This window comes from Hypanus sabinus, chromosome 1 (genome assembly GCF_030144855.1).
Source record: "Hypanus sabinus isolate sHypSab1 chromosome 1, sHypSab1.hap1, whole genome shotgun sequence".
In the NCBI taxonomy this organism is placed as follows: domain Eukaryota; kingdom Metazoa; phylum Chordata; class Chondrichthyes; order Myliobatiformes; family Dasyatidae; genus Hypanus; species Hypanus sabinus.
Window position 1 is genome coordinate 43,878,813 of NC_082706.1, and position 71,531 is coordinate 43,950,343.

Below are 71,531 nucleotides of genomic sequence, written 5' to 3' on the forward strand. Positions count from 1 at the left end.
GTCAGGTTTCTGAATAGTCCATGAACACTACCCCACCATATTTGTTAATTTATACTATATTCCTTTTGCTTTATGTATTACACTTAACTTTTGCCACAAAACACCACATCTGATGATATATGTCAGTGATAATAATCCTAATTCAGATTCAGATTTGAACTTGACCCTTCACCCTAAGAGGAACATGCTGCCTCTGACTCTTGTTATGGCCCTTCTAAATGCCCTCCACATTCCAGCCGACCCCAGCTAGATCCTGCCTAATGCCCTCCAAGTCAAACCTGCTTCAGTTCCAGATCTGAACCAGTGGACATGCACTCTTTATCCACAACTATTTATAAACTAACATTGATACAGTGTCAGTTTAGTATTGTCTCATATTCCAACACACTGAAAAGCTTGTATTGCATACTGTTTCTACAGATCAGATTATTACACAGTGCATTGAGGTAGAACAAGGTAAAGCAATGACAGAACTCAGAATGCAGAAGAAGCAAGCAGGATGGACAAAGCAGAGTTGGATGATGTTGAGTACTTTGATTTTCAGAAGGCCTTTAACAAGGTATCACACATGAAGCTGCTTAACAGGCTACAAGCCCATGGTTTTACAGAAAAGATTGTTGCATGGATAAAGCAGTGGCTGATTGGCAGGAGGCAAAGAGGGAATAAAGGAGCCTTTTCTGGTTGGCTGGTTCCAGTGGTGTTTCAGAGGGGTCTGTGTTGGGACTGATTCTTTTTCCTTTATATGTCAGTGATTGAATTGATAGCTTTCTTGCAAAGGTTGCAGATGATATGAAGACAGGTGGAGGAGTAGGTAGTTTTCAGAAAGTAGAGAGCTTACAGAATGACTTAGACAGATCAGAAGAATGGGCAAGAAAGTGTCAAATGAAATACAATGTAAGAAAATGCATTTTCATGCACTTTGATAGTAGAAATAAATGTACTGACTATTTTCTAAATTCGGAGAAAATCCAAAATCTGAGATGCAAAGCGACTTGGGAGTCTTTGTGCAGAGGTAAACTTGCAGGTAGAGTCGGTTGTGAGGAAAGCAAAGGCACTGATGAGGCATCAGAGTATTGTGAACAGTTTGGGCTCCTCATCTAAGAAAAGATTTGCAGATATTTGGGAGGAATTACCACAAGTATGATTCCAAGAATGAAAGGGTTATCATACAAGGAAAGTTTGATAGCTCTGGGTCTGTACTTGAAATTTAGAAGGATGCAGGTCACCTCATTGAAACATTTTGAATGTTAAAAACCCCAAGCAGAGTAGGTGTGGAAAGGATGTTTCCCATGGTGGGGGGAGTCTAGGACAAGAGAGCACAACATCAGGATAGAGAGACATTCATTTAAAACAGAGCTGTGGAAAAATTTCACCAGGTCTTAACCCCTTCCTCTTCCTCTGATCCTAGACTTCTTAACAGAAAGGCCACAGTCAGTCCGTGTAGGCCGTAATGTCTCTAGTCCCATTTACACTGAGCACGGGTACTCCCCAGGGCTGTGTGCCCAGTCCACTGGAATTCACATTCCTGACACGTGACTCAAACCGTGTAAATTTACTTTGTGTATTTATGCTTAAATCATCTGTAGAATTTATCCTTTAAGTTATTGTACATGTGTGTTATGTGTACTACTATGCTTTACACCTTGGTCCTGAGAAACATCGGATCATTTGATGGTGAAGATTATAATTAAATGACAATGACTTGATGGGGTGGGGAGAGGTGAGAGTGTCCGGGGTGTGTGGGGTTTTTGACAATGCTGGCTGCTTTACTCAGGCAGCAGGAAGTGTAGGCAGAGGCCATGGAGGGGAGGCTTGTTTCTGTGATGTGAAGTTTCTTGCGGTCACAGACAGAGCGGTTACTGTACCAAGCCGTGATGCATCCAGTCAACATGCTTTCTATGATTCAAATAGAGAAGGAAGTTCACGATGAAACTGAACCCAAAACTGTGAAGCTTAAAATTATTGCTTGTCCCTGCTGACGTGTAACCAGTGGTTTGATGTATGAGTGTGCTGGAGGGTGTGCAGTTATCCACTGAGGACAGTTGAGCCTTGTGTTTAGTTCTTTGTGTTTGTTTTTCCAATTCTCCTCCTTCATCACTAGAGACCCTCAGAATCATCTTCCAGTCAACCCGCAGAACTGAATTCCCTGAACCTGGAATCATTTCAATTTATCTCTACCAGACAGACCAAACTTTTCCCAAAATATGATGACCAGATTGAACATTCGACTATGGGTCCCTAATGGTGGGGGTCCATGGCATAAAAAAGGTTTGGAACCCCTGTACTAGGCTTTTCAGAATGTTTCATTATGACCTTAAGTCCAGAAAACAGAGAAGCAGAAATAGACCATTCGGCCCATTGAGTCTGCTCCGCCATTCCATCGTGGCTGATTTGTTATCTCTCTCAACCCCATTCACCTACGTGATTCCCAGTTATATAGAGCTGTTAAAGATAGCAGAGGCAAAGGATATGGGGAGAAGACAGGAACGGGGTACTGATTGTGGATGATCAACCATGATCACAATGAATGGCGGTGCTGGCTCGAAGGGCTGAATGGCCTACTCCAGCACCTATTGTCTATTGTCTATAACCATTGACACTCTGACTAAGCCGGCGAGCACTGTGAGGGTAATTTTTTTTGACTTCTCCAGTGCGTTCAACACCATCCGCCCTGCTCTGCTGGGTGAGAAGCTGACAGTGATGCAGGTGGATGCTTCCCTGGTGTCATGGATTATTGATTACCTGACTGGCAGACCACAGTACGTGCGCTTGCAACACTGTGTGTCAGAAAGAGTGGTCAGCAGCACTGGGGCTCCACAGGGGACTGTCCTGTCTCCCTTTCTCTTCACCATCTACACCTCGGATTTCAACTACTGCACAGAGTCTTGCCATCTTCAGAAGTTTTCTGATGACTCTGCCATAGTTGGATGCATCAGCAAGGAAGATGAGGCTGAGTACAGGTCTACAGTGGGAAACTTTGTCACATGGTGTGAGCAGAATCATCTGCAGCTTAATGTGAAAAACACTAAGGAGCTGGTGGTAGACCTGAGGAGGGCTAAGGCACCGGTGAGCCCTGTTTCCATCCAAGGGGTCAGTGTGGACATGGTGGAGGATTACAAATACCTGGGGATACTAATGGGCAATAAACTGGACTGGTCAAAGAACACTGAGGCGGTCTACAAGAAGGGTCAGAGCCGTCTCTATTTCCTGAGGAGACTGAGGTCCTTTAACATCTGCCGGACGATGCTGAGGATGTTCTACGAGTCTGAGGTGGCCAGTGCTATCATGGTTGCTGTTGTGAGCTGAGGCAGCAGGCTGAGGGTAGCAGACACCAACAGAGTCAACAAACTTATTCGTAAGGCCAGTGATTTTGTAGGGGTGGAACTGGACTCTCTGACGGTGGTGTCTGAAAAGAGGTTGCTGTCTAAGTTGCATGCCATCTTGGACAATGTCTCCCATCCACTCCATAATGTACTGGTTAGGCACAGGAGTACATTCAGCCAGAGACTCATTCCACCGAGATGCAACACTGAGCGTCATAGGAAGTCATTCCTACCTGTGGCCATCAAACTTTACAACTCCTCCCTCAGAGTGTCAGACAGCCTGAGTCAATAGGCTGGTCCTGAACTTATTTCTACTTGGCATAATTTACCCATTATCATTTAGTTATTTATGGTTTTATATTGCTATATTTCTACACTATTCTTGGTTGGTGCGAATGTAATGAAACCCAATTTCCCTCTGGATCAACAAAGTATGTCTGTCTGTCTGTAATCAAGAACCTATCAACCTCTGCTTTAAATGTTTCCTAAGACTTGGATCCCACAGCCATCTGGGGTAATGAATTCCACAGATTCACCACCCTCTGGTTAAAGTGATCTCCAGCTTCTGCCACTATTCAAAACGTTTCTCGAGTCACTTCTTCACCTGCCTTGCCCCCTGTGATGAACTAAACACATTCTCTCAGAGTCTTTCTCCTTTCTAGTACTGTTTCCAGAATTGCATCCTCTTTTCTTTCTTCCTCCTTGCATTTAGCACTTCCCCTTTCTCAGTGAAAACCTACACCTGTCCCTTCTCTGCTACTTCCCCGTCCTATATTTATCTCCTTGAATTCTCCCACAGTCCTCCTCTCGATCCATCCCTTCTCCAAGTTCACTTCATCTGTCAGCATGGAAACTCTGTCCAGTGCAAAATTTCCAGAAATTAACATATATTCATAAAGAGAATGCACTTCAAAAGTGAAAAGCTGAAATAAATTTATTATCCAAGTATATATCTGTCACCATATGCAACCCTGAGATTGAATTTCTTGCCGGCATACACAGTTAATCCAAGAAGCTCAATAGAATCAATGAAAGACCACACACAAAAGGACGGACAATCAACTAGAGTACAAGGAAAATAAACTGTGCAAATAGAAAAGAAAAAAAATTGAGAACATGAGATGAAAAATCCATGAAAGTGAGTCTGTCAGTTGTGGGAACAGTTCAGTGATCTGATCCACTCTGTACTTCCATTCATTCTGAAAGACAACATTTTCAGATTTAATTCTTTCCTGTTGCTCAACAAACTCTCAGTCCAGTCTGTTTACAATTCCGTATCTCCTGAGGACATTGGAGACATTTGGCCCATCGAGTCTAAATCTGACAGTTTATGGGGTGATCCCAACACCCACAATCTATTCGTAAATTCCCGTCAGTTCCTCTCAGACTGTACTGAATAGCTGTTCAGTGGGAACGGTTTAAAATGGCCAATTAACCTATCTGGGCTGCACCTTCAATCCTGACGTGGTCTCGCATCACTTGCCTTTTCAAAACGATCAGCTGGATTCCCCTCATCATCCCTATTTATCGCTCAAGAGACTGAAATTTGGATGAGACAACTGGTCCAGAGGGGGTCGGGTTGCAGAGACAGGGAGGGGTGTGTGGTCCAGAGTGGGGTTACAGAGAGAGGGAGGGGTGTGTGGTCCAGAGTGGGGTTACAGAGAGAGGGACGGCTCTGTCTGAGAGTCCTATCCCACAGTGCAGCAGTCCCTCAGTTAAGCAAAATTAATGTCACTGTTGGATTGAATGTGATAACTATTTGTGAATACTTCCTCATTTTGTTTCCCTTTCTTGATTTAAGTGTTCTCTTCAACAATTTTATCCACACAGTGCAGCTGCTGCAGGAGGGGGCAGTGACCCCTGAAGTGTCTGTCTGATTAACTCTGGAGACGAGCAGTGGACTGATCCTGGGTATGTAATTCCATGCTTGTAGCCAACTCTGGCAAGAACTGTTGATGTGAGACGTTGTACAGAGTCCGATCATTGACACAATATTTGGGGTTCTACGTCCTGTTTAATGGCGGTGGGATGCTGTACAGAGTCCGATCATTGATGCAATATTTGGGGTTCTACGTCCTGTTTAATGGTGGTGGGATGCTGTACAGAGTCTGATCATTGATGCAATATTTGGGGTTCTACGTCCTGTTTAATGGTGGTGGGATGTTGTACAGAGTCCGATCATTGATGCAATATTTGGGGTTCTACGTCCTGTTTAATGGTGGTGGGATGTTGTACAGAGTCTGATCATTGTTGCAATATTTGGGGTTCTACGTCCTGTTTAATGGCGGTGGGATGCTGTACAGAGTCCGATCATTGATGCAATATTTGGGGTTCTACGTCCTGTTTAATGGTGGTGGGATGCTGTACAGAGTCTGATCATTGATGCAATATTTGGGGTTCTACGTCGTGTTTAATGGCGGTGGGATGCTGTACAGAGTCTGATCATTGATGCAATATTTGGGGTTCTACGTCCTGTTTAATGGCGGTGGGATGCTGTACAGAGTCCGATCATTGATGCAATGTTTGGGGTTCTACGTCCTGTTTAATGGTGGTGGGATGCTGTACAGAGTCCGATCATTGATGCAATGTTTGGGGTTCTGCGTCCTGTTTAATGGTGGTGGGATTCTGTACAGAGTCCGATCATTGGTGTACTTGGTTGTGGTTCTCAGTTCCCGGCTTTATCCAGGACAGCAATGGGCTCTCCAGCCCTCCACATTCCTGCTGTCTCGTCTGCCCTTTTGCCCATTGTAGGTCTGTATCCTTCTGTTCCTGCCCATTCTAGTGTCTGTTCCAATGCCTCTAAAACATACTGAATGTATTTGCCTGGGGCACCTCGAGCAATTCATTCAAAGCTAAACTGACAGAAAATAATTTCCTCTCAGACCCCCTTTGAAACCCCTCCTTGGCTCCTTTGCCCTGCATCCTCTTGTTGCTGACACCTCACCATGACAAAAATACATTCTAGTGATCAACCCTCTCTGTGCCTCTCCTAGCATTCTATTCCTATCAGGTCACCCCTTGTCCTCCTTCACCCCAGAGAGAGAACCCTTGTTCTCCAGAGAGAGAGAGAGAGAGAGAGAGAGGATGAAAGGGTGAGAGAGATGGAGAGGAAGGGATGGAGAGGGTGGAATGAGAGGGAGAGGGTGAGGGTGAGTGTGAGGAATTGGGAGAAGGTGAGGGCATGGGTGAGTGAGAAGGAGAGGGCAAGGGACAGGAAGATGGAGAGGCAGAGAGGGGGTGGGGAAGGGGGGTTGGGGAAGTGAGGGCGGGAGTGAAGGAGAGGGGAAGAGAGAGAGAGAGACAAAAGAAAGATAGAGAACAAGCTCTACATGTCAGTAAAATGGATGTCTTCCAATCCAGGAGGCATTTTAGTGACCCTCGCTGTATGTGCCTCTCCTAGCATTCTATTCCTATCAGGTCACCTCTTGTCCTCCTTCACTCCAGAGAGTGAGAGAGTGAGAGGGAGAGAGGAGGATGAGAGACAGAGAGGGGAAAAAAGAGAAAAGAAAATGGATGTCCTTCAATCCAGAGGTAATTCTGTTAAATCTCCAATGAGTTCTCTGCAGCACAATAACTTCCTCAGTTCTCCGAGTGCAGTCTGACCGGAGGCTTGTAACATTGCAACATATCATCCCAACTCTGATACTGTGCACACTGACCCATGAAGGGAAGTATACTGTCTCCTCTTTCACCATCCCATCCATCTGTGTTACTACTGTCAGACAACAGTGGTCTCAGAGTCTCTGCTTATAAACACAAGCCATTCTGCAGATGCCGGAAAGTTTAGCGACACATAGAAAATGCTGAAGGAACTGAATGAGTCAGACATTCTGTGAGATTTGCTGAAATTCTCTAGTATTGTTGACAGTTCTCTGCTTGTCACCGTTCCTTGTGGCCCCACTATTTAGTGTCGGCATTGACTTTCCAAAATCCATCACCTCACACTTGTTCGGGTTAAATTCCATCTGCCATTGCATCACCGAACTTTTCACCTGCACTTTGTCCTGTGGCAACATTTGACACGCTTCCCTGCTAATCACAACATCGTCAATTTACATGTCGTTTGCACACCGACTGACCTCCGGCCTCTGGAGACACAAAGGACGGCAGATGAGGGAATCTGGAGCAACAAACAGCGTCAAGAAACTCAGTGGGTCAGCAGGTCTGTGGCAGGAAAGGAATCGTAGATGTTTTGGGTTGAGACCCTGGAACCGGACTGAGATTGGGGGGGTGGTGGGGAGTGGTAATAAAGATCGCCAGTACACACATCATACTAGAGGAACACAGCAGGTCAGTCAGCATCTGTAGAGAGGAATACACAGAGAGTGTTTGGGCTGAGACCCTTCACCACAATTGGTAAATAAGGCGGGGAGGAGCCAGAATGTGGAGGGAGGAGGGGCAGATACTACACCTGCACTAATCCCACCTGCCCCTCGACCTCCTTCCTCTCCATCATTCAAAGCCCCAAATAGTCCTTCCATGCTCTTCACCACACTTCCCACACTTCACCTGAGGTTCTGTCAGGGTCATCGACTGTATTCCATGCTCTCGGTCTGCACTGCTCTACATCAGTAAGATCTGACACAGATAGAGAGAGTGTTCTGTAGAACATATTCGCTCTATCCACTGCAAAAGGCAGATCCTCCATCGGTGACCCAGTTCAATACCCATACCCATTCTGACATGTCTGTCCATGGCCATAATGAGGCCAAACTCAGGCTGAAAGAGCCAAACCTCAACCCATCTGGGTAACCTCCCACCTGATGGCAAGAATATCAATGTCTCTAACTTCCAGTAATTTCTCTCCCTTACCCCTTCTTTCTCTATCCAATCCCTATTCTGGTTCCCCCCTCACTTCGTGCCCATCATCTGCCTCCGATGCCCCTCCTCCTTCCCTTTCTTCTCTTTGGAATGGCCAATTCACCTACCAATCAGTGTGTCTTTGGATGTATGAGGAAGCCACACAGAATGTACAAACTTCTTACAGAGAGCAGTGGGAATGGAACCCTGGTCACTGGTACTGTAAAGTGTTGTGCTAACCACGATGCCACCGTACCTCAGTGGACTGTGTCGCACATCAGACAAACCACCGTAGAGTCAGTGCTCAAAGAGTGTCACACTGTCGAACGATGGTCGAGTCAAACAACACAGGACCAGGCCCTTCAGCCCATCCAATGCATGTCGACTAATCTCCCCCATCTTACCGAAAACAGGAGACTTCTGTTTCTTAATTCAGCAGTCCTGGTAAAAGACTGGGTTCATTCATCCTATCTCCACCCCTCATGATTTTATGTACCTCAAGAAGACACCCCATATTAGCTTTGGCTCCAATGAATAAATCCCAAAATACACAACCTCTCTGCATAACTCAGTCCCTCGAGTCTGATTAACACCCTCCTAAAACTACCCTGCACTCTCTCCATGTAATGACCTTTGTACTTTGAATGAACAGTGACAGGGATCAGGGAACATTATTCGAGTGATGGAAATGAGGAAAAGTCACACTATCAGAGGGACAGTACTGAGTGAGTGTCACACTTTCAGAGGGACAGTACTGAGTGAGTGTCACACTGTCAGGAGGATAGTACTGAGGGAGTGTCACAATGTCAGAGGGTCTGTACTGAGAGAGTGTCACACTGTCAGAGGGACAGTACTGAGTGAGTGTCACACTGTCAGGAGGATAGTACTGAGGGAGTGACACAATGTCAGAGGGAAAGTACTGAGGGAGTGCACACTCTCAGAGGGTCAGTGCAGAGAGAGTGTCACAGCGTCTGGGGGACAGCACTGAGGAGGTGCACACTGTCAGAGGGTCAGTACAGTGGGAGTATCACACTGTCAGAGGGACAGTACTGAGGGAGTGTCACATTGTCAGAGGGACAGAACTGAGGGAGTGTCACACTGTCAGAGGGACAGTACTGAGGGAGTGTCACACTGTCAGGCGGACAGTACTGAGGGAGTGTCACACTGTCAGAGGGACAGTACTGAGGGAGTGTCACACAGACAGATGGACAGTTCTGAGGGAGTGTCACACGGTCAGAGGGACAGTACTGAGGGAGTGTCACACTGTCATAGGGACAGTATTGGGGGAGTGTCACACTGTCAGAGGGACAGTACAGAGGGAGTGTCACACTGTCAGAGGGACAGTACTGAGGGAGTGTCACACTGTCAGAGGGACGGTACTAAGGGAGTGTCACTGTCAGAGGGACAGTACTGAGGGAGTGTCACACAGTCAGAGGGACAGAACTGAGGGAGTGTCGCACTGTCAGAGGGACAGTACTGAGGGAGTGTCACATTGTCAGAGGGACAGAACTGAGGGAGTGTCGCACTGTCAGAGGGACAGTACTGAGGGAGTGTCACACTGTCAGGCGGACAGTACTGAGGGAGTGTCACACTGTCAGAGGGACAGTACTGAGGGAGTGTCACACAGACAGATGGACAGTTCTGAGGGAGTGTCACACGGTCAGAGGGACAGTACTGAGGGAGTGTCACACTGTCATAGGGACAGTATTGGGGGAGTGTCACACTGTCAGAGGGACAGTACAGAGGGAGTGTCACACTGTCAGAGGGACAGTACTGAGGGAGTGTCACACTGTCAGAGGGACGGTACTAAGGGAGTGTCACTGTCAGAGGGACAGTACTGAGGGAGTGTCACACAGTCAGAGCGACAGTTCTAAGGGAGTGTCACACACTCAGAGGGTCAGTACAGAGGGAGTGTTACACTGTCAGAGGGACAGTACTGAGGGAGTGTCACACTCTCAGAGGGTCAGTACTGAAGGAGTGTCACACTGTCAGGGGGCAGTACTGAGGGAGTGTCACACTGTCAGAGGAACTGTACTGAGGGAGTGTCAAACTGATCATTAATAATGTTGCCCCTTTCAAGGAAAACAGTGCCAGTCTGTTCAGTTTCTCCTTATAACTCAAACCCTCTAATCCTGGTGACATCACCTTGAATCTTTCCTGCATTTTCTGCTGCTTAATGACATCTTTTCTGTAGCTGGGTGACCAGAACAGCACAAAATGCTCCAAGTGCAATCTACCAACACATTGAATAGTTTTAAGTTAACGTTCTAACTTTAGTTCTCACTGTCCTGACCGATACGTCCAATGTGTCAAACACCTCCTTCACCACTTTGTGTCAGTTTCCTGTTCCCTTCTGGTTCACAGGGGCCCAGTTCCTCTTTCATGTGTCCTCGTTTTCAAAGCTCCCTTTAAAATACCCAGTACAACATTAAAAAAGTATGATTTAGACGGCTGTGGGATTACTAATGGGAATAGCGTGGAACAGTCTGGGTATCTTCTTGTCTCTCACACTGATGTTGGAACCGCGACAGTTTGCTGGAGATTCATTGTAACTACTTTCTTTTTCAGTCTATGGGCAGAAAACTGACGGAATATGCTGGATCTGAGAACAATCGGAAAGGTGTACTTCCTCCTGCCACTTCTTCAAGGTAAATCAGCAGCAGCTCAGGCAGCAAATCCCTGATTTTCCTCTAGTCTGGCTGGTGTGACACTAACCAGGGTACTCAGGGCTGAGTAGTGGGCTGGGCTGTGTGTCCGACTGGTTAGCTGAAAGAGCCAGAGTCGTACAACACATAAACAGGCCCTTCAGCCCAAATTGTTCCTGCTGACCACGAATCCCATCTAAATTATTCACAAGCAAAAGAGATTCTGCAGATGCTGGACATCTTGAGTAACACTCACAAAATGCTGGAGGAACGCAGCAGGTCAGCAAGCATCTCTGGGGGGGAATAAACATTTTTGGCTGAGACCCTTCAACTAGAAATTCAGCCACCTTTGCCGCCTGTCCTTCGAAACATCTCCTCTTCATGTTCTGGTCCATCTGTTGATAATCTACCTGCCTCATTAACTTCCTCTGGCAGCTTGTTCCTTAAAGAGTGGACATAGTGAGGAAGTTTTCTACAGGTGGCAGAGTCTCAGACTAGAGGACTCTCCCTCCGAAAGTATCATCCCTTTAGAACAGAGACGAGGAAGAAATTCTTCAGCCAGAGTGTGTTGAATCTGTAGAATTAATTGCCACAGACAGCTGTGGAGGTCAATTAATTTAGTGTATTTAAAGCAGAGGCTGATAGGTTTTTTATTAGTAAGGACCTCAAAGGTGACATGGAGAAGGCAGGAGAATGGGGTTGAGAAGGATAATAAGTCACTCAGGAGAGAATGGTGGAGCAACTTGATGGACTGAATGGCCTCATTCTACTTCTGTGTCTTATGCTTTTATGGCCTTATATAGCGTTCACTTCCTGGGAGAAGAAATTGCTCCTCGTGTCCCCATTAAATCTCTCCCCCATCACTTTAAACCTGTGCCTCTCTGGTCTTGATTTCCCAACACTGGGAAAAAGACTGTGAACTTTTATCCTGTCGATGTCCGTTATGATTTTATACACCTCAATATGATCAGCTCATTAGAAGGATGAGAGGGCATCTGATTGAAACACATAAGTTTATTAAGGGATTGGGCACGCTAGCGGCAGGAAACATGTTGTCGATGTTGGGGGGGGGGGGGGGGTCCAGAACCAGAGGCCACAGTTTATGAATAAGTGATAGGCCATTTACAACGGAGTTGAGGAAAAACTTTTTCACCGAGAGAGTTGTGGATCTATGGAATGCTCTGCCTCAGAAGGCAGTGGAGGCCAATACTCTGGATGCTTTCAAGAAAGAGGTTGATAGAGCTCTTAAAGATAGCGGAGTCAAGGGATATGGGGAGAAGGCAGGAACGGGGTACTGATTGTGGATGATCAGACATGATCACATAGAATGGCGGTGCTGGCTCAAAGGGCTGAATGGCCTACTCCTGCACCTATTGTCTATTATGATACACTCCGATGAAGAATGCCCCAACCAGTTCAACCTCTCTCTATAATTCAGTCTCTCATCAGGATAGTGGAAGCAGCGTTAACAAGATTAACTGGTGGGAATTGGATCATTCGGGGATGGAACGCGTGGGGCAGTGGGGCGAGAGCCCGGCTGATTGGTGAACAGCTTCACAGAGACATCACTGGCTCCATAAGAATAGTCAGTGACAACTCAACAGTGTTGGTTCAGTCTTGCTGACGGTGGAAATGTGTGAAACCACGGGTGTTGGGCAGTTCCCAGAACTCGGCTGGTTAGGTTCTCGATATCACACATCAGCAATTAGCTCCCATAGTTGAAGGTTCAAAATACATTTATTATCGGAGTATGCAGAATATATACAATCCTGAGATATGTCAGGGAACAGTGAGCTGAGCCTCGTCCCCCGCCCCAACACCCTCACCTTTTCAGTCTGTCCCGGCACTGAAATTGCCAAATTTTGGGTTGTTCCTCGCTCTTTTCACCTGAACCCTTCCACTTCAATACGAGTTCGGGCTCGAACCCGGGTCCCACTCTGCCTTCCCTTCGTCACATCGCCTCTGTTCTACCGCGTCGAATTGCCTCCAATTCACTCCAGCAATGGCCAAACATTGGTTCATTCCCCGCTCTCAGGACCAGGTCCGGATGTCTCAATTCGACCCTTACAGGCCACGTCACAACTGTCCTGTACTTCCCAGACTTCACACCGCAAAAACACCAGGTCATACAGGCAGTTCAAAAGATCAACTGCGAAAGGGAGGTTACAGGCTAGTGATTACAGTGATCGTATCCGAGAAAAAAGTGTGATTAGTACCGTAATTTATCGTTTTGTTGGTTTTGCGATCAACAAGTCGTCTGTGTTTCACCAACGCCCTCTTAAACCGGAAGGGCAAGATGAAGCTCCATAGAGGAAGGATGGCACTGTGTGAGGGGCAGTGCTGAGGGAGAGTCACACTGAGTGAGGGGCAGTGCTGAGGGTCACACTGAGTGAGGGGCAGTGCTGAGGGAGAGTCACACTGAGTGAGGGGCAGTGCTGAGGGAGAGTCACACTGAGTGAGGGGCAGTGCTGAGGGTCACACTGAGTGAGGGGCAGTGCTGAGGGAGAGTCACACTGTGTGAGGGGCAGTGCTGAGGGAGAGTCACACTGTGTGAGGGGCAGTGCTGAGGGTCACACTGTGTGAGGGGCAGTGCTGAGGGAGGGTCACACTGAGTGAGGGTCAGTGCTGAGGGAGGGTCACACTGAGTGAGGGGCAGTGCTGAGGGAGAGTCACACTGAGTGAGGGGCAGTGCAGAGGGAGAGTCACACTGAGTGAGGGGCAGTGCTGAGGGAGAGTCACACTGTGTGAGGGACAGTGCTGAGGGAGAGTCACACTGAGTGAGGGTCAGTGCTGAGGGAGGGTCACACTGAGTGAGGGTCAGTGCTGAGGGAGGGTCACACTGAGTGAGGGGCAGTGCTGAGGGAGAGTCACACTGAGTGAGGGGCAGTGCAGAGGGAGAGTCACACTGAGTGAGGGGCAGTGCTGAGGGAGAGTCACACTGTGTGAGGGGCAGTGCTGAGGGAGAGTCACACTGTGTGAGGGACAGTGCTGAGGGTCACACTGTGTGAGGGGCAGTGCTGAGGGAGAGTCACACTGTGAGGGACAGTGCTGAGGGTCACACTGTGTGAGGGGCAGTGCTGAGGGTCACACTGTGTGAGGGGCAGTGCTGAGGGAGGGTCACACTGTGTGAGGGGCAGTGCTGAGGGAGAGACACACTGTGAGAGGGGCAGTGCTGAGGGTCACACTGTGTGAGGGGCAGTGCTGAGGGAGGGTCACACTGAGTGAGGGTCAGTGCTGAGGGAGGGTCACACTGAGTGAGGGGCAGTGCTGAGGGAGAGTCACACTGAGTGAGGGGCAGTGCAGAGGGAGAGTCACACTGAGTGAGGGGCAGTGCTGAGGGAGAGTCACACTGTGTGAGGGACAGTGCTGAGGGTCACACTGTGTGAGGGGCAGTGCTGAGGGAGAGTCACTGTGAGGGACAGTGCTGAGGGTCACACTGTGTGAGGGGCAGTGCTGAGGGAGAGTCACACTGAGTGAGGGGCAGTGCTGAGGGAGAGTCACACTGTGTGAGGGACAGTGCTGAGGGTCACACTGTGTGAGGGGCAGTGCTGAGGGAGAGTCACTGTGAGGGACAGTGCTGAGGGTCACACTGTGAGAGGGGCAGTGCTGAGGGAGAGTCACACTGTGTGGGGGCAGTGCTGAGGGAGAGTCACACTGTGTGGGGGCAGTGCTGAGGGAGAGTCACACTGTGTGAGGGGCAGTGCTGAGGGAGAGTCACACTGCAGGAGGGGAGGGGATGGGCTGGAGAGGTGAAGAAGGAATGTAAGGGGAAAGTACTATGGGTAGTAGAAGAAGGCAGAACCATGAGAGAGGTGATAGGCAACTAGAAGAGGAGGCAAAGTGGAAGTGTGATAGGGGAAGGGAGAGGGAGGGAATTGCCAGAAGTTGGAGAATTCGATGTTCATGCCAAGGGGCTGGAGGCTACCCAGACGGTAGATGAGGTGTTGCTCCTCCAACCTGAGTTTGGTCTCATTATGGCAGTAGAGGAGGCCATGTATGGACATATCCAAATGGGAATGTGAGGGAGAATTGAAGTGGGTGGCAACCGGGAGATCCTGTCTGTTGTGGCGGACAAAGTGGAGGTACTCGATGAAGCAATACCCCGATCTGTGTTGGGTCTCGCCGATGTAGAGGAGGCCACACCGGGAGCATCGGATGCAATAGATGACCCCAACAGACTCACAAGTGAAGTGTTGCCCCACCTGGAAGGACTGCCTGGGGCCCTGAATGGTGGTAAGAGATGAGGTGTAGTGTAGGTGTAGGTGTAGGGACACTTACACTTGCAGGGTTAAGTGCCAGGTGGGAGATCTGTGGGGAGGGAAGTGTGAACCAGGCAGTCGCGGAGGGAACGATCCCTGCGAAAAGCAGAGAGTGGTAGAGAGGGAAAGGTGTGTTTTGTGGTGGGGTCCTGTTGAAGGTGGCGGAAGATGCGGAGGATAATATGTTGGATCCGGAGGCTGGTGGGGTGGCAGGTGAGGACAAGGGGAACATGGTCCCTGTTGTGGTGACGGGAGGATGGGGCGAGGGCCGAAGTGCGGGAAATGGAGGAGATGCGGGTGAGGGCATCATTGATGATGACAGGAGGGAAACCATGATTCTTAAAGAAAGAAGACATTTGAGATGTTCCGGAATGGAAAGCCTCATCCTGGGTGCAGTTGCGGCAGAGATGGAGGAACTGGGAATAGGGAATAGCATTTTTACATTTGGTAGGGTGGGAAGAGGTATAATCAAGGTAGTTATGGGAGTCAGTGGGTTTATAGAAGATGTCAGCGGACCGAGATCGAGAAAGGGGAGAGAAGTGTTCGAGATGTGACAAGTGAACTTGAGGGCTGGGTGAAAGTTAAAGGCAAAGTCGATGAAATTGACGACCCCAGTGTGGGTGCAGGAAGCAGCATGTCAATGTAGTCGTCAATGTAGTGAAGGAAAAAGTTGGGGAGCAGTACCAGTATCGATTTAGAGCATTGACTGTTCCACATAACCCACGAAGAGGCAGGCATAGCTGGGGCCCATGCAAGTGCCCATAGCTACACCCTTGGTCTGAAGAAAGTGGGAAGAGCCGAAAGAGAAGTTATTAAGTGTGAGTACCAGTTCTGCCAACCTGAGGGGTGTGGTAGTGTTGGGAAACTGGTGAGGTCTATTGTCCAGAAAGTAGCGGAGGGCTTTGAGGCTTTCTGGATGGGGAATTGAAGTGTATAAGGATTGGATATCAATGGTGAAAATGAAGCAGTCTGGACCAGGGAACTGGAAGTCATTGAAGAGGTGGAGGGCATGGGATGTATCCCTGATGTAGGTGGGGAGGGGCTGAACTATGGTTGACAAAATGGAGTCCAGGTAGGCAGATACAAGTTCAGTGAGGCAGGAGCAGGCCAAAACTATAGGCCTACCAGGACAGTCAGGCTTATGGATCTTGGGGAGGAGGTAAAGCCGAGCAGTGCGGGGTGTGGGAATTATGAGTTTTTTGGATGAGGATGGAAGGTCTCCGGAATTGCTAGGGGCAGTGGTGGTACGGGAGACAATGGTTTGATGTTTTTTGGTTGGGTCCTGTTCCAGGGGTAAGTAAGAGGAGGTGTCAGAGAGCTGCCGTTTGGCCTCAGTGAGGTGGAGGTCCATCCGCCAGACCACTACGGCACCACCTTTGTCTGTGGGTTTGTAGGTGAGGTCAGGATTAGTGCGGAGAGAGTGGAGGACAGTGCGTTCAGAGGGAGTGAGGTTGGAACAGGAGTGGTGAAGTTGAGACTGTTGATGTCTCGGCGACAGTTGGAGATGAAAAGATCGAGTGGAGGTAGAAGCCTGAAGGGGGTGTCCAGGAAGACAGGAGAACGGGTCATCAATAAGTGGAGCTGCACTCTCTTGGTGCGGTCAAATACCACCCCAGTGTGGTACGGGACACCTCTGCAGGGGTTTGATCACCTTTTCTCATTTCAGCGCCGCTTGCTGATGCAACTGGAATGGGGTGGGGATGCAGATGGGGGCTTTCAGGTGCAATTTGAGGGGCATTATTACAGTCCAGAGATGACATGCCTGGTCTGTAAAGAGTTTGGACATACTCGCAGGCTGTGAACTTCACTTTGGAGACACTGAGCAGCACGGCTGAGCCTTCCCGACCTGTCCCTACCCCTGCTGTTCCCCCACCCACCCGTGGTGGTGAATGTCGGGGCTGGGCGCAGCGTAGATGACGGTGAGCAGTGGGATTGGGTATCTGGTAGGAAGGCCAAGAGAAAGAACAACCATCTCGAGGCCTCTCCCCCGGAGGAGAGGGGCAGGAGGTGACTCCTGAACCCGACTCGAAGGGCCCTATGGTGTCTGAGATTCAGCAAAGGCCTGGGGAAGTCGGGGTACGGAAAGTGGTGCCCGAGTCTGAGGGAGCCTCCGATATGGAGGTCAGCGTGCCACAGAACCCCTGTGGTCTGAAGATACGGAGAGATGTGTCTCTGAGTCTGCAATCCAGGGGAAGGATTTACCTCCGGTTAAGGCCGTATGCTCAGAGTATGTCTCCCCAGAGCTGGAGGAAAGCCCTGTCACACAAGGGCCTCTGGCTGGGTGGCTTCTCTTCAGCATGCAAAGTCCAGGCTGGTGCACGGCACCATTTTAGAGAGGGCGTGAGAGGTGGCAGAATTGCCTTCGGTTGAGACTGTGCCCAGAGCACCCATCCTCTGGGGAGGAGGAAAGCCCTGGAGAACAGGGATCGCCTGTGAGTGGAGAGTCACCGGTGGGGTTACTCTCTCAAACTGTTGCCTCAATCGAGGCCGTGCCCTGCTGAGGGAGTCCTGTCCCGGTGCATGAGGGGAACCGGAGTAGCCCTGGATCACCATCCCGCACAGTTATTCAGAAGGAGGGAGTCTCAACAGGCGAGGAGGGAGGGGACTCTGAGAATGCTGCTTCTGGGGAGGGTGACTGTGTAGAGATGAACATTGTCCCGGACAGATTGTGACGTCTGATCAAACTCCAGGAAGATCAGTGGGGTGTCTGCTCCGAGATCGGATTATACGGTACTGGGTGGTGGTAGTGAGTGGGAGACCTGCCCTGTCCCACCTCAGGACCTGTCTCTGGGAGGGATTCTGGATCCTGGGCTGGCCGGGCCTTCCTCTGTCACTGATCCACGGACCACTTCCGATGGTCGGGAGGGATGTACCTGTGATGTATTGTGCGAAGTCCGGGTTCTTATGTTCCAGAAGATTCAAATCACCGTAGTGTGATGTACTGTGATGATACACATTGACTGGGCTGCAGTACGAGCAGGACAGTGTGTGGGATTGCTGCATTGTTAAATGGGACAGGTTGTGAGAAAGTTGCACTGTTAGTGTGGGAACTGCCAGAACAGACCCCTGTTCCAGTCTGTCTGTCACCGGTGTCTGGGGTACTCAATCACCGGAACATCGGCATCCTTGTACCTGTGGGAGTCCCACAGGGATCCCTTAGATAATAATGATCCACAATCATTCCTAGTTCCATAAGATCAGATAGATCCAATGTAGTAGATGCATGGAAGGAGCAGAGACAGTGACATGTTGAAGAGCAAACAGGAAGTGATTCTGAGTAGAGGAGAGGAAACCAGTTTCGACCACTCCATTTCTTCCTGCACGTTAGACGACTCCCTGTCGTTGATTCTTCCTGACAGTGTTAGACCAACTTCATCGGTCCTGAGGCCAATGAGACAACAGAGAATGAACCTGCTCCACCCCACCCCCCCCCATGACTACCACATCCCCTCCATCTGTGATGAGACCTGGTGGGTTTCTTTGTGTCTCCCACACTCGGTACACACTATGTCCACAGTGCAGGAGTGATACAGGGGGTGGGTATCAAGTCTGCTGTTTTGACTCATCCATTGTCAATCATTGTTCATTCTCTCCTCAGCCGCAGTGTCGAATGAGTGGGGAGCTGACACACCATCAGATGTGACAACACAGAGAGGCTTGTGTGCCCGGATTCCATGCCACTACCGTTATCCATCAAATGTTAATAAGTTGTCCTGGACTGGTATCTGGTATAACAGTGACAATCCGAACTCTGCACCTATAGTGTTTCACTCCAGCGATCACAGTCAGGAGATGCAGAAATTTCAATCTCGGACCCGTCTGTCTGGAAACTTGAAAGACGATGACTGTTCCCTGGTGATCGACAACATCACTGAGGAAGATGAAGGTCCGTACTTCTTTAGGATTGAATTTGTCGGAGGTGACCGTTACAACTATCTCCCTGCCACGCAGCTCCGTGTTTCCGGTAGGTGTTCTGTGTGGTCACTCAACAGCAGACATTCAGCAGTCAGTGGGGAATAATATAAACCTGTATTGGATCCATATTCACATCGTCACTACTCCTGATTTTCAGGAAACTTCCAATTCAGCTTTCCACTGACCCTCCACTCCTTCTCCATCTTCATCCCAACTATCTGCACATCCTTCCTTTCCATCGTCCTTTGTGTTTTTATCCACCATCCAGGCCATGCCCTGGTCTCACTAACAACATCGAACAGGAGGTACAGAAGCCTTGTGACCCACACCACCCAGTTCAGGAACAGTTACTCCCCTTCAAACACCAGTCTCCTGGAAGGGTGTGGATAACCTCAAACACCCCGACTCTGAACTGATTCTGTGACCTACAGGCTCACTTTCAAGGACTCTTCACAACTCACATTGACAGGACTGTTATTTTTGAATTTACAATTTGTCTTTTTGTTGTCAGTCTTTGTCTGCTTGTGTAGATTTTTGTAAATTTTGTTTGATTTCTTTTTTCCTGTAAATGCCTGCAAGAAAGTGAATCTCAAGGTAGTACAGTACGTGGTAACAACCTGTATATGTACTTTGCTAATAAATTTAATTTGATCTTTTTGAACTCATCTCCCCCATGTTCAAGTCCACTTGGCCCATGTCTCACTGTTTGGGGAAGGACATACCCCACTGGATGTATCAGTGACTGTGTGATATTGAGGCTCTCAGTGGAGGACTCTGATTCCCGTTTCCCCTCTCAACAGCTTTCAGAACAGTAATGAACCCCACACTGTTCAACTTTCCCTCACACTCTACCCTCATTGTTCAGGGATCATCCTGTAAACACCTTTCCTATTGTGGGGCTGAAATTTCTATCTGAACTGATGCATCTTGTGATATTGAACTAAAAGGATCCATTTCTGTGTTAGATTTCACAGATAAACCCACAATATTCGCTGCAGAACTTGTTGAAGGAAAGTCTGTGAACATAAAATGCGTCTTCAACACAACGTGTGACGGAACTTCACCCACCTTAACCTGGGTCACCCCCACGGATGTACCACCATCAGTCTCAAGCAGTGTAACTCGGTGGCACAACACTCTGACATATACTTCTGTCCTGACCATGACCCCAGCGCTCAAACACCACGGACAAAGTCTCACCTGCAGAGTCAGATACCCATCTGTTTCATCAGAGCAGACCCTCACACTAACTGTGCAGTGTAAGTATGGAGAACAGTTATCATACAGGTACAGCAATACTCCACAGAGTACACAGAAATAGTCTGTAAATTTCAGTATGATAATTAAATTATATATTTACTGACAAATTTTGCCCTTAATATCTGTGAAGAAGACCATAAGACATAGGAGCAGAATTAGGCCATTTGGTCCATCGAATCTGCTCCACTATTCAGTCATGGCTGATCCATTTTTCCCCTCTTCAGCCCCACTCCCCGGCCTCTTCCCCATAACCTTTGATGCCATGGCCAATCAAGAATCTATCAATTTCTGCTTTAAATAAACCCAATGACCTGGCTTCCACAGTGGCCTGTGGTAACAAATTCCTGAAACTCACCAAACTCTGGCTACAGAAATGTCTTTGCCTCGTTGTTTTAAATGGACACCTCTCTATCCTGAGGCTGTGTCCTCTTGCCCTGGACTCCCCCGCCATGGGAAACATCCTTTCCACATCCACTCTGTCTAGGGCTTTCAACATTTAAAAGATTTCAGAGATTCCTCCTCATCCTTCTAAATTCCAGCAAGTACAGGCCCAGAGCCATCAAACATTCCCCATATGATTACCCTTTCATTCCCAGAATCATCCATCTGAACCTCATCTGAACCCTCTCCAATGCCAGCACATCTTTTCTTAGATAAGGAGCCCAAAACTGTTCACAATACTCAAGGTGAAGCCTCACCAGTGCCTTGTAAAGCCTCGGCATCACAACCCTGCTCTTATATTCCAGACCTCTTGAAATGAATGCTAACAATGCATTTGCCTTCCTCACCACCCACTCAACCTGCAAGTTATCCTTTAGGGTGATCTGCACAAGGACATCTCAGATTCTTGGAATTTCTCCCCGTTTAGAAAATGGTCTGCAAATTTATTTTTTCTACCAAATTGCATGTCCATTGTGTAACACTTGCCCAACAGGCTGGTATTTGTTTAGGGGTAAAAAGCCCAGCCACTCTCTAACCCCGCCTCCGTATACGCAGGTGCTGTGGGAATCAAATTAATGCAGCGTCGCACACACAATATCAAACTCACACCAGATACCGTTGTTTAATATACTTTAAAGATTTTACTAAAACTAAATGAGTGCTAACAATACAATATATATCAAGGAAAAGAAAATAAAGTAAAAGGTGCCAACTTATCAAAGTTCAGTCAGTTTAGTGCACATCGTTGGAGCTCAAACATCGAACCATTCGACCCCTCCTCACTTTCCTCCGACCTCCACATCCTCACACCCGGGACCACCCTGGTGGTCAACCGAACAGTGCAGCTCACGTCCACCTTCCTTTACATCTCCTTCCCACCTCCCTGAAAATACCGCGAAAACCTCGCTCCCACACCCACAAGACAAAATAACATTCCCCCGTTGGTTAACAAATGAATACAATCCCCATTATCCACAATTCTAAAGTTAAACAACTGCGAGAGAAAGCACTTATCATAACAAAGAAGCATTCTTACTTTTAACAAAGAAGCCATTTTGATTAACATACACCGTACATTGTACATCTGTATTTCATGTGCCACCTTCTTGCCCATCCTTCTGATCTGCAATCCTTCTGTAGCCTTCCTGTTTCCGCAACACTACCTGCCCCTCTAACAATATTCATATCCCCTGCAATTTGGCAAGAAAGCCATCATCTAAATCACCTATAAAGATAAGTGGTCCCTACACTGAACCCTGCAGAAAACCACGAGTCACTGCCAGTTAACCAGATCCTTTTATTCCCACTCACTGCCTCCTACTAATCAGCCAATGCTCTAACCATGGGCTCTGAACTTATTAAGCAGCCTCATGTGTGGCACCTTGTCAAATTCCTTCTGAAAATCTAAATGTACAGCATCCACTGCTTCACCTTTATCTATCCGACTTGTCATCTCCTCAAAGAATTCCAACAGGTTCGTCAGGCAAGGATTTCCCTTTACAGAAACCATGCTGACTTTTTCCTATCTTGCCCTGTGTCCCCAAGTACTCCATAACCTCGTCCTTTAACAATTGACTCCAGCATCTTCCCAACCACTGAGTCCAGGCTAACTGCTCTAAAATTTCCTTTCTGCTGCCTCCCTTGTTTGTGATTTTCCAGTCCTCTGGAAGCATCCCTTGATTCTGGCCTGGTCCTGGAGGACTGGAAGATTGCAAATATCACTCTACTCTTTAAGGGAGGAAGGAAAAAGAAAGAATATTATAGGACGGTTAGCCTAACAGTGTTTGTGAAAGTGTTGGAGTCCATTATTAGGAATGAGGCTTCGAGGTCCTTGGAGCCTAATGATATAGTAAGTCAAAGTCAGCATGGTTTCTGTAAAGGGGAATCTTGCCTGACGGACCTGTTGGAATTCTTTGAGGAGATGACATGTAGGACAGATAAAGGATAGATAGATATAGGATAGATCTTGCCTGACAAATCTGAGTTCTTTGAGGAGATGACATGTAGGACAGATAAAGGATAGAGAGATATAGGATAGATCTTGCCTGACAAATCTGAGTTCTTCGAGGAGATGACATGTAGGACAGATAAAGGATAGAGAGATATAGGATAGATCTTGCCTGACAAATCTGAGTTCTTCGAGGAAGAGATAAGCAGAGTGGTCAAAGGAGAGGCAGTGGATGTAATTTACTTGGATTTTCAGAAGGTGTTTGATAAGGAGCCACACATGAGGTGAATGGCATTACAGGAAAGATACCGGCACAGAGAGCAGAATGGCTGTCAGTGTCGTGGTTTTTCGCGCCTCACAAATGACCAGGAGACACAGAAGATTCTTCAGGAAGGGTTAAACTTTAATTTGCAAATCAAAGCTGAGACAGTCATTGAGCTAGTCGCTGATTGCCCACCGACCTTTGGGCACAGCATTTTTTTATAGCAATCTCCTGGTCCAGTTGCTATAGTTGCGTATCGCACGTACCACACGTACATCTTGTCCCTATTGTTTCTACCCATTGACTTAATCATTTTCTAGTCTACATCTCTTAGATGTGTTTCATTAACACACCATTGTCTTTTACATTCCTAAGATTTCATTCTCTAGCAAAATTGGGTACATGCATAGCAAATAGCAAACTCAGAACTGAGCAAAATTTATACTCCAATATATCCCCCCCTTTGAGACCCAGAGGGTCTCACACAGAGAAAGAAAACTAAGAGTCCACGCACAAAATCCCCAATAAACTCAAGCACTTATTCCCAAATCTCGGGTTAAACTATAATTTTCTGCACCAAGACCTCAAAGTATTCTCTCCCTGTTACCCTAGGTCGCTGAGCCAAAAACCTGTCCCTTTGTACCTGAGACAGGGAAAAAGACTCAGAAACCCTTGCAATCTACTCCCACACTGTCGTTTTGCTCTTGTTCATCCTGCAGGTGTTGTAGGCTGTAACGATACATTTTCGGTGTTTCTTTCTCCACTAAGCTTGCTTCAGTAATTGCCACGAGCATCGGAAATTGTTTGGTTGCAGCACGCACTACAAGAGATTTGAGACAAGAAAGAAAACAGCACAGCACAAATGCACAGCTCAACAATACAATACCAACAGTTATTGCTATTTTAGTCAGCCAGGCTCCCCATCCTCCGAGTCTACTTTCTAACCAATCAAAAAACTGATGTCCGAACCCTGCATTCAGTTTGACCTCCGTTCGCAGATTCTTTAATTTATTCATTGCTCTGGTGAAAGACCCTTCTGGGCTAGTATTGTTTGGTATGAAAGTGCAGCATTGTTCTCCAAACATTACACACACACCCCCTTTTTCTCCACATTGCCTGTTCTGCCAAAGTTGCCTTACCTTGTATTTCACTTAGGTCCTTTACCTCCGGTTCTGGAGTTAAGATTATCTGGGGGGGCAATGACAGCTGACGTACACCCAGACACTTTCCTGGCTGCCTCGTCTGCAGCTCGTCCCTTTGTTATTACATCATTTCCCTTTTTATGTGCCTGGCATTTTACTATAGCCAATGCTTTAGGTTTCACTATGGCTTTTATTAAGTCTAGAATTTGCTGACAATGTTGTATGGGATCTCCATTACTTTTTTAAAAACATCTCTGCTTCCACACTGCCCCGAATAAATGGCATACTCCATGGGCATATGCCGAATCAGTATAGATGTCTACTTTCTCACCTTCCATTATTTCACACGCAGCTGTCAGGGCTTTGATTTCCGCTAGTTGGGCGGAACACGGTTGGGGACAGGACTCCATCCTAATAATCTTATAGCTCGATTGATCCTGCTGTACTACTGAGAACCCTGCATGATTTCCATCATAGTCCCTATAACAAGAGCCATCTACGAACAGAACCTTTTTATCTGCATCCTCTAGTGGTTCTGACCGTAAATCTGCTCTCAATTTGGCAAATGCCATCGTCTTCCCTACACAATCATGGGGTTCTCCTTCATAGCCCAAAGGGACAAAATCGGCTATATTACTGGTAGTGCATCTCTGTATAGTTATATCTGGAAATGTCAACAGCATCTGATATGCTGCTATCCTGGCTGGCATCAACACAGATTTCCCTCTTTCCAGCAATTCTGCTACTTTGTGGTGTGTGTACAGAGTCACAGGATAGCCCAGGGTTACAGATGATGCCTTTTCATATGCATAGTACAGCGCCGCCAATCCCTGATAACAGGGTGGATACCCCTGAGCCACCTCATCTAGTTTCGTACTGTAGTATGCTATTGGCTGCTTTGCTTTTCCTGTGCCTGTCTCTTGTGTTAGAACCGCTGTGATGTAACCCTCCTGTCGGTTAGATACATACAAATGAAAAACCTTCTCGTAGCCAGGCAACGCTAATGCTGGTGATGACTGCAATTCCTGCTTAATAGTATTGAAAGCTAACTTCGCCTCTCCATTCCACTGTAAGCCGTTCTTCAAATTTGTATGTCCTGCTTCTTTCATTATCTTTCTCAAAGGTGCCACAATCTCAGCATATTCTCCTGTCCAATTTGAGCTGTACCCTGCCATTCCCAAAAACGTCATCATCTGCCCTACAGTCTGGGGTTTGGGGGCCTTAATTATTGCCCCAATCTGATCTGGTGCTATCGCCTTCACTCCCTTGGATATTACCCTACCTAAGTATTCCACTTGCTGCGTGCAAAATTGCAGTTTCTTTTTGGATACTTTATGTCCTCCGTGCGCCAGTTTCTCTAACAGAGTTATAGTGTCCTGCTCACACTGTTCCTTACTGTGGGAGCAAATCAACAGGTCATCCACATACTGTAACAATGTACTTTCCAATGGTATGCCCTCTAGGTCTGCCTTTAACACCTGATTAAAAACATGTGGTGAATGTTTAAACCCTTGAGGCATTCTGGTATAGGTATACTGAGCACCTCTGTAAGTAAATGCAAACAGATACTGACACTGGTGGGCTAGAGGAATGCTGAAGAAAGCCGAACACAAATCAATCACTGAAAAGTAACTTGCTCCTGGTGGAACATTAGTCAAAAGCGTGTCTGGGTTGGGGACTACCGCTGGCCAGTCCTCTACCACATCATTTACTGCTCACAAATCATGCACCAATCTCCACTTAGATTTATCTGCTTCTAAGACCGGCAGCAATGGGGTATTGCAAGGACTGTTTGTTCTTTTAAGCAATTCTATTTCAAGCAACCCCTGCACTGTCAATGCTATTCCCTCTTCTGCTTCTGGTCTTAGAGGGTATTGTGGTCTCCTGGGTGAAATTGCTCCCCTTTTCAACCTTATTTCCACCGGACTCGCTGTTTTTATTTTCCCTACGTCCGTGTCATGCTGTGACCACAGAATAGACGGCAACTCATCTAACCTTTTATCTTTCTGCTGACCTCTTTCCTTTCCCAGCAAGAACATGTGTGGTTGGGGAGTTATTTTGACCTCTCTCACTGTCCCTACCACTTCTACACTTACCATTATTTTAATGCAATTGTTGTCTTCTGATATCCACACCTCTGGCGTGATTTTCCTCCACACTGTTACGGTTTCAACACTCTTAACTAAGGGTCCTAAGTCTTTAGACTGACATCCCTTGTTTACCAACAATATTACGTAGGGCGCAGCCTCCGGTATCCTGTACCATTTGTCTAAAAAGGTCTTCCACTTAACTTGTAAAGCTGCCCCTTGCTTTCCAATTATCACAGCCTCCCCTTCTAGGTGCTGTTGGGTACATACCTCCAGGTGCCATCTCTCCTCTAATTCCCTGTTCTGAGTCTCGTCAAAAATCACTGTACAATGTAGCTCAGATTTGGGCATTACAGCCCTGGGTAATATAGCCTGCACGCCCTTTTTCCATTTTTCCCAGGTTCCCTGAATCTGATCTGCGATGTCTCCTATCCAAAAGACATTAGCCTTCTTGTCTTCTCGCACTATCAATTGAGCCCCTGCTCTTTCCACATTCAGCCCATTTCTGGTGCATTCTAATTTTAATTTTAATTCCAGTTTCAATAAGGCATCTCTGCCTAACAAATTAATTGGAGTTCCTTTAAATACTAGCACCGGCAAAACAATTCCTTTATTTCCCATTGTGAACCGCACTGGAGCCGTGTACTGTGTTTTCCCCGAGAACCCTACCATTTTAATAAACTTTCCTGACAGGGGAAGGTGAAGGGCATACTGTGGCTGTACACAAGTGTACGTGGCTCCAGTATCTATCATCATTGGTGTCAGTTGCCCTTCTAACATAACCTGAACAATGGGTTCCTCGTCTGCCTCCCTTGTTATCATTGGGTAATGTCCCTTCCCACTCGAGTTCTCGGGGCACCCCAATACCTCGCATAGGGGTTCACAGATCCACTTGGGCCTGTGGGGGCTAAACTTTAGTTCCCTTCTTATCGGTTCCTGCTGGTGTGTGACAGGCCATGGTGTAAGTGGACAATCTCTTCTCATGTGACCTGGCTGATTACATTCCCAACACAATCTCTCTACCACTCTTTCCCCCTGTTTCCTCACTGGTCTCCTCTGCCCATAGCTCCTCTGTCCCCCTCCTTGGAACTTCCAGTCCTGTCTGGGCTGTTTGAAATTAGTCTGTTCCTGAATGCTCCCCCAAAGACGATTATTGGCATGGGGTTTTCCAGCCTTTGTCTTACAGTATGATCGGTCACTCCATATAGCAGTGCTTTGTCCAGTTCAATGGCTGTACTCGGACCAGTGGTTGCTGGCAGCATTTTTTTGTTTTTCCTTCTTTTTGAATTCTTTGAGCTGCATTTGTATTAACTTTCTTTGCAACACTTCCTGCTGCTCAGCCAACCTCTGTTTGTCTTTCCGGTATTTCTCAACCGCAGTGTCTCTCAGTGGATCCCCCTTTAAGGCTTTGGGGTCCACTTTGGGTGGATAAAGCTTTCTGAGGGCCTGCCATACCCTCTGCCTCACTCTGTCCATCAGTTCTCGGGTCATTTGAGTTTACTATGCCAGCCATTTCCATTAGTTCATTAAATTTGGAGGTTCCCATCAACCTTATCAACAGTGCCTTCAAATCTCCCATAGCCAATAATCGTCCCGCCGTTTCTTCTTCAAAGCCTCTAATCCATTTCCCTGCTCCTTCATGTAGATTGGGCTGAGTGTTTTTCAGCCCTTCTAGGTCCTGGGATCCTCAAGGGATATACTGCACTTGTCCTAATCCTTTTACTAAAAACGGCATAATTCTTCCTCCTTCTTCCCACCTGCCCTGGTTCTCATCCTCACCTGACTCCCCATCTGTCTCAGGGTATGTCTTTACTGCCTCCCACACAAATGTCTCCGGGGTCCTCTTCTTCCCTCGGTCTCCTTGTGGAGTCCTTCCTTTCTGTCTTGATTCCATGCTTGGTTGGCCCCTGGAGTATTTTTCGCATCTCTTCTGGCAATCCCCTCTCAGTAACTTATCTGGCTCTCTCTCTACTTCCGCAAGTCGCTCCCCTACCGCCTCCTTCTGCTCTTCTAGGCTTCCGCCTCCTACCTCTTCCCCACAAATTCTCACATCCTCTCTCTCTCCACTTAACTCTTGCTCCTCCAATGAGTCACCTTCTTTTCTAGTCTGTTTATTTCTATGGTATAACCGATACTCCTCATACTCCTTTTCCTCTCTCAAGTATTTCATCCGTTTAATCCCTTCTTCCATTTCTCTCTGTACCTGTTCCACCTTTATCCTTCCTGCCTGTATCTCCTTCCATATCGCCGCTTTTTCCTTCTCGTATTGTTTTTTTTCTTCCTCATTATCCCAAACTTGTACTTCTCCCTGCATGTTTACTGTTCCCGTCAGCAGGGGGCACTGCTTAGGGGTTCCTTCCTCATTATAGGGAGGGGGGGTTTTCTGTTTCCTTCGCATCTGGGTACAGAGCTGAAGCCAGTTTCTTACTGTACCTTCCTCTCTCTCTAACAGGCTGTTTCTCCAGCACCTGAGTGTCTTCCTCGCTTGTAATCAATATTCTATCTGTCCTGCTCAGCCTTTCTCCCTCCGTTCTGAAGAGTTTTAGCACTTCCATTTCTCGTTCTTTTTGTTGCTCTCTTTTCTTAGATTTATTTTTTGGTTTGTAATTTTTAATTAGTCCCTCCATTTCTTCGCACAAGCTTACATCAAACGTTCCTTCTCTTGGCCACTTTGTGACCAGGTTATTGGTTCTTTTTTCCCATTTTTCTGAAGTTTTTGTGATCTCATATTTAATTAACGGGAATTTTTTGCTCAGAATCTCTACTGCCGTTCCTTTACCTGTCATGTTATTCTCTCTTTTTAAGGTATTTCAGAGATTCACAGTTCATTTACTGGATAATATTATTTATTCTAATTCTATGCCTAGTCTATTGTCTATCTCCCAGTACCTTAAACTATATATTGGACTGTCCTTGTTTCCTATTCTGTTCTGCCTGTGCAGACCTCTATTCAGAGCAGTGCCCACAGAACTTGCTCTTTGCACCTCATCTGTTCAGACCCTTATCTTTTAAGGCGGTATCCATGAGGATTTTCTACTCTAATTCTATTCTATTTTCCTTTCCCTGCCTGTTCAGCCCTTCGTTTCATACGAAGCAGTACCCACAGGGATTTACCAACACCACGTGGACTTTTTCTTAACTTCTTATTAACTTACTTGTACTTACCCTCACTGCAGTGTTCTTGATCAATCCTCTGAGCCTCCTCTGTTAACCCCCAATTCCGCCAGATTCTTTGGACCGGAGAGACCCTTCGGCAGTGGTTCCACACTTCTGAGACTCCAAGACCTCCCCAAAGCCAACAGAATTCTTAGTCCAAATTGTCGCAAAAAGCGCTTCCCTTTTGTTTGGGTGCACCCTTTATTCTGTTAGCCTTGTGGGGTTCCCTAGAGGACTGGGAAGCGTCCCCAATCTGCCATTTCCTTTCCGCGGGTCTCTTTCCGCTCCTGCTGCGGTCGCCAATTTTGTTGTGGTTTTTTGTGCCTCATAAATTACCAGGAGACGCAGAAGATTCTTCAAGAAGGGTTAAACTTTAATTTGCAAATCAAAGCTGAGACAGTCATTGAGCTAGTCGCTGATTGCCTGCCGATCTTTGGACACAGCATTTTTTATAGCAATCTCCTGGTCCAGTTGCTATAGTTGCGTATCGCACATACCACACGTACATCTTGTCCCTATTGTTTCTACCCATTGACTTAATCATGTTCTAATCTACATCTCTTAGCGACCTCTCATTACCACGTCATTGTCTTTTACATTCCTAAGATTTCATTCTCTAGCTAAATTGGGTACATGCATAGCAAATAGCAAACTCAGAACTGAGCAAAATTTATACTCCAATATCAGGCAGGTGGCAGTGAGTGGGAATAAAAGGGGCCTTTTCTGCTTGGCTGCCGGTGACTAGTGGTGTTCCAGGGTCAGTATTGTGACAGCTGCTTTGCATGTTGTTCGTCCATGATTCGGATCATGGAATTGATGGATTTCTGGATGATACAAAGATAGGTGGAGATAGGTAGTGCTGAGGAAGCAATGAAAGTGCAGCAGGACTTTTGGAAGAATGGGCAAAAATGAGGCAGATTGAATACAGTTAGGCCGAAAGTTGAAATGACCAGATAGGGTGGATAGGAGAGGATGATTCCTATGGTGAGGGTATCCAGAACTAGAGAACACAGCCTCAAATTTGAGAGAAGACCCTTTAGAAGAGAGGTAGCAGGAATGTTTTTAGCCAGAGTAGTAAATCTGGGAATGCTCTCCCACAGGCTGTGGTGGAACCTAGGTCTGTGCATATATTTAAGGTGGAAGTTGATCATTTCCTGATCGGTCAGGCATCAAAGGATATAGTGAGAAGGCAGCTGTATGGAGGTGAGTGGGACCTGGGATCAGCCATGATGGAATGGTGGAACAGACTCGATGGGCTGAATGGCTTAATTATCCTCCTTTGTCATATGGTCTTATGCCAAAGTCCAATGATTCCTGAAAGATCATAACTAATGCCTCCACAGTCTCTACTGCTACCTCTTTCAGAACCCGAGGGTGTAGATCATCCGGTCTGGGTGACTTGTGTAACTTCATCTTTTTGAGCACCTTCTCCCTTGTAACAGTAACTGTATTCACTTCCCTTCCCTCACACCCGTCAACACCTGCCACTCTGCTCGTGTCTTTCACAGTGAAGACTGATGCAAACTACTCATTTAGTTCATCTGCCATCTCCTTGTCTCCTGTTATTATTTCTCCTGCCTCATTTTCTAATGGTCTTATATCGACTCTCACGTCCATTTTTCTTTTTATATATTGAAAATGCTTTTTCTATCGCCTTGATATTGTTTGCTAGCTTGCTCTCATATTTCATATTTTCTTTCATAATGATTATTTTAGTTGCTTTCTGGAAATTTTTTTTACAAGTTTCCCAATCCTATATCTTCCTGCTAATTTTTGCTTTGTTGTATGCCCTCTCTTTAGCTTTTAAATTAGCTTTGACTTCCCTTCTCAGCTGTGATTGTACTATTTTGCCATTTGAGTATTTCTTTGTTTTTGGAATACACCGATCCTGCACCTTCCTCATTTTCCCAGAAACTCAAGCCATTGCTGCTCTGCTGTCAGGTGTGCCAGCATCTCCTTCCAATTTACTTTGGCCAACTCCTCTCTCACACCACTGTAATTTCCTTTACTCCACTGAAATACTGATCTGTCAGACTTTACTTTCTGCCTATCAAATTTCAAGTTGAGCTCAATCAAATTATGATCATTCCATCATTCCATCCTAAGGGTTCCCTTACCTTCAGCTTCCAAATCACCTAATTTACATTACACCCAATCCAGTATAGCTATTCTCCTTGTAGGTTCAATGACAAACTGCTTTAAAAAGCCACCTTGTAAGCATTCACATTCACTATCTTAGGATCTATTACGAGCCTCATTTTTCCAATCTACCCGCTTGCAAACTCTCCCATGTCTATCTTAATGTTTTCCTTGTGACACACCATTTCTATTTCCCATTGTAATCTGTAGTCCACATACCAGCTACTGTTTGGAGGCCTGAATAAAACTGCCAAAAGAGTCTTTTACCCTTGCAATTTCTTTATTCAACACACAATGATTCTCCATCTTCTGATCCAATGTCACATCTTTCTAATCATTTGATGACATACTTTACCAGAAGAGTCACACCATCCCCTCCACCTACCTTCCTATCCCACCAATACAATACATAATCCTGGACACTCAGTTCCCAACTACAACCATCCCTCAGCCACGATTCACTGATGGCCACACCATCATACCTGACAATCTGTAAAAGTGCAAAAAGATCATCCAACTTATTTTTTATACTCCATGCATTAAGATATCACACTTTGAGTACTGTATTTGTTACTTCTTCTGACTGAACATCCCTAATTTACTGATGCTCACTCTGCTGGCTGCAATTTTGTCCTCTCATCTGCCTGTCCTTCTTGACAGTCTGACTGCATGATATCTTTGCTTTCTTGCTATCCGTCCTATCCTGGCTCCCTTCCCTCTGGTTCCCATCCCCCTGCCAAATCAGTTTAAACCCTCTCCAGCAGTTATAACAAACCTGCCAGCAAGAATGTTATTCCCCCTCGGGTTCCTTTCCTACAGGTCGTATCTCCCCCAGACCAATGATCCAAGAACCTGAAGCTCTGACACCTGCATCAACTTCTCAACCATATATTTTTTTAAACATCTCTTTATTGTTTTTACAGAATAAAAAGAAAAAAAACACAATATATTTCATTCATAAGTTGAAAAAATAACAGTTGAAGAAAAAAATTTAAAAAAGGAAAACAAAAGAAAATAAAATATATCAAAAAAAAAGATGTAACCGTCCCACCGTGAAAAAAAAACAGTCAATTCAGTTCATTACCTTCATCATCTTTAACATTATTCTCCAGGAACTTGTAGAAAATGTTCCATATTTCTCGAAATTTGTCAAGTTTGTTTTTTGTAATGTAGCTTATCTTTTCCAGAGCAGGTTAAGAAGTCATTCCTTTCAACCATTGAGAGAGTCCACTGGTTGATGGTTTCTTCCCTGAATAGGCTATGCAACGCTTAGCTTCCAAAACATAAATGTTAAGCAGAGACCTTACATTTTTGGAGGTTACCAAGTCATTTGGATAAATATTCAGAATACATAATTTAGGTTTAAGGGGTACCTTTTTCCCAATAATCTGACCAATCAAATCCAGCACCTTCTTCCAGAAACAAATTATCCGGGGGCACTCCCACATACAATGAAACAGAGATCCCTTTTAATGGATAAATTTAATGCAAATGTCTGGAATGTTGGGGTTAAAATGATGCAATCTGACTGGAGTAATGTACTGTCTGGTTATCCATTTATATCATAATAATTTAGAGTGAGTGTTCACTGATTGGGTTCGAGCTAAGGAACAAGCCTCTGACCATTCTTTTTGAGATAGATTCTCATTCAAATAAATTCTCCATGCTTGAAGTATGTTGTTTGATGACTCTTTGCATTTGCTTTCAAATAAATTGTATAGTACAGAAACATGTCCCCTAGCTTCAGATAAGTTCAGAGTGATGTCTTCTAGGGTAGATAAAGGAGGGAGTTTCAAACTGTTGCCTAGCCTGGACATAATAAAACTTTGCACCTGAAGGTATTTAAAAAAGTGTTTTGTTGGAATTTCATATGTGGCCTTGAGTTCTTCAAATGACATAAATGTATCGCCCTTATAAAGATCTGACACCTTTACTATGCCTCGGGTCACCCAAGTTTTAAAACCAGGGGCTGCGCTGCCAGGCCTAAAGCCATCATTACTAAAGATGGGGGTAAACTGGGATAACTATGATGTCTCTCCCAAATATGCAACAGCATTATGCCAAATCATCATTGTATTTAAAAAAAAAAGGGATTTTTAGTTTGTTTAATCAGTTTTTTCTTATCTGCCGAATACAAATAAAGATCTAGGGGGATATTGATCGACCGGGATTCCATTGAGACCCAAGTAGGAGGGTGATCCTTAACAAAGTAGAATATTCCTGCTCTAATTTGGGCCACCCAAAAACACCATATAAGATTTGGCAGCTGCAGGCCGCCTCTATCATACGGCAAATATAATAGAGAAAGCCTGAGTCTTGGATGTCTATTATTCCAGGTAAAGTTAGAAAGAACTTTCTTTAATAAATAAAAGAAAGATGATGGAGGAGAAAGTGGGATAAATTGGACAAGGTACAGGAACTTCGGCAAAATTGACATTTTTAGAATGTTTATGCGTCCAATCAGAGATATAGGCAATAGTGACCATCTGTTTATAAGTTGAATAACTAAGTCTGTGAGAGGATTATAATTAGTTGAGATAATTTCATCAATAGTAGGAGTGATTTTAACACCCAAATAAGTAAAACCCTGTACCGACACCACGAATGGAGTTTGAAATGAGGGATTGAGTCTCTCATCTTTATCCATGAATAATATTACAGATTTATTGTTGTTTATTTTATAGCCTGCAAAAGTACCAAGAGTACTTATCAGGTCAGTTAAGGCAGCTAATGTTTGTTTCAAGTTAGAACAAAACAAAATTATGTCATCCGCGTACGGGGCTATGCGATGTTCTATATCTCCTACAGTTACTCCTGCTATGGTAGCCTCTTTTCGAATTGCCATAGCAAGTGGCTCAATGGCCAGGATAAACAGGAGGGGAGATAGGGGACAGCCCTGTCTTGTTCCCCTTTGGAGTTTGAAAGGTGCTGATAAAAGCCCATTAATTAAAATTTCAGCCTGTGGGTTAGAATAAAGAAGCTGTATCCATTGTAAAAATTTCCCCCTTCTACCGAATCTTTCTAAAACTTTAAACAAATATTACCATTCCATTCTGTCAAAAGCTTTCTCAGCATCCAGTGACAGAAAACCACTATCAGAGCTTCCAGACTTTTCGTAGAGTATATTAAGCACTCTTCGGATGTTGTGGAAGCCCTGTCTTCCCTTAACAAAACCATTTTGGTCAGGGTGGATCGTCTTTGGCAAGAGTGGCTCCAGCCTCCTGGCTGATACCTTACAAAGAAATTTGAGATCATGATTCAGAAGTGAAATTGGTCTAGAAGATTCACATAGGGATGGTGATTTTCCAGGTTTTAGTAGTAGTGTAATAACTGCCATATTAAGAGGGGGGCAAGGGATCCAGTATCGAATGACTCCTGATATATATCAAGCAGAGGTGGTATTAATTTAGTTTTAAAGGTTTTATATATTTCAATTGGAATGCCATCAGGCCCAGGGTTTTTCCCTCCCTCCGTATTTTTTAGACAATTCTTTATCCTCTAAGTTACACTCCAGCAAGGTCAAGGACATTTCATCCAGGGGTGTAAATTCTAGCAAATCCAGAAATTCCTTTTGCATTTGAGGAGTTGAATTCGAATATTCTGATGTATACAAATTTTGGTAAAATCTCGAAAAGATGTTATTTATTTCTTTTGGGTCAGCAGTTGTCACCCCATCATCTGATTGTAGGGAGTTTATTGTCCTTTCTGTTTGTATCTGTTTGATACGCCAGGCCAAGAGTTTACCTGCCTTTTCGTCCTGCTCATAATAGGATTGCTTCAATCTCATCAAACTTTTTGTTACCTTATCAATGGACAATACATTATATCTAGCTCTCAGTTTATTAAGTTCCACAAATAGCTGCTGAGAGGGATTTTGAAAAATTTCAGAATCAGTCTCTTTTATTCTTTTCCTGAGCTGTTCTATTTCAAATCTAAAAGATTTCTGCTTAAAGCTGGTGAAGCTAATCATCTGACCTCTTAGAAAAGCTTTAAAGGCTTCCCATCTTATAGCCGCAGATATCTGGTCCATATTCATTCTAAAATAGTAGTCTATCTGTTCTCCAATAAACTTTATAAATTCTGGATCCCTAAGCCAAATATTTTGAAGCCGTCATCTTGGGGAGTAATGTAAAGCATTAGGCTGGTTCCAAGTAAATGAAACTGGAGCATGATCCGAAATTAATATGCTGTCATACCAGCAGCTTGAAATTGTAGATATTAAGGTAGCTGAAACTAAGTAATAATCAATTCTGGAAAAGGTTTGGCAAGTGCTAGAATAGCAAGAAAACACTAATTTATCTGGGTACTTCCTTCTCCACACACCAACTAAATTAAAGTCTCTAACACGTTGCAATAACTCTTTTCTTGTTTGATTGTGAGAGGTATCTTTCCCCTTAGAACTGTCTACTTCAGGTTGAAGTGCACATTTAAAATCACCACCTATAATAAGGTAGCCCGGCAGAGCAGCTTATGATAAAAACAAGTGTCTGAAAAAAGCTGGATTGTCATCATTTGTCCCATACACATTGCCCAAATTGAACCTGGTTGAGAAAATTTCACATTGTATAATAAGGTATCTGCCAGATTGATTGTCAGTAACATTAACAAGGTGAAAAGGCACCAACTTATGTATAAGGGTAATTACCCCCCCCCCCCTGAGTGTGAATTAAAAGATGCTGAAAAAACCTGTCCCGGCCATCTCTTCCTTACCCTAACTTAGGGGTTAAACTTAGTGGCTAACTTCAGGGGTTAAATGGGTCTCCTGCAGAAAAACTATTTCGGCTTTTAACTGTCTTATCCTACTCATTACTTGCTTTAACTTGACAAGTTTTTTTAATCCTCTTACTTTCCAAGAGGTAAAAGGAAGTCCGCAAGACAGAGACTAGTAGTTATAATTTCAATCATGTTGAGCAGAATTGATTTAGAATGACTGCGAACTGGGATAACAACGTGACAAAAAAAGAAAAATAGATTAAAAAAAACCGTGAAAAGTAAATAGAAAAATGTGAACATAACTGAGTGTATTTCCCAAACTGAAATACACCCTCCCACCCCATAATGAAAGCCTCCTGACGGCCCCGAGGGAGGGCCTAATTATGGAGCTTAACTGGTCCTCCCATGTTATCATGTTGAGGAACAGCATAGCCAGCAACCAGGTCAGAGCCCCCACGTTATCAGTAGTAGAAAATCTTACCAAAATCTTAACTATATTATACCAAGAGACTATCAGATTTAACCTAATCGTAGTTACATTGCCACTGTAGAAGGTGAGAACCGATGGAAATTGATTAGCCTAAATAATGCATTGATAAACACACCGCTAACATTCGTTAGCTTTCATTTATGTCCCTTAGGCACTATGAACATGCCTATTCAAGCAAAAAGTTAAAGAGAAACCTCTGTATTGTCTTATTTGTCCGCAGCCTCCAAGTTCTTCAACTCCTGCACAAATTTCCCCGCTGCCGGTGCGTTGTCAAAGGTGTAGCGCTTTCTTTTATGAGTTACCAGCAGTGTAGCAGGATAAGTCAGACCCTATCCTCAGTCCGAGATCAAGAACGAGGCCAGCTCTTTCTTCGCCGAATCGAATACACGCCTTCGCTTAAGTAATTCGGCAGGGACGCCGGGGAAAAACCCGATTCTTTGATTATCGATTCTTTCAGTCTGGCTGCCTTCATAACCCGAATTTTATCGGCGTAGTTTAAAAACTTCATTATCACTACCCCGGGTCGCTTGGCCGACTTTGTTTCAGTTTCGTTTGCCCTGCCTATTCTGTGTGCTCTCTCAATTAGCAAGGGTCCATGGAAGTTTTCAGCACCCAGAACCTCGGAAATCCATTTTTCCAAAAAACAGAACATATCCGACCCTTCCGCCCTCTCTGGAAGTACAACCAAGCGAAGGTTCGAGCGGTGGCGACGGTTTTCCAAATCGTCCAGTTTAAGCACTAACGCCTCCAAAGTTGCTTTCAAGGTAGTATTGTGGGTATGTAAAGAGGCGATATCGTCCTGACTGGTGTTAATTGGGAGAATGAAGAATGAATTGGGAGAAATTGTTATGGGAAACAGGGAAATGGCAACAGAATTTAATGCGTACTTTAGATCTGCCTTCACCAGGGAGGACACAAGCAATCTCCCAGATGTATGGATGGGCCAGGGTCATAAGATATCAGAGGAATTGAGACAGATTGACATTAGGAAAGAAACTGTGATGAGTAGACTGGTAGGACTGAAGGCTAATAAATCCCCGGGTCCAGATGGTCTGCATCCGAGGGTTCTAAAAGAGGTGGCTCAGGAAATTGCGGATGCATTGGTAATCATTTTCCAATGTTCCTTAGATTCAGGATCAGTTCCTGAAGATTGGAGAGTGGTTAATGTTATCCCACTTTTCAAGAAGGGAGGGAAGGAGAAAACGGAGAACTATTGCCCTGTTAGCCTAACGTCAGTCGGGAAGATGCTTGAGTCCATTATTAAGGACGAAATAGTGGCACATCTTGATGGCAGAAATAGGATTAGGCCGAGCCAGCATGGATTTACCAAGGGCAAATCATGCTTGACTAATCTGTTGGAGTTTTTTGAGGGTGTAACAAGGATGTTAGACGAGGGTAAGCCAGTGGATGTTGTGTACCTAGATTTTCAGAAGGCATTCGATAAGGTGCCACATAGGAGATTGGTGAGTAAAATCAGAGCTCATGGCATTGGGGGCAGGGTTTCAACATGGATAGAAAACTGGTTGGCAGATAGAAAGCAAAGGGTAGCAGTGAATGGGTGTTTCTCGGACTGGCTGGAGGTGACTAGTGGGGTACCACAGTGCTGTGTATTGGGACCACAGCTCTTTACAATTTATGTCAACGATTTAGATGAGGGCATTGAAAACTATATCAGCAAGTTTGCTGATGATACTAAGCTGGGTGGCAGTGTGACATGCGAAGAGGACATTAGGAGAATACAGGGAGACTTGGATAGGCGGGTGAGTGGGCAGATACTTGGCAGATGTCATTCAATGTGAATAAATGTGCAGCTATCCACTTTGGAAGCAGGAACAAGAGGGCAGAGTATTGTCTGAACGGTGTAGAGTTAGGTAAGGGAGAAATGCAAAGAGACCTAGGAGTCCTAGTTCACCAGTCAATGAAGGTGAATGAGCAAGTGCAACAGGCAGTGAAGAGGGCAAATGGAATGTTGGCCTTTGTTACAAGGGGAATTGAGTACAAGAGCAAGGATGTCCTTTTGCATTTGTACAGGGCCCTGGTGAGACCACACCTGGAATATTGTGTACAGTTTTGGTCTCCAGGTTTAAGGAAGGACATTCTGGCAATTGAGGAAGTGCAGCGTAGATTCACTAGGTTGATTCCTGGGATGGCAGGGCTGTCTTACGCAGAGAGATTGTAGAGATTGGGCTTGTACACGCTGGAATTGAGGAGATTGAGAGGGGATCTGATTGAAACGTTTAAGATAATTAAAGGATTTGATAGGATTGAGGCAGGAAATATGTTCCAGATGTTGGGAGAGTCCAGTACCAGAGGGCATGGATTGAGAATAAGAGGTCAGTTATTTAAAACAGAGTTGAGGAAGAGCTTCTTCTCCCAGAGAGTTGTGGAGGTGTGGAATGCACTGCCTCGGAAGACGGTGGAGACCAATTCTCTGGATGCTTTCAAGAAGGAGCTGGATAGATATCTGATGGATAGGGGAATCAAGGGATATGGGGACAAGGCAGGGACTGGGTATTGATAGTGAATGATCAGCCATGATCTCAGAATGGCGGTGCAGACTCGAGGGGCCGAATGGTCTACTTCTGCACCTATTGTCTATTGTCTATAATTCTCCCTTCGGATTCTGAAATGCGCGCTGTAACAGCTTTCAAATCCGCTTGTATTCCTTGTATTGCGCTCAGCAGCCCTCTCGACACAAAGTCATCCTTCATTACTTGAATGGCGTTTAGGAATTGGCTTTGACCTGTTAAAGCCTCCTCCTCACCGGTATTGTCGGTGGTCTGCACCGCGGAGCTACAGGAGGAGCCCAATTTCGGAGACTTTTGCATCTGTTTTGTTGCCTTCGGTGGCATTTTGGCTTTCCTTCAAATTCCAATCAGATCAAACTGGAACTGTTCAGGTATTTCAAAGTTGTTTAGTTGCGTCATTTCAAAACTTTTCGTAGGGAGTCCGACTCACGTCCGCTCATCACCCTCTGGCTAAAGAATTGTCTACATGGACAACCCTCTATTCTGAAGCTATTCCCTTTGGTCCTCGACCTGCACACTACAGGAAACATTATCTCCACGTCCACCCGGTATAGGCTTTCAATATTCACTAAGTTTCAATGAGATTCCCCTCATTCTTGAAAACTCCAGTGAAGAAGGGGGTTCCGGTGACGTCATCGTCGAGAATGGCAGCTTAAGTCACTAGCTCCTCCGGAAAAACACGTATTAAGCCCCATTAACCTGTCAAATATAATATTTTTTGAAAAATATTTGAACTGGAAAGAGGGGCAAGAATGGGGAAAAGGAACGGAAATTTAAAAAGCGACACTGCGGAGCCTGCGGCCGAGAAGAGTGCAGCGAGCGGCTCTCCGACCCGACCGTGTGCGAGCGAGGCGGCCGCCGGGCCTCGTTCAGACCAAGCGGCGAATATTTTCGACATCCTGAAAGAAATAATGGAGGTCCAGAAAGATATAAAGCAGCAGCTCCATGATATTAAGGCAGAGCTCGCCAGCGTCAATCAAAAAATAGCGGTGGCAGAGACTCGCGTTGAGAAGGTGGAAGATCGCGTTCAAAATGTGGAACGGATACTGAGTAAGACAATAAAAATAATACATCACCAAGAAGGTAAACTGCTTGACCTGGAGGGAAGATCACGGCGGAAAAATATCAGAATCTACAACGTTCCTGAAGGAGCGGAGGGCCGGTCTATGACGGAGTTTGTCGGAAAGTTACTGCGGGACGCGCTGGATCTTCCCTTGGTTATGGAGCTGGAAGTCGAGAGAGCCCACCGCGCGTTCGTTCCGAAACCTACCCAAGATAGAAAGCCACGCTCAATAATAATTAAATTCCTCCAGTACTGCACCAAGGTGCAGATTCTACAAAGGGCCCGGGGTAAGAAGAGAGTGTTTTACGACGATAAATTAATATATTTCGACCAAGATTACCCCCCCCCCCCACGTGGTCCTGCAGAAACGCAAAGAATACTCTGAAGTAAAGCGAGTACTAAAGCAAAACAAGATTAGATTTCAAAATCCGTACCCTGCTAAACTTCTTGTGCTTTATGGAGACGGGACGCGGTTGTACCAGACGGTGGAAGAGGCGACTATAGACATGAAGGCCAGTGTCACCAAAATGAGGGAAAGCCTGGCTGAGGAATTGTCCCACTCCGCTTGGGAAATAGTGCGAGAATCGAGAAGGCAGGAGACGGGAGAAATATATCAGGAAGAGACCGGGAGTTTACAAAGACAGTCCTCACCCCCTCCAGAAGAGCCATAATATTTGGCTAACTTTAAAAATGTTGAGAAGCTAAACGGAAGCAAAAGTACACGGTGATATACCTATCTCGAGAAATACTTATTATAATGTGGATTTTATATTACTTAGTTGTAATACTTTATTCGCTCATTACTCCTTTTTCCCCACCATAATGAGTATTTATATATGTATGTAATGTATGTGTGTTATCTGTATGTATCTGTGTATGTATGTATGCATGTGTGTATGTGTGTGTATATACATATATATGCATATGTGTGTATGTATGTATGTGTGTATATATAGGAGGAGTACACAGGGAAATCTTTTCTCTGTAATGGATTTGTTCACTGACTTTTATGAATACTGCATTGGGACCCTCAACTCACAAGTAGGAGGGGTTATCCCCCACAGCTAGACATTTCCTCTAGCTCAACGCACGGTCATCTACCAGAGACCTCAGCCTTGGAATCACACGTTTGTTGCCATTTTTGTTGTTATTTGCATTTCTTGGTTCTTATTTGTTCAGGGAGTAGATCGATTAAATTTTATTCTAATTTCAATGGTACATTGACAAATAAATACAAATGGCTAAGGACAAGGTAAAATTCATTTCTTTTGCTGTCAATGGGCTATTAAATCCAATCAAATGTAAGAGAAATTTATCCAATTTGGGACAATTTGATTCATACTGGGAAAAATGGTTTAACTACATAATGCCTCATAGGACTGATTTTATTCTCACAAATCAATGAATCTGTTGTTACAAGAAAAAAATCACTCCCTACTTGTACATAGTTCTTTCCTTTTGCTTGTTGTTTTTTCTTTCCACTCTTTTCTATGAGCGTATACCTCAGATATATACTTTGTGGAGATTTGTGATATATATGATTAAATGATATATATGTACAATGTCTGAAATACATCTTATGGAAATATTTGTTTGATGATGAACTTCAATAAAAAAATAAATTACAAAAAAAAGAAAACTCAAGTGAGTATCGGTCCAGAGCCATCAAATGTCCTCATATGCGCAAGCCCACAGAGACCTGCCTCCAACTGCCTCCAACTCCACAAAGACCTGCCTCCAACTCTCCAACTCCGTGATCTCTTGCTCCGCAGATGTCCCAACCAGCCCCACTCACTTTTAAAACTGATTTATGATCTTTTATTGTCTTGAAACTGTTGCACTATTAACCATCTGTTTGTCTTTAGATGCCCCACAGAATTTCTCAATCACTTCTACCAACAGCGTGAACAATTCCTGGGTGAATATGAAGGAAGGGATTCCTACATCGATCCTCTGCTCCGTCCAGAGTTTCCCAGTGTCTAATCTGACGTGGAGACATCTCGGGGTCACACTGAGCACAACAAGTTCCAGCAATGAACTGTGACTGGAGTTTCCTCAGGTGACCCCCCAGCAGGCTGGAGTCTATCAGTGTGTGGCGGAGAATGAACACGGGACAGCGGAGAGGACAGTGACCCTCACTGTGGAATGTGAGTGTGTGGACATCGCCCAACAGTTCTCTCTAAATCTATGTATTTATTTATTTATTTATTTATTTATTGAGATACGGCGCTGAAAAGGCCCTCCAGGTCTTCGAGCCACACCGCCCCATAATTCACACAAAATGCTGGTGGAGTGCAGCAGGCCAGGTAGCATCTATAGGAAGAAACACTGTCGACATTTCGGGCTGAGACCCTTCGTCAGGATGAATCATCTGCAGATTTCCTCGTGTTTGCTGCCCCGCAATTCCCAGGTTTAATCCTAATCTAATCATGGAACAGTTACACCAGCTTCACACAAGGAAATGTGATGCATATGCACACATGATTACAACTGCAGAAGCACACATATATACAACATGTGCAAGTACACACTCAATTTACAGAAGTGCCTCTAAAATGCGGACGTGTTAGCAGACACAGATTTAGGCTGAATGTTCCTCCTCACCCTCTCTCTTTGTTCTCAGTTTCTTTCACTCCCCCTGCATTAACCATTTCTCCCTCGACCCTCAATTATTGCCCACACATCATTCCATCCCCTCCTCCAGCACACTCCCTTACTCCCCTCTCTCTCACTCCTCCCTCCAGCTCATTCCCTCAGTGAAGCTGCAGATCTCCAAGGCACACAAACACGTGATGACACACACACAACATGTGACCATGTACTCACTTGTCTCAAACACGCATGTGGAAGGGAGACATACATATTAGTTTGTTTATTGTCACGGGCCGTCACGGGTTATCAATGCCGTGAAAACGAGCTTCTCACAGAAACAGCAGAGTTTCAATATAGACACGATGAACATGAATTAACATAATCTCAAATTAACATACAGTTCTCAACAAAATAAATAAAACAATCTGGGTGGGTTCAAGAACCTGTGACCTTGGAAATAAGTTGTCGTCAGGCCTCGTATAGGTGTTAAAAAGGCACAGAAACATGGATTTACATTTCAATGTAAGTGTGCCCTCATGTGGTTCAAACATACATGTTCGTAGACATGAACACACAAACAGAGTCCCACAGTCTTACCTGGAGAGAGAGAATTGCACACACACACACACACACACACACACACACACCTTGGACCTTACTGTGGGACAGGTTGATCCCACCTGCATCACCTGCTCTCCCTCTGTCTGACCTTTTGGGCTCAGCTCAGATGTTCATGGAATATCAAGTGCCACAAACACCAGACTCAGGACCCTGGTGAGTTGCTCTGCCCTCTCCAGAGACCTTCAGCACTTCCCCATGTAACCCATCACTCCCCACTTTACCTGACACGGGGGTAAGCAAGGCTGACCCACGGGAAGAATGAACTGACCCTGATATCCCTCAAACCCAACCTCCCTCACCCCACCCATATCTCTGGTGTCCCACATCTACCCCAAAATGGCCGAAGTTATGATGAGCCATTGTTTGAAGCTTCAGACAGAATGAAGAAGTTGTGAGGATTCGGAAAGTTCCTTCTTGTTGTCCATGAGCCCAGCGTCACAGTCATGGGTCCTTTTAATTTGCCAATTCCTAGATTAAAATATCCTAAATTGGTATTGTTGTGAATAGAGAATAAGGTTACCAAAAGATTAGGTGGGACACAGATCAGATGCAGATTGGGGCAGAGAAGTGGCAGATGCAGATTAATTGCAGCACGTGTGCAGTGTTTCAGTTTGGAAGATCAGGTGTAAAGTGACAGGAACAGTTAATAGCAGGACCCTTAACAATGTCAATGATCAGAAGAATTTGGAGATCTGTGTTCATAGCTCCCAAAGGGTTGATAGGGTGAGAAAGAAGGTGTAAGGCATGTTTGCCTTTATGAGTTCCAGAGTTATGAAGTTACGTTAGAGCTGAAGTAAGTTTTGGTTAGACCCCATGTGAAGTATTGCCTTCTGTTCACCGCATTATAGGAACGGTGTAGAGACTTTGGAGAGGGTGAAAAAGAGGATGCTGTCTGGATGACAGAGCAGGTGTGATAAGGAAAGGTTGGGCATGCAAATTGTTTTCTCCACAGACTGGTTGGAGATATCAGGGCAAAAATAGACGGTCGGTATCTTTTACCTGGGGTTGTAATGTTCAGTATTGGAGGCCATGCATCGAAGGTGAGAAGACATAAATGAAAAGAAGATTCACAGGACAAGTTTCCTTTCTATACAGCGTGCCGAGGGAGCCTGAAATGTTCTGTCGGGGTGGTGGTGAAGGTAGAGGTGTTTCAAAGGCACGAAGATGGGCATATGAAAGTGCAGGGAATGGAGAGAAATGGAGATGTTGTAGGCAGAATAGGTTAGCTTAGTTAATGATTTGGGTTCTAGAATAATTCTCTCACCATAACATCATGAGCCGCAGGGGCTGTTCCTGAGCTGTACTTCTCCACATTCTGTGTACATTGGAAAACATTGCAAAGGTGGAATGGAATTGATTGTAGAAATCATTCAGGTGGTCGACACGTGGAATCTTGTTATACACCATGTGTTCTCATAATTACCTCTTTATTTGCCTTTATTAGACGCCCCACAGAATCTCTCAATCACTTCTACCAACAGCGTGAACAATTCCTGGGTGAATATAAAAGAAGGGATTCCTACATCGATCCTCTGCTCCGTCCAGAGTTTCCCAGTGTCTAATCTAACATGGAGACATCTCGGTGTCACACTGAACACAAGAAGTTCCAGTAATGAACTGTGGCTGGAATTTCCTCAGGTGACCCCCCAGCAGGCTGGAGTCTATCAGTGTGTGGCGGAGAATAAACACGGGACAGCGGAGAGGGCCGTCACCCTCAGTGTGGAGTGTAAGTGGATGCGTTGTACAAATGCAAAGTCAGTGGACTATTTATCCTTCGATACACAATACACACTCAGTGGCCACTTTATTAAGCACCTGTACACCTGCTTGTTAATGCAAATATCGAATCAGTGAATCATGTGTCAGTAACTCAATGCATAAAAACATGCAGACATGGTTAAGAGATTCTGTTGTTCAGATCAAATATTGGAATGGCGAACGAATATGATTAAAGGAGAATAAGTACTCCTGTTTGAGTACTGTTTGGGGGGGGGGACAGCCTACCTGGGGGAAGCAGCAGTGGCTGTGTCTCTGGCACAGAACCTGGCCCTGTGTCTCAGAAAGGTAGGAAATGGAAGAGGAAGGGAATAGTGATAGGGGACTCTATAGTTAGGGGGTCAGACAGGCGATTCTGTGGATGCAGGAAAGAAACTCAGATGGTAGTTTACTCCCAGCTGTCAGGGTCCAGGATGTTTCAGATCGTATCCAAGGTATCCTGCAGTGGAAGGGAGGTTGTGGTACACATTGGTACCAATGACATAGGTAGGAAAGGGGAAGAGGTCCTGAAAAAAGGCTACAGGGAGTTAGGAAGGAAATTGAGAAACAGGACTGCAAAGTTAGTAATCTCAGGATTATTGCCTGTGCCACACAACAGTGAGAATAGGAATAGGATGAGGTGGAGGTTAAATGTGTGGCTGAGGGATTGGAGCAGAGGGCAGGGATTCCCATTTCTGAATCATTGGGGCCACTTTTGGGGCAGGTGTGACCTGTACAATAAAAGACAGGTTGCACTTGAATCCCAGGGGTCCAATACGAGCAACAGCAGAGTTTCAATATAGACACGATGAACATGAATTAACATAATCTCAAATTAACATACAGTTCTCAACAAAATAAATAAAACAATGTGGGTGGGATCAGGAAACTATGGCTATGGAAATAAATTGTCATCAGGCCTCGTATAGGTGTTAAAAAGGCACACAAACATGGATTTACATTTCAATGTAAGTGTGCCCTCACATGGTTCAAACATACATGTTTGTAGACATGAACACACAAACAGAGTCCCACAGTCTTAACTGGAGAGAGAGAATTGTATACACACACACCTTGGCCCTTACTGTGGGACAGGTTGATCCCACCTGCGTTGCCTGCTCTCGCTCTGTCTGATCTTCTGGGTTCAGCTTGATTGTCATGGAATATCAAGTGCCACAAACCACAAACACCAGACACGGGACCCTGGTGAGTTGCTCTGCCCTCTCTAGAGACCTTCAGCACTTCCCCATGTAACCCATCACTCCCCACTTTACCTAACACAGGGGTGAGCAAGGCTGACCAACAGGAAGAATGAACTGACACTGATATCCCACAAACCCAACCTCCCTCACACCACCCACATCTCCGGTGTCCCACATCTACTCCGAAATGGCCGAGGTTATGATGAGCCATTGTTTGAAGCTTCCAACAGAGTGAAGAAGTTGTGAGGATTAGGAAAGTTCCTTCTTGTTGTCCATGAGCCCAGCGTCATGGCTCGTGCGTTTTTTAATTTGCCAGTTCCTAAATTAAAATATCCTAAATTTGTGTTGTTGTAAATAGAGAATAAGGTTGGAAAAAGATTAGGTGGGACACAGATTAGATGCTGAATGGGGCAGAAAAGTGGTAGATGGAGATTAATTGCAGCACGTGTGCAGTGTTTCAGTTTGGAAGATCAGGTGTAAAGGGACAGGAACAGTTAATGGCAGGACCCTTAACAATGTCTATGATCAGAAGAATTTGGAGATGTGTGTTCATAGCTCCCAACAGTTTGATAGGGTGGGAAAGAAGGTGTAAGGCATGTTTTCCTTTATGAGTTCCAGAGTTATGAAGTTACGTTAGAGCTGAAGTAAGTTTCGGTTAGACTCCATGTGAACTATTGCATTCAGTTCTATTCACCGCATTATCGGAACAGTGGAGAGGCTTTGGAGAGGGTGAAGAAGAGGATGCTGTCAGGATGACAGAGCAGGTGTGATAAGGAAAGGTTGGACATACAAATTGTTTTCTCCAGAGACTGGTTGGAGATATCAGGGCAAAAATAGACGGTCAGTATCTTCTATCTGGGGTTGTAATGTTCAGTATTGGAGGCCATGGATCAAAGGCGAGAAGCTGTAAATGCAAAGATTCACAGGACAAGTTTCCTTTTCATACAGCGAGCTGAGAGAGTCTGCAATGTTCTGTCAGGAGTGGTGGTGAAGGTAGAGGTGTTTCAAAGGCACGAAGATGGGCATATGAAAGTGCAGGGAATGGAGGGATATGGACATGTTGTAGGCAGAATAGGTTAGCTTAGTTAATGATTTGGGTTCTAGAATAATTCTCTCACCACAACATCATGAGCCGCAGGGGCTGTTCCTGAGCTGTACTTCTCCATATTCTGTGTACATTGGAACACATTGCAAAGGTGGAATGGAATTGATTGTAGAAATCATTCAGGTGGTCGACACGTGGAATCTTGTTGTTCTCATAATTAACTCTTTATTTGTCTTTATTAGATGCTCCACAGAACATCTCAATCACTTCTCTCAACAGCGTGAACAATTCCTGGGTGAATATGAAGGAAGGGATTCCTACATCGATCCTCTGCTCTGTCCAGAGTTTCCCAGTGTCTAATCTAATGTGGAGACATCTCGGGGTCACACTGAACACAATAAGTTCCAGCAATGAACTGCGGCTGGAGTTTCCTCAAGTGACCCCCCAGCAGGCCGGAGTCTATCAGTGTGTGGCGGAGAATGAACACGGGACAGCGGAGAGGGCCATCACCCTCAGTGTGGAGTGTAAGTGGATGCATTGCTACATCTCTAAGTACAAATGCAAAGTCAGTGGACTATTTATCCTTTGATACACAATACACACTCAGTGGCCACTTTATTAAGTACCTGTACACCTGTTGTTTAATGCAAATATCTAATCAGTGAATCCTGTGGTGGCAACTCAATGTATAAAAGAGATTCTAGTGTTGATCAGACCAAATATTGGAATGGGGAAGAAATATGATTAAAGTGACTTTAACCATGGAATGATTGTTGGTACTAGGCAGGGTTGTTTGACTACAAAGTTCAAAGTAAAATTTATTATCAGAGTACATACATATATCACCACATACAACCCTGAGATTCTTTCTCTGCAGGCAGACTTAGGATATCTATAGAGTAGTAACTGTAAACATCAGCAGCTGCTAATTGTACATTAACTGCACGTGTAGATATAAATGACTCTTAGTAAATAATGAGCATGAAGTAACAGTATACAGAGTCCTTAAATGAGTGTAAATATCACCTTTTGTTGAAGAGCCTAATGATTTCAGGATCTGCCAATCTTCTGGAATTTTCATGCACACGTCTTTAGCGTTTACAGAGAATGGTTTGAAAAACAAACAAAAAAAAGATCCATTGAGTGTCAGTTCTGTGGGTGGAAGCAGTTTGTTAATGGGAAAGGTCAGAGGAGAAAAGCCAGACTGGTTCAATGTGACAGGAAGGCGACAGTAACTCAAACAATCACACGTTACAGCAGTGATATGCAGAAGAACATCTCTGAATGTGGAGGAGGGGGATCCAATGCATCAAAATGGAGACAGACTCAGTTTACAGAGAATGGAAAGGGGTGTCCCACAGAGGACAGCTGATGCTTCAGAATAACACTGGACCATTACAATATATCAGTGCTACCAACACCTCCTGCCTGTTTCTTCCCAGATAAGCCTGAGATTTCTCGGGACTCAGGATGCACTCGGACCCCCGATGTCATCACATGCGTGTGTGCGGCCAGATCAAACCCACCCGGAGAGCTCACCTGGCACCTCCCCCTCGCCAGCCTCAGCGGGAACCAGACGCACGGTCGTTTCCAGACGTGGCAGGTGGCAGACGGGCAACTGGTGACTGGCTCGCTGACCTTGAGTGTGGGCGAGGGAGAGGAGGATGGGACCGCCTTCTGTACAGTCCGAAACCAGCATGGAGAGGCCATGTTCGCGGTGTACCTGTGGATGAAAGGTGAGGATATCTCTGAGGAATATTCTGCATTCAGCAGAGTGCAGCCTTAACCTCAGCAATTCCCTCCATCCTCCACTTGAGCTCCACTGAGCAAAGTCCACCTTCCCTTCCGTCGGGATGGGGAAGATCGCATGGACAGAGGGGAGTTTACGCCTGCGTCCTGTCCCCACTAATGGTCATCATCACATTGCTAGTCATGGGATCTTGCTGTGTATAGATTGCTATCCTGCTTCCCTTGGGACCAGATCCCAAGCTGAGGAACACATTGGGATGGTGAAATGGGAATCACACTCTCCACTCTGCTTTAAGACACCACAGCCTTATCCAGGATTTAGCCCAAGTAAAACTGGGAAGGAACACATGGATCTCTCTCTCCTACAAAATGTTGGCGATGAAAAGTCAAATGTTCTGGATATTACATTAGAATCAGAATCATGTCCGATATCACCGGCACATGCCCTCAAATGTGTAGTTTTGTGACAGGACTACATGGCAATATAAAATATCTATAAATTACAATAAGGAATATATATACAGTGCCTAGAAAAAGTATTCACCTCCTTGTAAGTTTTTGTGTTTTATTGTTTTATAGCATTGAATCACAGTAGATTTTGGCGGGAAGTATTCCATACCTTCTCACAACTTTTTAGGGTCCAATTTGACCCAAATCCCCTTACTGCCTTGTTTGGTATTATTGCAAATGAAGATATAACTTTAAATACTCCTAACTTACAGGTTTTAGTTTTTACCTCTCTTTTAGCAAGAAGAGCAATTTTGCTTAAATGGAAGGAGTCTATTCCCACTACACATCTTCAATGGCTACGTGATATTATGTCTGATTTAAATTTAGAGAAGATCCGCTACTCAGTCTTAAAACAATTTTTTATGATATCTGGGGACTTTTCCGAAATTGCTTTTCCAATTTATAAAGTTTAACAGTGCACAGACTTTTATGTATATTTCTATCTTCCCTTCTTAAGCGAATATGTTTTTTTTCCTAATTATCCACTATCATCCATCAGCTTTTTTCTTTGGTAGTTGGTAGGGGGTTGACTTTTTTTTATATAAAAAATTTCTTTTATGATATATGACCTATCTTTAATTTTTTGATTGCAGAGTGGTATACCTTTATGTGATATGCTATAACATTTTGATCAATTTTATCACAATATATAAATATACACAAGTTATGTTGAGATGTATCTATGTGCTGCACTCTATAAATCTTGTTTTTTCTTCTGAATTAAAATATTGTAAAAAGAATCACAATAGATTTAATTTGGCTTTTTTTGACACTGATCAACAGAAAAAGACTCTTTCATGCCAAAGTAAAAATGGACCTCTAGAAAGTGATCTAAATTAATTACAAATATAAAACACAAAATATGTGATTGCATAAGTATTCACCCCCTTCAAGTCAGTATTTAGTAGATGCATCTTTGGCAGCAATTACAGCCTTCAGTCTGAGTGGATAGGTCTCTTTCAGAGAGGTACATCCAGACACTACAATTCTTCCCTATTCTTCCTTACAAAACTGCTCACCCTCTGTCAGACTTCATGGAGATTGCAATTTTACCGCAGTTTTCCAGTTCAGCCATAAATTCTCAATTAGATCGAGGTCCATACTGTGACTTTGCCACAACAGGACATGAACATTGTTTTTAATCCATTCCTGTGTAGCTTTGGCTTTATGCGTGGGGTCTTTGTCTTGCTGGAAAACAAAATTTCTTCATAGTCCCAGTTCTCTTGCAGACTGCATCAGGTTTTCCAACAGGATTCCCCTGTACTTTGCTGCAATGATTTTACCCTCTGCCTTCCAAACCTACCAGGGCCTGCTGCAGTGAAGCATCCCCACAGCGTGATGCAGTCACTGTCACGTTTCACTGTGGGGATGGTGCGTACTCATGATGTGCAGTGTTTGGTTTACGCCAAACAGCATTATTTCTGATGGCCAAAATGTTCAATTTTGGTTTCATCAGACGATAGAACCTTCTTCTACCTGACTTCAGAGTCTCCCACATACCTTCCAGCAAACTCTAGCTGTGATTTCATGTGGGTTTCTTTTCAACAGTGTCCTTTTGTTTGCCACTCTCCCATACGCTGAAACTGGTGAAGCACCCGGGCAACAGTTGTTGTATGCACAATCTCTCCTATCTCAGCCACTGAAGCTTGTAACTCCTCCAGAGTTGTCATCAGTCTCTTGGTGGCCTCCCTCTCTACTCTTCTTCTTTCATGGTTACTCACTTTTTGAAGACAGCCTGCTCCGGGCAGATGTACAGCTGTGCAATATTCTTTCCATTTCTCGATGATTGAATTAACCGTTCTCCAAGGAATAGACAGAAAATTGGAAATTTTCTTGTATCATACTCCTGACCTGTACTTTACAATGACCCTTTCAGGGAGTTGCTTGGAGTACTCTTTTGACTTCATGGTGTAGCTTTTGCCAGCACCCTGACTCACAAGCAGGTGGACCCTCCCTGTTCAGCTGTATTTTTATCACAATCAATAATTTTGTGTTTTGAATTTGCAATTTGTTTAGATCACTTTGCAGAGATCTGTTTTCACTTTGACATGAAAGAGTCTTTTCCTGTTGATTAGTGTCAAAAAAGCCTAATTAAATCCACAGTGACACAGTGTTGTAAAACAATAAAAGATGAATACTTTTTATAGGCACAGTACAGGTATATATTTATAGAAAGTAAATTAAATTAAGTTGTGTAAAGAGAGACCAAAAAAGTGAAAACAATCATGACACAGTGGCAGTGAGGCTGAAACTGTTCCTCACACATGAGTGTCTTGTACTTCCTCCTTCATGGTAACAAAACGAAGAAGACATATCCTGGGTGGTGCAGTCTATAATGATGCCTATTTGAGGCTTCAACTTTTGAAGATGATTTAGGTACTAAAGAGGCAGGTGACCATGATGGTGTTGAGTTTGCAACTTTCTGCAGCTTTTTTGGATCCTGTGCAGTGGCTAGTCCATAAATGAGAAAGGGTTTGACTTGTACAGTGGACTATTCTGAAGCTGTCCTGTTGCTTGATGTTACAGGTGGGGTCTCTGCTGTCTGGATCACAGTGTTACTCACGAGCAATGGCGTTCTCAGTATGCTACTGGCTGGATTCTTCATCTCCAGGTACATCCCGAGGTAAGTCCAGATGAATGTTCAAGTTCAGTTTTATTGTCATTTCAATTGTATACATTTATACCATGAAATGAAACAACATTCTCTGGACCACGGTATACAACACAGTGCATATAACACACACAGCACATAAAACATTACCACAAATAAGTTAACAAATAATAAAATAAATTCTATACGATTGACATTGATCATAAGGTGCATTTACAACACTTCATAAGTGATGAGATCTGGGTGGTGTCAGGGAGTTCAGCAATGGAGAAGAAGCTGTTTCCCATCCTAACAGTCCTTCTCATAATGCTACGGTTCCTCCTGCCTGATGGTGGGGTGCTGGAGGGGACAAAGATAGTGAACGAGATTGTGAGACGGATGGGAGGGATCCTTGACAATCCTAAGGGTCCTGGTAAACATCTTGGATGGGTGGAAGAGATACCCCGATGATCATTTCAGCAGCCCTTGTAATCCTTTGTCGGGTCTTGTGGTCAGACATTTTTCAATTGCTGTACCAGTGATGCAACTGGTCAGGATACTCTCGATGGTGCTCCTGTTAAAAATTAGTTAGAATAAAGGGAAGAAGTAGCCTCAAATGCCTCAATCTCTTTAGGAAATGGAGACGTTGCTTTGCTTTCTTGAGTAAAGAGATGGTGTTGGGGGTCCAGGTGAAATTGTAGGTGAGGAATGATCAGCTTCTGTTCAGATCCTACCTTCTGCTGTCTGCCTGTGGGTGACTGCTTTGATCGGGTCTCCATCTGTTCCAGTCCCTGTCTCCCCTACTGACTGGGAGCCAACAATCATTCATGTTCATTGTTACATTCTACATTCTGGTGGTATACAGTGCCTATAAAAATTATGCTTGGAAGTGTTCATGTTTTATTGTTTTACAACATTGAATCACAGTACATTTAATTTGGCTTTTTTTGACACAGATCATCAGAAAGATACTCTTACGTGTCAAACTGAAAAGATACCTCTACTATGTGATCTAAACTTACAGATGTAAAACACAGGATAAATGATTGCAGAAGTATTCACCCGCTTCAAGTCAGTACTGTTCGTAGATGCAACTTTAGTGGCAATTACAGTCTTGAGTCTGTGTGGACAGGTTTCTTTCAGCTTTGCACATCTGGACACTGCAATCCTTCCCCATTCTTCAACTGCTCAAGGTCTGTCAGATTGCATGGGGATCGTCAGTGAAAATCTCTTTTCTAATCCAGCCACAAACTCTCAAATGGATTGAGGTCTGGACTCTGATTTGGCCTCTCCAGGACATTACATTTGTTGATTTTAATCCATTCCTGTGTAGCTTTGGCTTTATGCTTGAGGTCATTGTCTTGCTGGCAAGCAAATCTTCTCCCAAGATCCAGTTCTCCTGGGAAATCAGCATTTTCCTGTATTTTGCTGCCTTCATTTTACCCTCTACCTTCACAAGCCTTGCAGGGTTTGCTGCAGTGAAGCATCCCCTCAGCATGTTGCAGCCACCACCATGCTTCATGGTAGGGATGGTGGTTTCTGATGCATGGTTTTATGCTTACGCCAAACATAGCGTTTAGTCTGATGGCCAACAAACTGACTTTTGATTTCAATCTCGCATAGAGCCTTCTTCCAGCTGACTTCAGAGACTCCCACGTGCCTTCTGGCCAATGCTAGCTGAGATTTCATGTGAGCGATTTTCAACAGTAGCTTCCTCTTTGCCACTCTCCCATAAACCTGGGACTGGTGAAGCACCTGGACAACAGTTGTTGTTTGCACAGTCTCTCCCATCTCAGCCACTGAAGCTTGCAACTCCTCCTGAATTGTCACAGGTCTCTTGGTGGCCTTCCTCACTAGTCCCCTTCTTGCACAGTCACTCAGGGTTTTGAGGATGGCCTGCTGAGGCAGATTTACAGCTGTGCCATATCCTTTACATTTCTTGATGATTAACTTAACTGTTCTCCAAAGGATATTCAGTAACATGGAAATGTTCATTTATCCATCTTATTTTATCTTCTGCTTTTCAATAACATAGTCACAAAGTTGCTTGGAGTGTTCTTTTGTCTTCATGATGTAGTTTTTGCCAGGATACTGACTCACTAGCAGTTGGAGCTTCCAGATACAGGTGTATTTTTACTCCAATCAATTGAAACACCTTGACCGTACACAGGATTCCAAAAGCACATCTCCATATAACTAATGATGTGACTCCTGAAACCATCCTGTGGCACCAGTGATGATTTGGTGGTCATTTTAAAGGGGGGGGGTGGTGAATGAATATTCATCCATTCAGTTATTTTGTATTTTATATTTGTAATTTTGTACAGGTCTATTTTCACCTTGTCACAAAAGTCTTTTTTTTATTGATTAGTGTCAAGAAAGACAAATTAAACCCAATTGACTTAATGTTGTAAAACAGTACACCATAAAAACTTATGGGAGTGGGTGAATATGTTTTAGAGACACTCTATACTACAATCAACTGAAACAGCTTGACCATACACAGGTCTCCAAAAAGAGATCTCCACTTAACTAATTATGTGACTTCTGAAACCAATAGGCTGGACCAGTCATCATATGGTGTGTCATATTATAGTGGGTGAATACTTGTGCAATCAATTATTTTGTGTTTTATATTTATAATTAACTTCAAGCACTTTGTAGAGATCTGTTTTGCATCTTGACATGAAAGAGTCCTTTTCTGTTGCTCAATCAAAAAGACAAATTAAACCACTGTCATTCAATGTTGCAAAACAATAAAACATGAAAACATCCAAGGGGGGTGAATAGTTTTATAGGCAGTGTATATGCTTTGGTAAATAGCAGGAACACTGTACATTACAGACATGACAAAATAATTTATTAAGAGACACAGCACGGAACAGGCCCTTGTTCCCCAAACCCAAGCCGATCACAGGACAATTTACAATGACCAATTGAGCTACTGGTACATCTCTAGAATGTAGGAGGAAACTAGAGCACCCGAAGGAATCCATGTGGTCACAGGGAGGACGTACACGGCGTCTGTATGTGATACGTAACTTGCATGATAAAATAAACCAACGTAAACAAAGAGAGCTCCAGATCCAAACGCACAATGAGGGAGACTGGGAATTCCCTGCCTTCCAGTCTGGTCCTTGTCATCCTGTGGTCACACAGCGCTTGGGTGGTCACACCTTGATCAGTGGTCAGTTGTCAGCACCACAGGTGAGGCGTCCAAACGAAGAAGGAAACTATTAAACTTTCAGATATTTCTCTCTCTCTTATAAGTGGAAGAGGGTTAAGGGAGGCGATGGGAAGTGGGGAGGAGGCGGTTTGGGAGAAGGGAATGGAGGGGTGGGGAAAGAGGGGAGAAGGAAAGGAGGAAGGAAGAGGAGGGGCGGAGTGGTGCCACTCCACAGCCTCAGTGGAGGATGTTGTATCAGACGGTCTGGATGTCACAGTGAGGCGGGATCAGGGTGGGGATTAGGCTGACACTCTGATGTTCTGTAACCTTGGGTCAAACTTCTGCTGTTCCAGACGGGATGCACGGACCAAGGAGACGGCCTTGGAGATCCTGGACAGCACCGTCAGCTCCACTGCACACTTGACCGCATCTCAGGTACAGGTCAGAGCTCAGTCCAGTAAAGGTCAGGACACTGGGAGCACAGCGGTGCGGGAAGGACATTGAGTGGGGGGGGGGGCGGTGTCGCACCATAGGGCGATGCTCACAGACTGCCATGGTTTGTGGTTTAGGAGCATGGGTGAGTGAATGAGAGGGAGGGAAGGAGCAACAGTGAGGGAGGATGAGAGTGAGATGGTGGGAGATAGAGAGACAGAGATGGAAAGAGAGAAAGAGGATCAAGAGAATGATGAAATAGATAAAGATGAGAGACTCGCAGAGAATTGGGAGGAGACAGAGTAACTGAAAGAGAAGAGATGAGGGAGGAGAGCGGTAAAGAACGAGAACTGTGTCCACAACAGGGTTCCAACTTGTTATTCAGAGCCTGTAATTCACCAGTCATCATTGATGCAAACAGTGAATGTGTGAAAGACAATCCAGATGTTGTGGAATTAGTTTCATGATGGGGAGTGAGCAGTTCAATGGTGTTTGATGAAGAATTGAGATTTGCTTTTATTTCTGCCCCAGGACACGGAGAGGCAGAGGAGGAGCCGGATCCCACTGGAAGTTTCACCAGTAATGCCCGTTGGAGAGGTGGAGGAGTGTGACCCGGTGTATGCCAACCTGCGGGAACTGCCTGGCGGTGGGGGTCCTGTTCACAGGGGGGAGACGGTCACATATGCAGCGTTGCACTTCCAGTCAGTTGGACCAGCCTGAGGGGTCACAGCACTGGTGGTTGGGGGGTGGGGGGAGGTTGGGGAGAGATCCTTCTGGTTCTCCGGGAGATAGCCAGTGCTGGAGGGAACATTGCAGCCAACTACACAGCAGGATCCCACAAAGCACTGGGTCCCACAGACCCAGGTTACCACCTACTTTCTAATCATGTTCATTCATATCAAGCGAAACTGGAGACTCGCTGATTCAGACAAATAAAATCACATTGCTTTTATTGGAGGGTGCAGGGTGAACAGTGAAGAGATAGAATCGCTCAGGGATTGCCACTCGAGAGTTAGGGGAGCTGTTCAGTGGGGAGTACAGTGGGAGGGATGGTGAAGAGGATGCACCATGTTGTGGAGAGGGTGGGGAGGAGGGAGCACTGTGTTGGGGGGAGAGATAAGGAGATTTGAAGGAATTTATTGAGGGGGGAGTACAGTGGATCACTGTTGGGAAGAAGGACCTTGGTTCCCATCAGCTGAGGGGTGGGGGGCCATGGCCGGTATTCATCGGTCTACTTAGAGACGATGTGGGTCACCCTCGCTGCTGTGGACTGATTACCACATTCCCCACATCAGTGAGCGGACTTCAAGACATCTGAGTTCTGGGGGTGGGGGGTTGTGGGGATAAATTAGGACCATCCCAGAGGGCTGCTATGTCCCTGTGCCAGGTTACCTCCTCATTTTGGAGTCACAGACAGAGGCAGAATAACTGGGTCTGTGAGGAGGACAGAGAACATGTGGGGGTGTGGAGTGGGTGTAATGTACAGACACGTGAGTGGACCCAGACTCTGCAGCTCCAATATCATTTGGGACAAATCTCTACACTGTGCACAGGTTGCTGATGGTTACAACGCAGGTACGCTGGGCATGTGGAAGGTCAACACTGCACTGGCACTAATTGTATGGGGATCCAAGTTCAAGGCAGGGATATCTTGCCAAAATTCATACACAGTCCTGAAACATTGACCTATTTCTCCTTGCACAGAAGGTGCCTGGATGGTTGGAATATTGTAGTCAGCTCTGGGCTCCGTGTGAAGGGGAGTCTACTCGTGGGGTGGTGGGGGCTCAGACACTGTCTGTGTTCAGTGATAGTACTGATTTGTTGAATATGAATAGAATCAGCGGGCTAGGGATTAGGGGAGGGAAGTAATGATCAGGTCAATAATCAGTCATATTTATTGAATAGTGGAACGGAGACAGTCCTGTCCTGATATTACGGGTTATGTGGTTTTCTGTTGCTATAGTTCACCCACTTCAAGCTTCGCCCTATTGTCCACTCAGAGATGTTTTCCTGCACACCACTGTTGTAACTTGTGGTTATTTGAGCTACTGTCGCCTTCCTGTCAGCTGAATCAGTCTGCCCATTCTTCTCTGAGTCTCATTAACAAGGCATTTTCCGACAAAATTGCAGCTTACCAGTTTTTATTTTTTGTTTGTTTGTTTTCACACCACACGATGTAAACTCTAGAGACCATGTACATGAAAATCCCAGGAGATCAGCAGGGTCTGAGATACTCAAACCACCCTGTCTGGCACCAACAATTATTCCACAGTCAGTCACTTAGATCACATTTCTTCACCACTCTGATGTTTGGTATGAACCTCTTGACCATGTCTGGATGCTTTTAAGCATGAAGTTGCTGCAAGATGATTGTATGTCCGTATTAAAGTAATCACTGAGTGCATGTTCCATGGAGGATTTGTCTAATGTTACATTTATTAAGAGTGGGATTAAAGGTCTATCAGATTTACATCTCTGAACTGTTTGCTTCTATTGGATTTCCTTTCTCTCCTTGACAATTCGCTCCCTGTGTCCGTGTTTCTAATGTCAACATGTCACACTGCCTGAGCACACTCCCACCTGGGACAACTTCTGTTGGAATGTGCTCAGTGGAGCAGAACACATGCTTCAGTCCAACGACTGTTCATTTTCTCTCTCAGCCACAGCAGGTCCAATTCATGTGGTGCTTTGGGCACAGTGTGATGCCCTTGATGCCAAAGTCAATATTTTTATCAATGGCCTCGATGGCAGGGTGTCTTTGATGATGAATGCTGGTTTCTTTTGTCAGCAGTCATGTCATGGTCCAGATCAGTTCCCCTTTAAATTTAGTTAGGTTGCGATCTGGACCATTAACTCCTTGTTCCCTTCTAATTCTGTTTCACGCATCCCTTGAGCTTGGCAATCAAGGTAATCTACTCTCGACCCAAACCGGCAGTTTATAAGCCCCTGGCTTTAGCCGTTCGGGGCCAGAGTGTTAAGAAGCCTTCGCAAGTCAGCGCCGCTGCTACGACAAGCCAGAGTGATCCAGCTAGCATCGGAGTACCAGCAATTCACCTTCCGTCACCAGAGTGGGTCCGGGCAAGGTCAATCTATCAGGGGTGAGTTGGAAGGCGGAGTCCTGACTCGACGTTCAAGCCCCTTGTCCATGTCTACCCTTCGAAAAGTCCTGGCTCGGTGCCTGAGCTGAAGGCTGAGTCCTGACTCGAAGTTCATTCCCTTTGTCCATGTTTATCTTTCGAAGAGTCCCGGCTCGGTGCCTGAGTGGAAGGCGGAGTTCCGGCTCTAAGTCATGCCCAGTGTCTGTGTCTACCCCCTGAAGAGTCCCGGCTCGATGTCTGATCTGAAGAAGTTCTGGTTCAAGACTTTGTCCTGTGTTTTGATGTCCACGTTTCTGGCTGCAGCGATCCATGGTATCCAAGTGTCTGGCGGCGGTGAATCAAGGTCCCAGTCTGCAAGTCCAAGGGCCGTGGCGGTCCCAGTCCCCAGGGTCCCAGTCGTTGCCGCGGCTGTGCATGTCCCCCCCGTTTCCAAGTCCCAGGTCCGCGGCTGTGCATGTCCCCCCCCCGTTTCCAAGTCCCAGGTCCGCGGCTGTGCATGTCCCCCCCGTTTCCAAGTCCCAGGTCCGCGGCTGTGCATGTCCCCCCCGTTTCCAAGTCCCAGGTCCGCGGCTGTGCATGTCCCCCCCGTTTCCAAGTCCCAGGTCCGCGGCTGTGCATGTCCCCCCCCGTTTCCAAGTCCCAGGTCCGCGGCTGTGCATGTCCCCCCCCGTTTCCAAGTCCCAGGTCCGCGGCTGTGCATGTCCCCCCCCGTTTCCAAGTCCCAGGTCCGCGGCTGTGCATGTCCCCCCCCGTTTCCAAGTCCCAGGTCCGCGGCTGTGCATGTCCCCCCCGTTTCCAAGTCCCAGGTCCGCGGCTGTGCATGTCCCCCCCGTTTCCAAGTCCCAGGTCCGCGGCTGTGCATGTCCCCCCCGTTTCCAAGTCCCAGGTCCGCGGCTGTGCATGTCCCCCCCGTTTCCAAGTCCCAGGTCCGCGGCTGTGCATGTCCCCCCCGTTTCCAAGTCCCAGGTCCGCGGCTGTGCATGTCCCCCCCGTTTCCAAGTCCCAGGTCCGCGGCTGTGCATGTCCCCCCCGTTTCCAAGTCCCAGGTCCGCGGCTGTGCATGTCCCCCCCCCGTTTCCAAGTCCCAGGTCCGCGGCTGTGCATGTCCCCCCCCGTTTCCAAGTCCCAGGTCCGCGGCTGTGCATGTCCCCCCCGTTTCCAAGTCCCAGGTCCGCGGCTGTGCATGTCCCCCCCGTTTCCAAGTCCCAGGTCCGCGGCTGTGCATGTCCCCCCCCCCGTTTCCAAGTCCCAGGTCCGCGGCTGTGCATGTCCCCCCCCCGTTTCCAAGTCCCAGGTCCGCGGCTGTGCATGTCCCCCCCCCGTTTCCAAGTCCCAGGTCCGCGGCTGTGCATGTCCCCCCCGTTTCCAAGTCCCAGGTCCGCGGCTGTGCATGTCCCCCCCGTTTCCAAGTCCCAGGTCCGCGGCTGTGCAAGTCCCCCCCGTTTCCAAGTCCCAGGTCCGCGGCTGTGCAAGTCCCCCCCGTTTCCAAGTCCCAGGTCCGCGGCTGTGCATGTCCCCCCCGTTTCCAAGTCCCAGGTCCGCGGCTGTGCATGTCCCCCCCGTTTCCAAGTCCCAGGTCCGCGGCTGTGCATGTCCCCCCCGTTTCCAAGTCCCAGGTCCGCGGCTGTGCATGTCCCCCCCGTTTCCAAGTCCCAGGTCCGCGGCTGTGCATGTCCCCCCCGTTTCCAAGTCCCAGGTCCGCGGCTGTGCATGTCCCCCCCGTTTCCAAGTCCCAGGTCCGCGGCTGTGCATGTCCCCCCCGTTTCCAAGTCCCAGGTCCGCGGCTGTGCATGTCCCCCCCGTTTCCAAGTCCCAGGTCCGCGGCTGTGCATGTCCCCCCCCCGTTTCCAAGTCCCAGGTCCGCGGCTGTGCATGTCCCCCCCCCGTTTCCAAGTCCCAGGTCCGCGGCTGTGCATGTCCCCCCCGTTTCCAAGTCCCAGGTCCGCGGCTGTGCATGTCCCCCCCGTTTCCAAGTCCCAGGTCCGCGGCTGTGCATGTCCCCCCCCCGTTTCCAAGTCCCAGGTCCGCGGCTGTGCATGTCCCCCCCCCGTTTCCAAGTCCCAGGTCCGCGGCTGTGCATGTCCCCCCCCCGTTTCCAAGTCCCAGGTCCGCGGCTGTGCATGTCCCCCCCCCGTTTCCAAGTCCCAGGTCCGCGGCTGTGCATGTCCCCCCCGTTTCCAAGTCCCAGGTCCGCGGCTGTGCATGTCCCCCCCGTTTCCAAGTCCCAGGTCCGCGGCTGTGCAAGTCCCCCCCGTTTCCAAGTCCCAGGTCCGCGGCTGTGCAAGTCCCCCCCGTTTCCAAGTCCCAGGTCCGCGGCTGTGCATGTCCCCCCCGTTTCCAAGTCCCAGGTCCGCGGCTGTGCATGTCCCCCCCGTTTCCAAGTCCCAGGTCCGCGGCTGTGCAAGTCCCCCCCGTTTCCAAGTCCCAGGTCCGCGGCTGTGCATGTCCCCCCCCCGTTTCCAAGTCCCAGGTCCGCGGCTGTGCATGTCCCCCCCCCGTTTCCAAGTCCCAGGTCCGCGGCTGTGCATGTCCCCCCCCCGTTTCCAAGTCCCAGGTCCGCGGCTGTGCATGTCCCCCCCGTTTCCAAGTCCCAGGTCCGCGGCTGTGCATGTCCCCCCCGTTTCCAAGTCCCAGGTCCGCGGCTGTGCAAGTCCCCCCCGTTTCCAAGTCCCAGGTCCGCGGCTGTGCAAGTCCCCCCCGTTTCCAAGTCCCAGGTCCGCGGCTGTGCATGTCCCCCCCGTTTCCAAGTCCCAGGTCCGCGGCTGTGCATGTCCCCCCCGTTTCCAAGTCCCAGGTCCGCGGCTGTGCAAGTCCCCCCCGTTTCCAAGTCCCAGGTCCGCGGCTGTGCATGTCCCCCCCGTTTCCAAGTCCCAGGTCCGCGGCTGTGCATGTCCCCCCCGTTTCCAAGTCCCAGGTCCGCGGCTGTGCATGTCCCCCCCGTTTCCAAGTCCCAGGTCCGCGGCTGTGCATGTCCCCCCCGTTTCCAAGTCCCAGGTCCGCGGCTGTGCATGTCCCCCCCGTTTCCAAGTCCCAGGTCCGCGGCTGTGCATGTCCCCCCCCCGTTTCCAAGTCCCAGGTCCGCGGCTGTGCATGTCCCCCCCCCGTTTCCAAGTCCCAGGTCCGCGGCTGTGCATGTCCCCCCCCCGTTTCCAAGTCCCAGGTCCGCGGCTGTGCATGTCCCCCCCGTTTCCAAGTCCCAGGTCCGCGGCTGTGCATGTCCCCCCCGTTTCCAAGTCCCAGGTCCGCGGCTGTGCATGTCCCCCCCGTTTCCAAGTCCCAGGTCCGCGGCTGTGCATGTCCCCCCCGTTTCCAAGTCCCAGGTCCGCGGCTGTGCATGTCCCCCCCGTTTCCAAGTCCCAGGTCCGCGGCTGTGCATGTCCCCCCCGTTTCCAAGTCCCAGGTCCGCGGCTGTGCATGTCCCCCCCGTTTCCAAGTCCCAGGTCCGCGGCTGTGCATGTCCCCCCCGTTTCCAAGTCCCAGGTCCGCGGCTGTGCATGTCCCCCCCGTTTCCAAGTCCCAGGTCCGCGGCTGTGCATGTCCCCCCCGTTTCCAAGTCCCAGGTCCGCGGCTGTGCATGTCCCCCCCGTTTCCAAGTCCCAGGTCCGCGGCTGTGCATGTCCCCCCCGTTTCCAAGTCCCAGGTCCGCGGCTGTGCATGTCCCCCCCGTTTCCAAGTCCCAGGTCCGCGGCTGTGCATGTCCCCCCCGTTTCCAAGTCCCAGGTCCGCGGCTGTGCATGTCCCCCCCGTTTCCAAGTCCCAGGTCCGCGGCTGTGCATGTCCCCCCCGTTTCCAAGTCCCAGGTCCGCGGCTGTGCATGTCCCCCCCGTTTCCAAGTCCCAGGTCCGCGGCTGTGCATGTCCCCCCCGTTTCCAAGTCCCAGGTCCGCGGCTGTGCATGTCCCCCCCGTTTCCAAGTCCCAGGTCCGCGGCTGTGCATGTCCCCCCCGTTTCCAAGTCCCAGGTCCGCGGCTGTGCATGTCCCCCCCGTTTCCAAGTCCCAGGTCCGCGGCTGTGCATGTCCCCCCCGTTTCCAAGTCCCAGGTCCCCTAGTCCGAGGTTCATGTTCCTCCTTGTCCTCCTTGGTTTCCCGATCTTTTGGGTAGCGATTAATAAACGCTATTTTATTGTACCTAAGAAAGACGTGTTTGTGTCCTGCGTGTGGGTCCTCTCCCAGCACCCTTGTCCCCACCACGTGACAACTCCATGTAAACGTGCCCATTGGTGTGTGATTAATCACGGCATTGAGAGATGTTGCCTCTTGCTGAGACTTTGCAATTGCTTATTGATGGACAGAGCCACCCTTGTGTGACCAGAAGTATGTACCAGGCATATGGGTGTTGTCCCAGGGGCAACTTGACAAGGGGCACCTTGTCCAGCCCGCTACAAAGGGTATTGGTGTCGGAGGAGAGGTGAGGAAAAGTGGGTGAGTTGCATTGATTGTACCATGGGATAGAAGCCGGGTTGATCACTTCCAAGGGACTGGACTTTGAGCACTGTCCATTTCCGGATCACTTTGATCAAAGTCACTATCCCTGCACAGTCAGCAGAGCAAATATTACCAGAGAAGAGCCAGTCTCTGCCATGCCGGGGTGCTGGGTTCTGGGTTTGGGGAGAGTGCGTCACCGTATCTGCATCACAGGGGTTAATCCTCAGCAGGTGTAAATCAGTCCTCAAAGCCGAGGTAATAATAGACAGACTGGGCGCTAATTAACATCACAGAAACTTCTCAGCAGCCTCCCCGCTGTTACATGTGTGTCCACATTTCTTTCCTAAGCACCAACTACAGTTTAACTCGACGGAGACAGTCAAAAATCTGTGATTTCCCTGTCCCGGGAGTATGTGATGGAACAACGTCGAGAAAGCTTCGCCCTGGGTCTGACCACAGGACTGTGTGGAGGGAACTTCACTCTGTGTCTGATCCCAGGAAATGTGATGCGGCGATGTGGAGGTAGTTTCGCTCCCTGTTTGACCGCGTGATTACATAACAGAGCAGTGTGGAGAGAGTTTCACTCTGTGCCTGACCTTTTTTTTTACAAAATCCTTTATTACAAATATCGGTGCTATACAATATATACAAATCAGTGGCAAACACAATTACTGCACTACAAATAGACAATAGACATTACACCAGAATGTTGCCATCTCTATCCACGATGGCATTTACACCCCGCGGAGCCCAACCGTCCGGGAACGCCTCTGCGGTCGCCGTAGACTGCGCGTGTTCTTTCTCAATATTTACCCGGGCACAAACATACCCCCTAAACATTGCCAGGTAGTCTGCTCGGGAAATCCTCCCGCCACCCGTTTCCAAGACCCTTGAATGGCGGATTTTGCCAGCCCCAGGAGCAAGTTTACAAGGACATCCTCATCCCTCCCTGCTCCCCTCCTTACTGGAGGACCATATGCAACTAGGGTGGGGCTAAAATGTAGCCAGAAGGCGAGAAGCAGCCCACATAAATACGCAAAAAGGGGTTGCTGCCTCACACACTCCATGTGCATTTGGTACACGATCTCCTCCAGCCCGCAGAAGTGGCATGCGGGTGGGAGATCCATGTACAAACTAAAGAACTTATTGCAGGGCACCGTTCTATGCAGCACCCTCCAGCCGAGATCCCCAGGTGCATGGGAAGAACCCCCTCGTAAAGGGACTTCCAGTGGGGACCCTCATCATCTCCAGGTGGAAAGACCGACCGCCATGACGTGTCGGGACGGTGGACAAGGGCAAGGAAGTGGAGGGTGTGGAGTAGCAGCCCATACAGATACCTCCTACTTGCATCCCTGAATGGGACTGTGGGTATCGATGAGAGACGGCTCAAGTTGTGTGAACAGGGCTCCCGGAGAAGATTGCAGGGCCTGGACCCGACAAGCAGCTCGGCCTGAGTCGGTCCACACACCTGCGCCGCAGCTGCATCCACTGAGGTAGGGCAAGGGTCTGCCAGGACCTCGCCCTCCGCCAGAGGAGGGGATTCCCGGCCTGAGGCGATCATGTTCCAGACTCTCAGTAGGTCCTGATAGAAACCGGGCAGACACCGCAAAGCAGTAGGGCTGACGCCCGCCGGTGGTAGCCATAAGTCTTCATGAAGACAGCAGCCCCTTCGGAGGAAGAAAGTCGCCAACACGTGCCACCTGGGAGGGTGCTCGGCGTACAGGAATCTCTGCAGAGTGCTGAGGCGGAGAGCCGCCAGCTGCGTTCGGACGCACACCAGCGACTGTCCGCCCTCTCCCACTGGGAGACTCAAGACCGCTGCAGAGACCCAGTGTTTCCTGTTGCCCCAGAAGAAGTCCACTAACTTCCTCTGCATTGTTGCAACAAACGGGGCAGGAGGGGCCAAGGTGACCATCCGGTACCACAACGTGGAGGCCACCAGCTGGTTTATGACCACCACCCTGCCTCGATAGGAAAGCACCCTGAGAAGGCCTGACCAGCGCCCCAGCCGGGCCATGAATTTCGATGGCAGGTCCTGCCAATTCGCCAGCCTGGTCTCCTCAGAAGGACTCAGGTAGACTCCCAGATAGAGGAGACGCCTAGTACTCCACTCAAAAGCTCTCATCTCCTCTGGCAGGGAGTCCACCTGCCATTGACCCACTATGAGTCCGGAACATTTCGCCCAGTTGATCCTAATAGAGGATGCCGCCGAGAAAACGTCTTGGCACTCGCACATCCTCCGCAGGTCACTGGGATCTGTTATAATGAGGAGTTCATCATCGGCGTAGGCCGAGAGGACGACCTCCATGTCCAGTTCACGCAGAACCAGACCTGTCAGCCTTCGCCGAAGAAGGCTCAGGAGTGGCTCGACACAGATCGCATACAATTGACTGCACATGGGGCATCCCTGACGTACTCCTCTCTTGAAGGGAATGGGCGCTGCCAGTGATCCATTGACCTTAACAAGGCACTCCGCGGCAGAGTATAGGAGCTGAACTCGGGCCACAAAGTGTGGTCCGAGCCCAAAGGCCTGCAGAGTGCCCACCAGGTAACTGTGGTCTACCCGGTCAAACGCCTTCTCCTGGTCAAGAGAAAGAAACGCTGCCGGGGACCCAGTCTCCCGCTGCAGGTGGATCAGGTCCCGTACTAGGTGGACATTGTCCTGGATGGATCGGCCCGGGACTGTGTAAGATTGGTCAGGATGAATCACCTGTCTCAGTACTGAACCAAGACGGTTGGTCATTGCCCGGACGAAGATCTTGTAGTTGGCGCACAAAAGGGAGACCGGGCGCCAGTTCTTTAGCAGGCGGAGGTCTCCCTTCTTGGGCAGTAGGACCACAACAGCTCTCCGCCATGAGAGGGGCATTTCCCCGGTGGCTAGGCTCTCCCCTAGAACAAGGCTGTAATTAACCCCCAGGACATCCCAAAAAGCCTGATAAAACTCCATACTCAGACCATCTAAGCCAGGGGATTTACCCCTCCGGAGTTGCCGAAGGGCAGTAGACAGCTCCTCCCGAGTCAGGGGAGCGTCCAGACGCGCTGCGTCCTCTGGGCTGAGCTTTGCAAATCTTCCCAGACCTCACTGCACGCCCCCGCATTTGACGGATCTGGTGAGAATAAGGACCGATAGAAAGTGCGGACATCTTTGATAATTTCGTCTGACCATGGGAGTGCGTGATGGGACGGTGTCCAGGGAGCTTCACTCTGTGTCCGACCACAGGACTGTGTGGAGGGAACTTCACTCTACGTCTGACCCCTGTATTTTACAAAATATCTTTCTAAAATTCAGACCAGTGACGAACACAATAACTACACTACAAATAGACAATACACATTAAACTAAAATGTTTCCATCTCTGTCACTGATGGCACTAACCCCCAACTCCCCCCGCCCCAGCCCCCACTAGAAGCCCACGATCCCGGAACGCCCCTAAGGTCCCCGTGGACAGCGCGTGCTCCTTCTGAATACCTACCGGGGCACGAACATACCCGCTAAACATTGCCTGACAGTTTGCCCGGGCGGATCCCTCCGCCACCCGTTTCCAAGACCCACGGATGGCTGATCTCGCCAGCCCCAGGAGCAAGTTGACAAGGACATCCTCATCCCTCCATGCTCCCTCCTTACTGAATGTCGGTAGATAAATAGGTTGGAGTTAAAATGTAACTAGACGGCGAGAAGCAGCCCACACACAGACGCAAAATGAGGCTGCAGCCTCGCACACTCCAGTTACATTTGGTAAAAGGTCTCCTTCTTGCGGCTGGGAGATCCGTGTACAAACTAAATAACTTATTACAGGGAACTTATTACTTATAAGTTATTACTCTACGCAGCAGCCTCCAGCCCATGTTCTTCACGGGAAGAACTCCCTCGTAAAGGGACTTCCATTCGGGACTCCCCTCACCTCCAGGTGGAAAGTCGGCCCGCCACGGCGTGACGGGACGGTGGACAAGGGCTGGGAAGTGGAGGGTGTGGAGCAGCAACCCATACAAGTACCTCCTACTTGCATCCCTGAATGGGATTGTGGGTGTCGAGGAGCGACGGCTCCGGTTGTCTGGCTCGGCTCTCGGATAAGATTGCGGGGCCTGGGCCCGACAAGCAGTTCCGGCGGTGCAGAGGTGAGCCCAGCCTGAGTCGTCTGAGAGTAACACATGGCCCAGATGACCCCGAGGAAAATAAAATAATTTTAATGGATTTACAACCGAATCTACACTCAGCTTTTCCAGAAGTAGTGAGGAACGGAGAAACGCACTAATTGCTATGAACCGAGCAGCACCGGCATCAGTTGTGAAAGGGCAGGGGTCGGCCAGAACTCCGCCCTCTGCTAGGGGAGGGGATTCCCGGCTCGAGCAAACCATGTGCCAGACTCTCAATGTCCTGATTGAAGCCGGGCAGAATCCGCAAAGCAGCACGGCTGACGACCCCCGGGTGGTAGGTACATCTCTCCGTAAAGACAGCAGCTCCTCCGGAGGAAGAATGTCGCCGAATCGTGCCACGTGGGAGGGTGCTCGGCGTACGGGAATCTCTGCAGGGTCCCGAGGCGGAGAGACGCCACTCGAGGACGTACACACACCAGCGACTGTCCGCCCTCTCGCACTGGGAGACTCTAGATCGCTGCGGAGACCCAGGGTTTCCTGTTACAGTCCCTCGGAAGAAGTCCACCAACTTCCTCTGCATTCTCGCGACAAAAGGGGCAGGTGGAGCCAAGGTGACCACCCGGTACCACAACATGGAGGCCACCAGCTGGTTTATGACCACCACCCTGCCTCGATAGGAAAGCACCCTGAGAAGGCCTGACCAGCGCTCCAGCCGGGCCATGACTTTCGTCTCCGGATCCTGCCAGTTCGCAAGCCAGGTCTTCCCAGAAGGATTCAGGTATACTCCCAGATAGAGGAGATGGCTGGTACTCCACTCAAAAGTGGCAGGGAGTCCACCTGCCCCTGACCACTGAGTCCGGAACATTTCGACCAGTTGATCCTAGCGGAGGACGCTACCGAGAAAACTTCTTGGCACTCGTGCATTCTCCGCAGGTCACTGGGATCCGTCACCATGAGGAGTACATCGTCGGCTTAGGCCGAGAGGACGACCTCCATGACCGGTTCGCGCAGAACTGGACTCATCGGCCTTCACCGAAGAACGCTCAGGAATGGTTCAGCACAGATCGCATACAACTGGCCGGACATTAGGCACCCCTGACGTACACCTCTTCAGAAGGGAATGAGCGCTGTCAACGATCCGTTGATCTTAACAAGGCAATCTGCAGCAGAGTTTAGGAGCCGAACTCAGGTTATAAAGTGTTGTCCGAGCCCGAATGCCTGCAGAGAACCCACCAGAGAACCTCCCGCTTTAGACCTTCTCGAGAAGGCGCTAGAACACGGGAGAATATTCCGTCAGGTGACCACCAAGTCAAAGGAGCCGACTGACTCCTTTAACTTCTTTGCCGATACTGAGTTGCGCTGGAGTCCAGAGCGGTCCTCCACCTCGAGGGTACAGTTGAAGTCTCTCCCGAGGATGGCGCAGTCCCCAGGATCGATGGAACCAGCAGAGTGCACCAACCCGCGCCTCGGGGCATTCACATTGATAAAATGCAGAGGTAACACCATCCAGGCGCACGGCCAGGTGGAGCAGACGGACGGGCACGACATCTTAGATGGTTGTGGCCAGCAGGATCGCCACTCCACTAGAGCTATTGCTGAGGTCATGTAGACCTCCCACTGCCAGTCCAGGAGCCAAGCGGACTCGACCCCGGGGTGGTATGGGTTTCCTGCAGGAAACTCACCGGATATCTCCCATCCCCGAGAACTAAGAAATTATTAAATCTGCGGAGAGAACGCCTGTTACCATTTATATTCAGACTCGCTACGGTGAGCTTCATGTCGGTGTACACTAGGTGGCGCCCTTAACCACACTATCCCGAAAACAGCAAGAATACTCTTTGCTTTCCGGGCCCGAGTGGTGCCAACCCAACCAACCCAACATCTCCCGAAGGAGTAAAGCTGCTCACCTCTCCGATGTCCCTCACCAGATCATCCAGGAGGGATTTCAGCTGTCGCCTGACGTTCCCAGACACAGAATTCCTCTTCCCCTTCCCCATCCGTCTGAGGATGACACGCAAGGATTTAACCAGTCTCGGCATACTAAGACCAGCGAAGGGATGCTAATTTCGGCCGATGCTTTGCACGGTCAGAGGTGAGAATGAACTCTCTGATTTCCTCCACAGGTATCAACGGTGATTTCTCAGGAGCGGGTGTCTCGCTATCAAAGAAAACTCCGTCCACCCCCTCACTACAAATAGATTCCTCATCTCTTCCGCGTATGTACCAATTGACGGTTGTACTTGTAACCCACACAGCGCAGTGGGTACCCCACTCATACCTGTCTGCTCCACCGTCGCATCAACCTTATCCACAATCCTGATGGTCTCCCCTCTGGTGCCGGACAGTAAACCGGCCTCAACCGTGTTATCCATGCCAGCTGCACGAACACCAGGCGCCGGAAAGAGATTACGTTGCGGTGGGTACGTCTCTTAGATTTGTGTCTCATGGCAGATATCCCTGACTGTTCTTGTCCCAAACAGGCTAGATGGGGAAGCAGGAGTTCAATGGGGATGAAAGGCTTGACGTGACCGAGGACAATTCGTTGCGTGGGAGCTGTCACCGGCTCCATCTGTAAACAGATCTCTTCCACATTGATCCCCCTACTGAGAGCCCGGTGCACTGACTCATCATTTCTCAAATAAAACACTGCCTTCCCGAACTCCTTCTCGGAGGCCAAGATGCCGTCTCCCGCAATCAAGTCCTCCATGGCCTCCGCACATTGTTCCAGAGTTATTCCAGGACGCAAAATACAGGAGGCGCTCATCTTCCACCTACCGAAACAGGGCATTGTCCGAGGGTGGAGAGGCAGCCGTCATTGCATGACTCCCCGAAGGCCTGTAACTCCCTGGAGACCGGTCCGGCATGCTGGCACTACGGCCGAGTCGGATAAATATGCGGCGGCGCCTGTTATAAGGTCCTGGAGCGAGTGGAGTAACTGAACAGAACAGCTTGTGCTCGAAAGTACATTGCTGGCTCGGCGCCAGAAATTTCAACGCCCGGAAAGGCTCCGTCGGTCCTGAGGAACTCCCAGGCCGTGAGAGGTCGAGAAGTCTCAAAAAATGTTCCAGCCCCTACACTGAACGAAAGTCATGACAACAAAGAACTAAGGATGTTGTCCCGATGTTAATGGGGGAACAACGGCGCTTGTCTCTCTGTTTTCGGAGAGAAACGGTTTCCTGGCGCGTTGCCAGCGGCCGCAGCTGGGAGCTGCACAGTTAGCAGCCGCCAACAAACCCAGTCCAATCTGGCAGAAAAACTCCGAACGAAGCCTCCACAATAAAACAGCCACTCACTAAAATGTCCAAGAGCGACTTCGAATCCCCTCCAAAATACCTCACGAACTTTATGCAGCAGATTTTCCTCGATTTCTCCCAACTCTTTCAGAACAACACCACGCCGTGTCGGACCCCAGGAGTGGGTGATGGGATGATGTGGAGGGAGCTTCATCCCGTGTTTGACCCCGTAGTTATGTGATAGAACAGTTTGGAGGGAGCTTCACTCTGTGCCTGACCCCGGGAGTGTGTGATGGGACGGTGTGGAGGGAGCTTCACTCTGTGTCTGACCCCGGGAGTGTGTGATGGGACAGTGTGGATGGAGCTTCACTCTGTGTCTGACCCCGGGAGTGTGTAATGGGAGGGTGTGGATGGAGCATTACTCTCTGTCTCACCCCAAGGCGTGTGATACGACAGTGTGGAAGGTACAGGTTGTCACATTCCTGACTGCGGGATCTTGCTGTGTGCACACTGACTGCCCCGTTTCATTGGCATGGGTGTCTTCTATACAAGCCTTGTGCTGGGACATCCCGGGATTAGCCGAGTTGTGGAGGGAGGGGGATGGTGACAACTCTTTTGGTAAATGGAACCATCCCTCCCCCAACGAAACCCTGACTCCGTCTTAATCCCTGTAACTCCCTCCCTCGCGATGAAACCTCCCCGCCTTTATAACCCTCACTCACAGACCCCGCCCCTGCCTCTGGTCCAGACTCTTCCGTCCAAATCGCTCACACCCTGACCAGCTTCCAGTTCACAGCCCCCTCAGCCTGACACCGCCCCCAATACTCCCCTCCCCATCTCTGCAATT

At 47.5% G+C, this 71,531-nt stretch overlaps 2 protein-coding genes across 2 annotated transcripts; both read left to right on the plus strand.

The window, feature by feature from the left end:
- Nucleotides 1-5,148: 5,148 nt before the first annotated feature.
- LOC132393391 (sialic acid-binding Ig-like lectin 13) lies at nucleotides 5,149-44,954 on the plus strand. Its single transcript, XM_059968541.1, has 6 exons — nucleotides 5,149-5,234; nucleotides 10,692-10,771; nucleotides 18,626-18,991; nucleotides 19,908-20,201; nucleotides 42,037-42,318; nucleotides 44,829-44,954. The coding sequence occupies exons 2-5, from the start codon at nucleotides 10,717-10,719 to the stop codon at nucleotides 42,213-42,215; spliced, it is 894 nt and encodes a 297-aa protein (XP_059824524.1). The 5' UTR covers nucleotides 5,149-5,234; nucleotides 10,692-10,716; the 3' UTR covers nucleotides 42,216-42,318; nucleotides 44,829-44,954.
- On the plus strand, nucleotides 43,721-56,890 carry LOC132398933 (myelin-associated glycoprotein-like). Its single transcript, XM_059978800.1, has 7 exons — nucleotides 43,721-43,745; nucleotides 44,829-45,110; nucleotides 47,629-47,910; nucleotides 48,829-49,122; nucleotides 52,172-52,268; nucleotides 55,755-55,836; nucleotides 56,365-56,890. Exons 1-7 carry the CDS (start codon nucleotides 43,721-43,723, stop codon nucleotides 56,551-56,553), a joined length of 1,251 nt encoding a protein of 416 aa, XP_059834783.1. The 3' UTR covers nucleotides 56,554-56,890.
- Nucleotides 56,891-71,531: the final 14,641 nt, after the last annotated feature.

What these genes read in the sequence shown, in the direction of transcription:
- LOC132398933 (XM_059978800.1), top strand. Translation starts at nt 43,721, where the DNA reads ATGGCCGAAGTTATGATGAGCCATT. An exon ending in CGAAGTTATGATGAGCCATT is followed by an intron (nt 43,746 to 44,828) that starts GTTTGAAGCTTC and finishes TGCCTTTATTAG; the next exon opens with ACGCCCCACAGAATCTCTCA. An exon ending in CATCACCCTCAGTGTGGAGT is followed by an intron (nt 47,911 to 48,828) that starts GTAAGTGGATGC and finishes GTTTCTTCCCAG; the next exon opens with ATAAGCCTGAGATTTCTCGG.
- LOC132393391 (XM_059968541.1), top strand. Translation starts at nt 10,717, where the DNA reads ATGCTGGATCTGAGAACAATCGGAAAGGTGTACTTCCTCCTGCCACTT. An exon ending in CCTCCTGCCACTTCTTCAAG is followed by an intron (nt 10,772 to 18,625) that starts GTAAATCAGCAG and finishes TTCTCTCCTCAG; the next exon opens with CCGCAGTGTCGAATGAGTGG. An exon ending in CCTCACACTAACTGTGCAGT is followed by an intron (nt 20,202 to 42,036) that starts GTAAGTATGGAG and finishes GTTTGTCTTTAG; the next exon opens with ATGCCCCACAGAATTTCTCA.